The following is a 72,089-nucleotide window of genomic DNA, read 5'->3' as shown; positions in this document are numbered from 1 at the left end:
GGTCCCACAAACAATTCATAAGAAGATTTACCAATCGCTAGCTACTCACAAATGTTCTATGTCTGTACTTAAATGCACACTTTTATATTATATTATGGCACCAATTCTTCAGTCTTAGTGAAGTGTTTGGTCCTTATGTTCTTTCAGTTTGTCCCTTCTTGTCTTGTTGGGGATGGTCATCAGTTGGAGATTAAATGTAAAGCATTTTTATAAAATAAATAACTTGTCTCATCAGCAGACAATTACTGTGGTTTCAACAGAGATAGTAATAAAGACTGTGAGGCCAAACTCTGGTTGCGAGTAATACAAGTATAGACATTTGAACATCACAGACATAAGAACGGTTTATTGTGTCTGTCAAACAAATAATCACTATGGATACAAATGAAAGATGGGAGGGAGAAGCAGAGCGAGACGAAACAGATGTATGACTTGCACATGTTACACAATAGATCAGCTTAGGTAAGGGATGTTCACTCCGTATGTATTCTCATTGGCATTACAAGATGCGGACTCAAACAAACCAATGTTTCTTAATAATGACAATAATGATCTGAAAAAAATGCTACATTAATTCAAGAAACTCAAGAAATTCAAGTAGTATGGCTCTGACAAAATAAAGATCCTCCTCCTAGAATATACCTTCTTCCCAGCCTGCTACCAAATGGGTTGTCCATCCCAAAAGTATTCAGCTGTATAATAATAATCTGTAAGTCTTCCCTCCTTATAACAGTAGCACAGCTCAAGTCTTGGAAAATTAAAACATTTTCAAGCCATTTATAGTCCCATTCTTTTATTCCCAGTGGTCTTGAAAAACACCACACATTAATCGAGGCCATCAAGTTTAGCAATTTGAAAACTAATTTGTGCTAATGTGGCCTTTTGTGTGGCTGACAGAGACCCTTACCACATGCACAAGCTAATCTACAGCACCATTTCACACATCATTCAGTAAAACAGTTTTAGATTATCAATATCAGCAAAATTAGACATCTCTAAAGTCCAAATTTAGGAAACTTTATCCCTATGCTCTGGAATTTCTGCTTTGGACTTTAAATGGAAGCAACATGAAAATGTGTAGTCTTTGAACCATATGAGCTCTAATCTTACATTCTCCACAAATATCTTATGCTTCTCCTGCTTCACTACTTCACCCTTGGTCTTTGCAATACAGTCTTTGAGTTCTTTCTGAGGAGCCTTTCAAGTAGAGCCAAAAGGTTTGGGTGTATTAGTGAATTTTGATGTGGCTTTTGATTAGTAGTGTTCCAAAGGGCTACGTCAATTGTTTCAAGACGATGGGGACCGAGCAAAGCTTTGAGATACTTAACAGGTGATGGGGCGGTTTGTGGGATGTTGGGGTCACTATCCGGATAAGATGATGTTGGGTAAATAGGTAGTGGAACCAGAACAGGCCATTGACAGTGAATCCATTCAGGACATTAGGATGTGAATGAGAGTAGAATGATCAACAGTGTTGAAAGTTGCTGAGAAGTGTTAGGAGGCAAAGATCACTCTTTTCTATGGACAGGAGAGCATAATCAATTATTTGTGTGGTAGCCATTTCAGTAAAGCCAAAGTATGGGGTTAGGTCCATTACAATCTGCTGAAGGTGAGCCCTCACACAAAATGTTAAAAGTAAAACCTTCAGTCAGCCATAAATTATAGATATTTGTTCTAGAACTATAAGAGCAGCTGCCAAAGACAGAAAAGCACTTTTGTTGCAGTACCCAACTGTTCCATGAGACCTAGAGCTACTGGAAGGAAAAGGAGTGAGGAATTGAGAAAAGGAGACAATAGTTTGGTCCATGCAACCAGTGGCATAACAAAACTTCAGAGGGCTCCACTGCAAAGTACATAGAGGGTCTCCCCCCTCCCTGGCCCACTACCTACCACTTTTTTTGCTCAGCAGACCTCCTGGAGCTTAGGGACCCATCCGCACCGTGAGGCTGCGGGGGCTTCTGTTGCACCACTGCATACAACATTTCGGACTCCTAATCAAAAGACTAAGGGCCTCATTACGAGTTTGGCAGTCCGTGGACCACCATGGCAGCAGCGGCAGACCGACTACCATCGGGTTTGCAGTCAGACCACCAGATCACGAGTCATGCTGGCCTGTGGAACAAAGACCCCCACGGTCCTGCTAACATAGCCAGGCAGCACAGACCGCCATGGGCACGAGGCTGCACAAACAGGCCAGCAGAGCCTGTGTTTCTGCCGGGCACATTATCAGGTTGTGCACCGCCAATGTGACTGTGTGGTCCAACCACCACGTCCCAATAGGAGGAAACGGGAACTATAAAGGGAGACGTTCACCTGCAAGCAGCCTTACACACCCGGAGCTGCCATGGAGCCCATCACATATGTCCTGCCGCTGCTGATGATCATTGAAGGTGCACAAAATAAATGCCACTGTGGGTGCAGCTGACCGTAAGTACACACACCTACTGGTGTCATTAACTGCACCCAACAGATCGTTGCACCGTCATCCACATGATATGGGGGTCACGCTACGGGCACCAAGTAAACATCTCATTGTGTCCCCGGTCAGAATTATACACAAAGAAGGACACATTCACAGTCACAATACGCCCCCTTTGGGGAGGTCACTCACATGGCACCGCAACACTACACAAAAACACACATCATTTATCTCAGGCACAGGGACAGTGAAGTGTACACAACATTGTCTCACACAACACCAACAACACACCAACACATATCACATATACAAATACAACTCACACACTCACATTCCTCAAATGCCATGGACTGTCATCACATTTAACACACTAATGTATTGATGTGGCATGGAACACAAACAACACTCCCAGTAAACAGCCCTGCAATGGGCACACACATCAGACACATTGCAACACAATGGAAGGACAATGGGATGCACAATAGACAGAGAGACAAATATACAAACCTCACTTTGCAAACAATACCTGCACAATTGAGATGGGGCCAGCAGCAACAACAAGGGAAGGAGGCTGCACTGAGATACATATCACCTTGCAACTGCCCATAAAACAACTATTTCACAGGAGCTGGCCCTTCAGGTATCTCTGAGACAAACAATACTAGACCCAAATGGCATGCCTATCTGCACAATGTGGAAGTGCAAGTCAACAAAGCATATATAACTCCAACTGCCAAGGACACACCTCTACATAAAGTAACTGCAAGGTACACCCAGCTAAATGGACACATGCACAGTCCAATGCAAACAAAGCTAACACAATTGAACACACTCCATGTTTGCACAAACAATACTCAGGAGGCACACATCAAATTAATCCATAATCCATATCAGGGGGATAAGTCTAAGGGGTCTGACATTCTTGCTTTGTTTTGCTTCATTTGCTAGCTTATGCCTGTTAGCTGACACATGCATGCAGGCAGGCAGACATAGATATGATCAATGCAGCAAGAAGACAAAACATGGCACAGGAAGACTGAGGTTGAGAGGGATGGGTCCTGAAAGGCAAGGAGATGCAAACACAGAGCCTGATGTATTATTCCCATTTGCAAACTAGGGACGTGCAATTTGCACACCAACTGGCTTGCAAATGGCAATCCAATTTGCAATGGTATCTACCAATAGGTCACATTGCAAACTGCACATTAACAAGGGGTCACAAAACGACCGGTGACAGGTCACCATTATGAACCCCCGTGATTGGCTGTAAATGCCGGGATGGAGGCCTGTAAGGGGCACCAGACTCCATCCCTGCAATTTCATTGCTAAATGGGAAACATTTTTTGAAAAAAAGCCTATCTCCTTCAAAGGGACCAGTGCTGCTTTAAAGAAAGTGTCCCATTTGGCAAGACTGTGTGGAGCTTAAACAGCAGTCTGCTTTTGCAATTTCCAAAGGGGTAGATACCCCACGAGGATAGCTTCCCATTTGTAAATCAGATACCTTCCCTCAGAGATTTTCTGTTATGACCAATGATTTGCGACTGCAGTTGTAGTCATGCACCAATGATTAATTTCCCTTTGAATCCCAGGTATATTTGGACACCACTTTGAAGCCCCATCCTAATTGCAATTTAAGCAGAGCTCTTATGACTTGTCAAAAGGCTTTAATAAATAGTAAACATTTATTTTGTGGTAGCAAAACCTGTGATTTTTCTAATTTCAGGCTTTGTTCCTGCAAAATAGCTTTGTACATCAGGGCCATAGATGCTAAGCCAGGATGACACACAGCCGGACACTATTAAACGGAGTCTTGACATAGTCAATGAAGATGGAAGACACAAACATGGACACTCAGATTCAGAGCCATAGTTAAGCAACTCAGAGATGCAGACACAGATTTGGTAGCAAGACAAATGGTTACAGACACTGCGCCTGGAAACACAGATCCCACAAGCAAGTCAGTGAAGGGTTCGGAGGAGAAATAGAAGGGTACAGTGTAGTAGAGACCCCAGTAAATAATCAGGCGATTGCCACTTTGTCCTGCTAACTCATCACAGTTGTTACCTATGAAGATGTAGCAAGCAGAAGGGCATCGATCCAAAGGTCATAACAAGCAACCTTCAAAAAGTTTAAAATAGAGAGAAAAAGTAACCCCTTGTAAAAACCGCCTCAGACACTTCCATTTTCAAACATAAAAGAAAGTACTTCATATGATACAGAGAAATCCTTGCAGCATATTTCCAACTTTCTGCCTCAAAATTAGCTTCAAATTATATCTGAAATACAGGGAAATTCAGTCAGATAGACAGCAGCTTCTCAGAGTTGAAATTGAGGACTGTTCCTTTAAGAATCCAGCAACCTTCCCCATCCACATCCCCACAGGCACTCTGCAAGAAGTTGCTGGAGAGCATGAGTTCTTTTAATATTAATCATTGAGAAATAATCACTTACTAATGTTAGGCCTGGAGTTGGGAGTGTGTTTATGACTTCAATGAAGATATCTACAATGCAACCTAGGATCTTCATTGATAGTCATAACCTTTTAAATAGAAAGGCAAGCTCATCTCCTCTCAAGAATGTTAATGATCCTGAAGCAACGTATGGCCACATGTCTGTTTTGTGGCTACAAAGGCTCCAAATCACACAATTGACATGTCAGTGGTTGCAAAATAGGTTTTTACTATGTGTGAATCCTATTAACCATATCTGTAAAGCTTTACCTCCTTAAATGGGATTAAAAATGGATATTGGTTTGATCAATCGGCATGTTGTGATGTTGTGAGCATCCCTTCTGAGTACCAATTGTTTCAAGGGTTTTCAACCCCAATTTCGGTAGCAAAGCATTGAAAAGTTACTGACCTCCAAGAGAAAGGGGTCACCTTGGAAACCATTCCATTTAGTGAATTAAAAAATAATGTTTTATCGGGGATAGTGGACCACTACCTGCTCTCACTGAAAACTTAAAAAAAGAGTCTGCTTTAAAAACAAACCTTATTAACATGCAATCGCAGAAATGGTGACCTGCTGATCCTCGAAGGCTACCATCCCTCTGATTTTGGCCATCCAGAGACATGCCTCACAAAAATTAATGAGGTAGGCTGGATTGCAGTTCACTCCGATTTCGAATTATACGAACCAACCTATTAGTAGATAGGTTGGTTCACAAAATTCCACACTGGTTGCAAAATACAGTCTGCAAATAGGATCAAGTTTTGTGACCAGTGTAATTGTATATTTGGCTTTAGACTCTTCATGATAACTTGGCCAAACCCTGGCATCACAGTAATGTTTAATGTAAGTTTGAACAGCCTTCCAAATTGCAGCCTTACAAATACCCACCAAAAGAATGTTTCTTAACCAAGCAGGTGCAGTTGCTTTTCTCCTCGTTGAATGGGGCTTATGTTTTTCTGTAAATTGTTTATTAGCCAACTGATAAATACATGAAACAATCCATCTGAAGATTGTATAGAGTCTGAAATACCTCCCTAACTGAACCATAATTAACAAACAATGGAAGCAATTTTCTCACGTCATGGCTTCTTCCTCATTTCCTGCATGAAGGACAGGCAGATCACAGCCAAACCACAAGCAGACATAAGCAAACCACTTACCTGGGTCGCACCAACAATTGCCCTCCAAGTATATACTTGGCCCCCTCTCCTCAGCCACGAGGGTCAGGGGTATAACAAAGACCACATAACACAGGAGCTCCAGGCTCCAGGCAAACATCCACCAGGTGGCTAGGATACAAGGGGACAGAAGTCTGCATCAACACAGCAGATGCTTTATTCCAAGCCTGCCAGGTTCAAAGGCCAAATCTATTGGACATGTCTGCACAGCAGAATTCCCATGCCCAAGAGGAGTTTGAGGAAACATAACTCAACACATGAGAGTTGCCCAGAGAAAGGGCATAGAAGGAAAGTCCATTAAACCATGATTAATTTGCCTTTCAACAAAAGGAGGGGAACACAGGCGAAACTGGAAGCATAGCTATCTCAGGAAAGAGACAGAAAATATTATAGGCTTCATGTGGGAGGCCGACCCTCTTATAATTCTCCTCCTCCTCAGGCATTCTTGCCAATATCTGGAAAGAGGAAAGAGGGAGCTTTAGAAGAAAAATATCAGGGAATTTTATTTTTTCCACTGACTTCTATTAAATTGAATGCAGTTTCAGGCATGAGGCAGCAAGCCTTTTTTGGCTTTTAAAATCAAGAGTCTACGCCTGAATTGGGTGTGTTGGCATATAGGCGCTGGTGATGAAGGAGCTAGATACAAAAAAAAAGTTAGAGCTACAAAGTTCCTGTCTCCAAGGACGGATCACTGTCATGGATAAAGACTGTAATGGGAGAGGGGCAAGGTAATAATAGTAGATGCTGTACTTAAAAAAAAAAAAAAAAACATAACATAGCAGACCATAAACCAGGAATGAAAAATATCCCAGCTATCGTAATGGAAAGTTTCAACTCTATTAAGGACAGAGAGGTGAGGAGTATGCTTATCTTTCTTCAATTTTATTCTCCAGGAGTCACAGTCTTTAACAATAAATAACTACATTCCCCAAAACCCCTTGGGAAAAACCAAGATATCTACCAACTTAACAAAAAGTATAGTTAATTAAAGTCCATCCTCAATGCTCATGTCTTTCTTCCTGTGGCATGCACATTATCCAAAGCTGGACTATTCCTGTTTAACTGAATCATTTCTATCAAAAGAACGTGGATAAAAATGATTTTAAAGGGAAAATCCTGAACCAGCCATTCAATAAATCAAAACATTTTACATTGCCCTAAATTAAAGAAAGATACAATTATTCAATTTATCAATATTTAAATGTATGTTACTTAGGGCCATATGTACGAACACTTTTTCCCATAGACATAGTATGGGTAAAAACCTTTGCTACATCTGGCCCTTAAAGTATTAAATAGCAAAAAGTGAATATCAAGAAATAACTACTTACTTACTCAAAAAACATCCTAAACAGTGGGAAAATTGGTGGAATGATCTAATTTGATCATGTGAGGGATAATCCTTGCTTCTGTGTCCTTTAGAACTGAAACTTTCCGTCACATTAGCTAGAAATGTTTTCATTCTATAGCAGGACCAGAGGCAAGGGGTATGCTAGTTTAGAGCTTAATGACTTCTACTGCAGCTACTTCTACTACTAGATTGAAATAAAACCTCTTAAAAGTAGAATCAGAGGACCAGTCTGCCACATTTAAAATATATTCTAGTCTCATACCTAAAGAAAATGCTTAAAAGGCCATAGCCCCTCTAGCAGAATGTGCTCCAAAAGTCTGTGCAAATTCCAGCCTCCTGCATAACTCAATATACCCTTCTGGCTATGGTTGGGAACAAAAGTGCTTAATGTGGCTTACGAATAGAAATGACCAATTGTTTTGCACCTGGTGGGTGGTTTCCTCAGTCATGTTTTCATAAACCTTCAAGCATCAAACCACACACAAATTTTGGAATATCCCTAAAATCAGGGTATGATATCACTGTTACATTACATTTTGTTCTCCTGTAAATATTGAAGGTAACTCCAACAGGAGTGTATATTCTGCCTGTATTGTAAGTGATTTTACATCCGAGACTCTCCTCCATGAAAACAAACAAAGAATCATCACTAACTTAGCTAATAACTCTTTTCTTGACAAGCATCTTGCTTTGCCTGCTCTGAAATGTCAATCACAAAATTCAAAATACTCACAACATATGACCCCACGGGACCCACACCTCTCTGCCTACACCAATATACCCATTTGGACCATGCCAATTTATATCTCTTGATTGTTCCATCTGATAATGCTCTTGAAAGGAATGACTGAGGCTGTCTCAAAAGGTTAGGGGCTTTCCACTTTTCCCTAGAATCCTGCACACCAGCAACAGTAATGTGCTCTCTGTTACAAGTTGATGAAGTATTTACAAGGGATCTTGAAGAAGATCTGGAAGAAGGGGTAGTGGGATTGGAGAATCCCAGGAAAGTTCCATCAGAACTGGATATCAGACCTGAGATCTCCAAATCGGAGTCACTCTTACTAGATCTGCCTTTTGCCTTCTTCCCTGTGCTGTTAAGACATTAGCATTGAAAATGGGGGAAAAGGATAGCCCTCTTTCTTGAACCAATACTGAAGGAATGCATTTGCTGAAATCACGTCTTATTACGGCCTCCAGCTGCGATATCTTGGAAGTGGATGGTCTAACCTGGAGGCAAAAAGATCTATTGTGAACATGACCCCAGTTCCTCGAGATCTGGTAGAAGATCTTTGGATGGAGCTTCCAAGCGCTTGAATCTTGCATCCCAGCCAACACTGAACAGCAAAACAGTCTGCCAAGAGCTCCAAGCAATTGGTATGCAAACTTCTCTCTGAGGATGACTATCTGATTGCATCTGATTTGATAATAATGTCTGGGCTGGAACCGAAACTAGTCCTCCCATTCCATGCCTCCATATTAATCAATCACCAGACTATCTCATCTCTTGCCTCTTGAGAAAGACTTACCTTCTGAGTACAAGAGAGGCCTTTCCTGAGATGTTCTGTTTTGAGGCAAAGAAGAGCCCTGTAATTAAGATGGCTTGAAACTAAAGCCTGACTTCTAGAGGACAGGAAGTCTTCCAGCCTAGTTATCTGTTTCAATGTCATATCTTGCTTTGCAAGTATCTTGCATAGTTGCTGTTTGATTTTCTTCATCTTCCTGGATGGGAGACTGAGAGTGGCTTTTACTGAGTCTACCACAAACCCTAGGCACATGATTTCTCTTGATGTAAACAAAGATTTGTTTTCGTTTATAATAAGACCTACATTTTCCAGAAGAGAAACCGTTCTTTGTAGATGTTCCAGTAAACTGCGAGAACAATGATCCAAACTGAGGATGTCATCTAGACAGACAATAAGACGCATTTCCTGAGCGTGAAAATATTCTACTGTATTGCCAGATGAAGCACCTCACTGAAGCACCAAGGTACTGAAGAGAGACCGAAAGGTAGAGTTTTGAAATCGTGAACTTGAGAACCCCAGATGAACTGCAGAAATCTGCAATGAGGAGGAAATATTGGAATGGAAAGGTGTGGGTCCTTGAGATCCGGCTGAACCATCCCATCTCCCCTGGAAGAGATCTCAAAGGAGATGAAGACCCTCCATTTTCAAGTGTTGATAAACAAACCATTTGTTGAACATCGCAAGTTGGTGACCGGTCGGTAACCTCTATCTCCTTTTTCTACCAAAAATATGCTGCTTAAAAACTTCTGGGATGCAGAGTAGTAGGAATGATTGCATCTTTTGCAAGAAGAACACTGATCTCCTCTTGAATCAGAGTCCTGTCTTTTTGAGAAGAAACAATCGCCCATATTTTCAAATTTTAAACATCACTATTTGGAAACCTTGTACAGTCTGAAAGACCCAAGCATGCATCTGATGTTAGAAGCCTCCAATTGTGAACATATTGCACCAATATACCCCTTACTCGGGAAGAAGGGGTTACTCCACCTGAGTTAGTTGATCCTGAAGAAGCTCCTCGGAAATGACCTCTGCCACCTCTGTCTTTGGACACCTCTTTTTTTAGATAAAAACCTTCAAATCTTGCTGCATCCTACCATTGCCCATGTTTAGCCCCCTGACCTCTGGAAGGGGCTTGAAGGGAGAAATGGCCTTGTCAGGTTTCCTCCTGAATTCGAGGGTTTAAAGATGACCCTGGTTGTATTTCCCTTTGGAACAATGGCTCCCTACATTCACACTCCAATATGGGGAATTGTTTTCTCTAACAGAGCCATCACAGTCCCCACTGCCTTATAAATAGAGGAGTCAACGGTCTCAAAGAAATCATCTTCGAGTAACATTTTGTAGGCAATCTTTTCTCTCAGCCTCTTGGGAGACATGCCTGGGGCAAGCCAAGGACCCTTATTATGTGCTCAATTTATTTTTATGCAAAAACAACAGATGATGGACGGAATGCAGAGTAAATCAAACATTCACCCCAGTCACAGATCTGGGTTTGATCCGTCAGTTTTTGCCTACCATACCATTCCAGTTTGGACTCAGCCATATGCAAATCAGTCTTGACCCTGTTCCTCATGGGAACAGTCCAGCCCCAACTGCCAGGCCATATGGCTGGGTCCAAACTGGGGTGGCACGGGGAGCAAAAGAATTTAAGTATTTAACCCAGATCTGTGACTGGGGTGAATGTTTGATTAATTCCGCATTCGCTTCATCATTTGTGTTTGTTTAATTTCTTTTTCATGGCATCCACCCCCAGGGCAAGGTCCTTAAAGCCCAATTGTACATACCCTGGTGTAGGACATTGTACAAAAAATGAAAAAAAACAAGGTTGCTGCTAACACAGACCAAGGTCGGGAGTCTGATACAGATCCAAGAAGGTTGTTGTTGTGACGTAGGTAATGTATGTAATTCTTTACACTTATGTATATTGATAGATTAGAACAGTCTTGTGCTATGATGTAACATTAGAACCTTTGGTGTGGGGAATTCTATGGGTGGCGGTTGGAGTGGAGGAAGCTGGTGGTGAAGGATCCTCTGCCTCTACGATGTTTTCTGGGGCTGCTAAATAAAGAACCTACATCAAAATAAGACTGCAGTGATTACTACAGAAATTGGCGACGAAGGTGGCGCAGCCCTGGACGTGGTGAAGCAGATTCTGTTGATGGAGAGGCAGTGACACTACTCTGCCTGTTGCAATGATACTGTAGGCCCTACCGTAATCAAGCTTGGCAGGAGAATCGGACGCAGTACAGGATTGAAGAGGACCAAGGAAACTGTTAATTAGTGAGCCACAAAATACTTGTTCGTTCCCACATGCGTCCTCTAAGCATAAAAGGAATTAATGCACTTCGACAGTCTCAGAGGACGGATTCAGCTGTGGCAAATATACGCTTAATTCAGCACGAACGTGAGTACATTTAAAATCCATTACCTACTTTATGCGTCTCCCAGCCAGTCTTCAACTGCCGGATCTCTAGGATTCTGTATCCTCATTACGATATGATATAACTGTACTGTGAATTTACCCACAGTGTCTCCTCGTGGCAGACATATTTCTGGTACATTTGCTGTTCCACACAGCTTGTTGGTTAAATTTCAGCATTACAAAGATTCGCTGATCAGCACAGCTTATATTGTTGACAGATTAGTCAATCATTCTCTGCTGATCATCACAGCTGATTACGAACATGAACGTTCGAACTTTTGAATGAGGAATCAATTTGGAGAGTTTAATATCATTAAAATGTTGTACAACTGCGCCACCTACTGGGTTTTTATGTAATAACAGCATTTTACACAATTGTATTATTACAATCAACTGTTCACATGTTAGTTGATCTTTATTACTAACACATTGCTGTTTATTATCAAATTTAACCGATGTATTGTGCACTTGTGCTATTTTCTTTGTTTCTGCCTTCTCATTACAAGCAGTGAAACATGTGTGCATTACACTCATTGAACTTATCCAATCCTCAACCATTTATTCCTGCGAAAGGAGAGACCACAATGCCTTGGAAGGAAAGGAAAGAGTACTTTTGTAATTATATAGGCACTTTTGAGGAAGAGGATTTTTCACCGGAGAAAAAAAAAAAGGTACTGCTGTATTGCTTAGGTCCAGGAGGGCTTAAAACATACAATCAGATTGAAAAGAAACCCAGAGAAGGAGGAAATGTATTTACGCATGCTTTGGAGGATCTTGATGCACATTTCTCACCTATTGTGTGTGTTGCTGTAGATAGGTATGAGTTTTTCCAGAGGAAACAAGGAAAAACTGAGAATGTTGATGACTACGTTGCTGCACTTCGTGCTCTGGCGTTAACATGTCGTTTTGGTCCATTCCAAGAAGAACTTATTGATGATCAAACTATTATGCATGCGAGCAACCCAAATATTCAGGATAAACTGTGGGTCAACGGTGAAGCACCTTTAAAGGAAGTGATTGCTCTAGTAAAGAAAGCGGAACTTACAGGTAGATGTGCCAAAGCGGTAATGGATGAAGTACAAGAAATAAAAGAAGTTAACAAAATATCTAATGCAAAATACTGGAAAGGTGGTGAAACTAAAAAAAAGCTTCAAGAAGCAACGGATTATAATTGTAAACCCATAAGTGTGGAACAAAAGAAGTGTTACAGGTGTGGGAGCGCTGACCACTTAGCATTTTTCAAAAAATGCCCTGCAAGGAATCAAAAGTGTTCTCATTGTGGTGTTGTGGGTCACTATGCAAAGGTTTGCAGGAGGAAATCTGTTAACTCAAAAGTGAATGTTAAATACATTAGAGAGGAGAGTGACTCTAATTCCGATGATTTGGAGAATACGAATGTTCATCAGGTGTTTTGTATAGATTACAACATTTTAGGTGTAGATCAAGTTAAAAGGATGAAACCATGGTGTGAATTGGCGGTAGGAGGGGTGATGATTAAGGTGATTGCAGTTTCAGGTTCACCCTTTACCATAGTGAATGAAGATGTATGGAAGGATAAATTGGGGGAAAAATTAGGCACACATCTTGACAAATCTGAGGATGTTGCCAAGAGCTATACTGGAGACAAAATTGAATTTGTGGGTTTCTGGGAGTTAGAATTTCAGTTTAAAGAAAGGGAAGCACAGTGCAAATTGTACGTTTCTAAAAAGGGACCCTCAGTCTTAGGTTGGACGGAGCAGGGTGATTTAGGAATAATTTTGAACCCCAACAGTCCAGATCCAGTGTTGACAATTAAAGAAAATCGTGAGGGAAAGGAAGAAATATTAGATTCTTACCCAGAATTATTTTCTGGTAACGTGGGGGTGTTGAATGATTTTCAGCACAAAATAGAATTAAAATCATCAGCAATTCCATGTCTTCATAAGGTTAGACACATACCTATCTCTATTAAGAAGGAGATTCATGATGAATTAAAAAAACTGGTGAAGGGTGGCATTATTGAGCAAGTTGAGTCAGCAGAATGGGTTTCTCCATTAGTAGTTGTAAGGCGATCCAATGGTAAAGTAAGATTATGTGTGAACCTTAGGGAGTTGAATAAAAACATCTTATTTGACCAGTATCCGTTACCACGCATAAATGAAATGTTTTCCGCAACAGAGAATATGTGTTGGTTTTCAACTATCGACCTAAAATCTGCTTACCATCAGGTGCCATTTCACCAGGATTGTAAGAAATACACAACGTTCATAATGCCTTTTGGATGTTATCAATATACCTGAGTGCCTTTTGGACTAGCATCAGCTGCAGCGATGTTTCAAAGGATTATGAGTAATATATTTAGTGGAATCTCTGGGGTGATGTTTTTCCAAGATGACATCCTAGTCATGGGTAAAAATAGAGAGGAACATGACAATAAATTGACACAGGTTCTAGAAATCCTTAAGAGGAAAGGTTTGACAATAGAGTATAGTAAACGTAAATTGGCTCAAGAAGAAGTGGTTTACTTGGGTCATAGCATCAGCAAGAATGGCATTAAACCGAAGCAAGCTTTAGTGGAAGCTATCAAAGAAGCTCCTTGTCCTGCTGGGAAAGAGGATGTGAGAGCTTTTCTAGGTTTAATTGAATTTTATTCCAAGTTCATTAGGAACTTTTCTGAAAAAATGTATCATATGCGACAATTACTCAAGAACAAATCCAAATTTATTTGGTCAGATGAGTGTCAAAGGGTGTTTTAGGATTTAAAAATTGAAATTTGTAAAGCAACATTTCTGAAGGGATTTTATCCTAAATGCAAATCCATTGTGACAACAGATGCAAGTAATAAAGGGTTGGGGGCGGTACTAACACAGTGTGATGATGAGAACAATGAATGGGTTGTTGCCTTTGCATCACGGTCTTTGACCCCAGCTGAAGAGAGATACTCAGTCATAGAGCGAGAAACATTAGCCTGTGTGTGGGCATTGAACCATTTTCGTCAATTTGTGTGGGGACTGCATGTCTTGTTGAGGTCTGATCATAAACCTTTGACAAAGGTTTTGACGACTGCTGGATTACAAAATGCATCTCCGGGATTGAGCAGGATGTCGGTAAAATTGTTGGATTTTACTTATGATGTACAGTATTGGCCTGGAGTCAAGAACAAAGTAGCTGATTTTCTAAGTAGAATGTCATTACCAATTAAAATGTAGATGAACTAATGGGTGAGGAGAGTTGTGTGGCTGGATTATTTGATGAGGGAATGGAAGGTATTGATACTATGGAATGGAAGGAAGGATGGATTAAGGATGACAGTTTAAAAAGAATAGCTGGTTACATAAATGGAGGTTGGCCTGAAAAAAGAAATCTTGGGGCAGATGGAAAACTTTTCTGGGAGGTGAGAAATGAACTTTATTTAGAAAACAATGTGATGTACAGAGGTGGAAGAGCTGTACCTCCAGTTTCTTTTAGGAGAAAGATCCTAGATTTATGTCATGAAGGACATCTTGGAATATGCAAAACTAAACAAAGAGTCAAAAGCAGGTATTGGTGGCCTGGTCTTGATAAGCAAATTGAAAAAAAAATAAGAGACTGCATAGAATGCAATAGTTCTGATAAGTGTCAGAAAACATTTAAACCACCTTTATTACCCATTGCATGCCCCAATACGCCCTGGGAAAAGATAGGTTTGGATGTGGTGGGACCGGCGGAATGCAATAATGGTGAATACAAATTTATTCTGGTCAAAATGGCCAGAGATTGAAATAGTTCATAAGGCAGAATGTGAAAGAATTATTAAATTTTTAGACCAAGTATTTACAAGAGAAGGTCTACCTAAAACTATGATTACTGACAATGGTCCTCAATTTGTGGCTGAGAAATTAAAAACATTTTAAAAAAGAAATGGTGTAATCCATATCACTACCTCATTATACCATCCAGAAGGAAACGGTTTAGTGGAACGATTCAACAGGGTCATCAAAGTGAGTATCCAGTTGGCCAAGAGTAATGGTTTGAATTGGGAAAGTGAGCTATGTAAGTTAATTTGGGCTTACAGAATTACTCCCAGTAGCGTCACTGAGGAAAGTCCATTTTCCTTGATGTGAGGTCGTGAACCTATCAGCAAGGATCTTGGTTGGCTATCGTCTGGTAAGCGAGTTGATCAAGTAAGATTGAAAATCAAAAAGGCTCAACAAGCATATAAGGAGTGGTATGACAAGAAAATCGGAACAAGAGAATCCAAAGTAAAATGTGGAGATTGGGTTAAAGTGAGAAAAGAAAGAAAAGTCTGAAAAGGAGAAAGCAGATATTCAGAGCCTCTGAAAGTATGTGAAGTATTCTGTAACTCAGTTAAATTAAGTGATGGGAAAGTGTGGCATTTGGGCAGGGTTTCCAAGTGTAGGAATGTTAAACAAGCTGAAACAGAGAATGTCAAGAGTTATGATTGGTTAGAAACAGATGAAAAGGCGAGTAGTGAAGAGGTAAATTTATACAGTAGATTAGTGAGGAGTGACAGTATAACGCATGCGCTTAAAACACCAATGCATGATAGTATTCAGCATTCACTGCGTGATAGTGAAGCGACAGGTACACAAAACTTACAAAACAGTACAAACAATGACAGTCAAATCAAAACTGGAAGGTTTGGTAGGATTATTTCCAAACCAAAGAGGTTTGATGACTTTGTATGTGTTAATACAGTTTAATGGAAAAATACAATGTTTGTTTCTGTTAGATTTTTTTTTATTTCTGTTTTTCTCAACCTGTATGAATTTAAAAAGAAATTGTGTAACTTGCTTGTAGTGTATTTATGTGATGAGATATACGTGTATGGAAGTTCTACTATTATTTTTTTTTATTTTATTTTTAAATATAAAAAGGGACGATGTGTTGTAACGTAGGTAATGTATGTAATTCTTTACACTTATGTATATTGATAGATTAGCACAGTCTTGTGCTATGATGTAACATTAGAAACTTTGGTGTGGGGAATTCTATGGGTGGCGGTTGGAGTGATGGAAGCTGGTGGTGAAGGATCCTCTGCCTGTACGATGTTGTCTGCGGCTGCTAAGTAAAGAACCTACATCAAAATAAGACTGCAGTGATTACTACGGGTGTCTGATTTCAAAGGTGCGTGTATTGCGGTAAAATCTCCCTGCGCTTGGTGTGGTGCTTTTGTTTTGTTGGGGAAGCAACCGTGCAGTGTATTGCACAGATAAAATAAGCTTTGTGACGCTCACAAGCTCAAAATTCTGTATTAATGGAGCTTGTCCGCCCTCATGTGATAGCAAGACCACAGTTAATCGCTGCACCGCAGAAATAACATTTACTCTGTTTGACCTTGAAAGAAGCAGCTTCCGTGGTCCTATCACTTAAAAAAACAATTTAATCCCGACAATAAATACTAACATGCTGAAATTAAAGTTAAAGCAAATCCTGTCCTCCAAAGAGAGATAGGAGTACTTGTCTTAAAGACTGCTGGAGCAGCGAAGAGAAAGTATGAAAATTGAAGATGGACATACTGTTCTTGGTTCTTTCCAAGGGATTTTAGGAAAAGGAGTTACTATTAGTTGTTAAAGACTGTGGCTGCTGACGAACAAAATTGAAGAAAGATAAGCATAATCCCCACCTCTGGTCCTGGCAAAGAATCTACCTCTCAAGAACAATGCAAATCAGTCCAGAGTGCAGATTTGAGATGCCCAACGTAGGCTGAGTCAAGCACTCTCTAGTGAGCAGGCGATACACGCAAATGCTAAGCCAAAAGAGTTTGTAAATTAAGGGCTACTTGTAATTAAATCTAGACTCTCTCTGCTAGACTGCAACTTGTGCTAATTAGGTCTAGCATGCAAAATCAGATAAAAATCCATGTATCAGCTTTCTTCCTGTTTGAGGACTCTTACTAATGCTACAGAATGAAAGAAACATAAGGACAATTTGTCAGAGCACTCATTTACTCCCTTGCACTGTGGCCAACTAAAGATGTCAGGAAAATGGTGCTATGTATTCTTGTCATGCAAACTTCCCCATCTTTTAGCCCACTGCATACCCTCAGATGACATATGCTATGTCACACAATAATTCTCAAAACTTTTTTCTGTGCTCCTGTCTTAGACCTTGTTATTTAAATATGTGCCTAATTTGTATGCCATCAGTATGGCTCTCTTCCTTAAAACTTCTCTATCTTTCAGTGTCTAACTTTTACTACCCTGATTATTTCTTTCCACTCCACAATTCTTTCTTTCGCCATCTATTGCTTCTACTCTTTCTCTCTTTCTTGTCTCTGACATCACCTCACTCTCTCTCACGCTCTGTCTCTTTCGCTCTTAAATGGTGTGTATTTCTCTTTTTTAATGTCAATTTTGTTTTTCTGTGGTAGACCCGGCACTATGGTAGTTCACCTCGGTGAAGATGTCCTATCGCAGTATGAAGGCTCAGAACAAGCTATTTATGCTGCTAAGCAAATCCGGCATCCGAATTACAACCCCCAAGCTTTTGACAATGACATCATGCTGATCAAGCTTGCGCAGCCAGCACAGTACAACCACTATGTCTCTCCGATTTCACTGCCAACCAGCTGTGTGCCCGCCGGCACATGGTGCACTGTGTCTGGATGGGGAAACATGGTCACCAATGGAGGTAAAAAGTGCAACTTCAGTCTGTTCATGCTCATACAAAGAAAAGTCTGATATATGTTTTGTATTTGTGCGTCTGTAATGGTTATACCAGATTAGGTGTTTCTGGGTGCAGTGCTGTCTGTCTATATGACTATAATCTTCTGAATCAAATGTGTTTAAGTACAATAATTGCTTGTTCCTCAAACAGCTCGTCATACCCTACATTTGCGTATTGTTAGTGCTACAAATAACAGGTTTTACTATTACCCTGTGTAATGGTACTCAGCTCAAAAACATGAGAACGATCGAAGGGCGAGTTGGCCTTCCTGTTTAAACCGGAGGTTAATTTCCTGTATTTCATGAAATAAAACCAGGGATCTTTTTTCATACTCCGCTTCATAGGTTTGCTAGGCGTATTGATAGCCAAAGTCTGCAACCATGTCCATGTCACAAGGCTGCACCCCTGTAACTCTGGCGCAGCTGTGCACCCTGCAAGCTGTAATTCCTACATTAGACATACATTATATTGGTTTCAGTCTACAGCCCATTTGTTAAAAACACTAAGGGGGTTATTACAACTTTGGAGGAGGTGTTAATCCGTCCCAAAAGTGACGGTAAAGTGACGGATATACCACCAGCCGTATTACAAGTCAATTATATCCTATGGAACTCGTAATACGGCTGGTGGTATATCCGTCACTTTACCGTCACTATTGGGACGGATTAACACCTCCTCCAAAGTTGTAATAACCCCCTAAATGCCCATTTGCATGCAAGATGTACTGTATGGATGCATAATCTACCAATTTGCATATGTACTGTACTGTTTTGTATGCCTAATGTTCTGGTAGACGTCCATAATTGTATAGTCCCCAGTCACAACAAATTGGTTTGGAAGCATAACATATATTGTTTAAAAAATATAGGCCCTCATTCTGACCTTGGCGGGCGGCGGAGGCCGCCCGCCAAAGTCCCGCCGTCAGGTTACCGTTCCGCGGTCGAAAGACCGCGGCGGTAATTCTGACTTTCCCGCTGGGCTGGCGGGCGGTCGCCTTCAGACCGCCAGCCAGCCCAGCGGGAAAGAGGCTTCCACGATGAAGCCGGCTCGGAATCGAGCCGGCGGAGTGGAAGCTGTGCGACGGGTGCAGTTGCACCCGTCGCGTATTTCACTGTCTGCGCAGCAGACAGTGAAATACATGTAGGGGCCCTCTTACGGGGGCCCCTGCAATGCCCATGCCAGTGGCATGGGCACTGCAGGGGCCCCCAGGGGCCCCGCGACCCCCCCTACCGCCATCCGGATCTCGGCGGTCCGACCGCCGGGATCTGGATGGCGGTAGGGGGGGTCGGAATCCCCGCGGCGGTGCAGCAAGCTGCGCCGCCGCGGAGGATTCAATGGGGCCGCGGTACACTGGCGGGACCCCGCCAGTGGTGCCGGTCCGACCGCGGCTTTACCGCCGCGGTCGGAATCCCCATTGGAGCACCGCCGGCCTGTCGGCGGTGCTCCCGCGGTCCTCCGCCCTGGCGGTCAAAGACCGCCAGGGTCAGAATGACCACCATAGTATTTTCTGCGCATCACCTACTGATATGCGTGCCCAACGTAAAGGTGCATTTGTTTTGTGTTCCCCTTTCATTTGATATATTTTGTTTGCCAATCACTGTGGTTAACCGCGAACACCTTTGTGAATGGTGTTTACAATACAGGGTGCCAATGAAGCACTGATTTGGCTGCACTACCCTATGGTCTGGCTCAGCAGATTTGAGGGGGTGGGGAGAATAACAGGGACCACAAGATAGCTGGGAGATGGTGATTTCACTTTTCTCATGTCCTGGAGATTTCAATTTCTTGTGAAGCTGTTAAGCACTTGTTCTTAGGTAAATGCCTCGTATATTTCATTTATATTATTTATTGGCAACTAAACAATCATGTTTGTAAAAGTAACCTGCCTTGTAAACTGTTTTGGTTTACCCTTTTAAAGAATTATTTAGCAGATTGCAACATAAGCAACATATAAACTTTATTTTAAAGCCTGTACTTCATATTCCCAACGTTGTCAGTTGTATTGCATTTGCAGGGAAGGGGTGTGTGGAGATACAATGCTTTATAAAAAGCAGCTTCAGCTAGCTGGCGCAGTGAATACTCGTGACTTGTTAGGGCTTCAGGATATTTGTGCACCATATCATGATCCTCTGCACTGCACTGCATTGATGCAGAATGGGTCTGTGCATTTCTTTTTTATCATCTTCCATGCATACATTGCTTCAAAAAATCTCTAAGTTAGTGCCTGGGCTGCAGACGGCGCTTGCAAATACAGACACGTGACTGCCTCTGTTTCCGATTTCTGGTGGTACAAGCATTAGATCGGATTTTTTTAAAGTAATATATGCTCTCTCGGTAGAAAAAAAGAAACCTATGCTGCGTCGGATCTGTGCAAAGAATGGGATCACGATATGAGATAAGAGTGGCAGCTGCTACTGAACAGGGGAGGTGGGGCGGGGTATAAAATAAAATAAAAATAAAAAAGAACACTTATCTGTTACGTTGGGAGACGGGTTCCGCCTCTCCTCCGTCCTTTTCCTAACTCCCGGCAGCACACAGGCCCCCAGACTCCCCTAAGCTAATCACGACATTGCTGTCACCAACATGACAGCAGTGTCATGATTGGTCTGAGTGGCCTGGTTCGGCGCTCAGACAGGGAGTGGGACCCTGTGCACATTCTCCACCCGGCCGTCCAATACAGCTGGGTGGAGAAATGCTAACTTTGCATGTTAGTTTGGCTGGCCCAACTCAGCCGGCCAAACCATCATGCACACTTATGGTGCACATACCCTTAATCTCTGTGACACAGCCCAGGCCCGTCCCACCCTAACCTGGCCCCAGATGCAACATAAAATGATAATACCATTGCGTTATTATCATTTTATTTTTCCTTTTTTTAACTGCTCAGAGCAGTGGGGCGTCGCTCCTGCGTCTTAGTGGAGGAGCCGCTGATGTGAGCTGGTACATATTGGGATGCTCCTAAAGCTTGGGTCTACTGATTTTAGGGAAAGAAAAACACATAACTTTTACTGGACCAGTGAACTGTCTGAAAATGGACAGTGCAACACACCTATCAATTTTTTAAATAAATGATTGCTAAAAGTGTTTTGGTAAAGCAACTAATACAGTTCAATCTGCTGTTTTCCTCACCTGTGCTGTCAAATGCCATTGTGGAAAGGTAAACAATTGAAAACCTAGCAGCAGAAATATTGTTCTTCCTTTTTTGTCTCTTCTTGACATTTCTTGTGAATGCAGCTCCCTTGGGGGGATTAAATGTGTCCCTTTCTCAGCCTAACATCTATTATATAAAGATTTGAATGCTCTAATATTTGTCTAGCAAAAACAAGCAGCTGTGTCTGTATTAAATAATGTGTCCATATTGTGATCACTTTATAAACAGAAATGCGACCGGTATGAGACAATATACCCTATACATCAAAAGACTCGTGATTTGAGAGTACAAAAATATGTGTCTCTCCATAACATTGAGAACATTTTTGAATGAATAAACTATCTGAAATATTTTTCAAATCACTTTCCATCCACCAGGTTTCAATACTAATTAAAAAAACATTAGGCCCATGCAACACACTCTTTACAAATTGTATTAATGCTATGTGTTTTTCAATCTGCAAAAGCACACCAAAATAGGCAAACCAAAATAACTTAAAATGTTCAATATTACTTTGAAAAACAGTTTTTTCATTGTCAACAAAAAGATCCAAGGAGCTAACAGCTATTGCTTCATAGCTTTACAGGAAATGACTTCTTCCAGTACATGAGAAAAGTAGCCCTGTAACTCTCAGAGACCTTTTGACTCCTGTTATGGCTCTCCCTGCTCCCTCAAAACTACTGAGTCAAACCAAAAAGTAGCACAAGCAAATCAATGCACCATTCCCATGTTTTTGTAAACCTCATTCACACCAAGATGGTTGTTGTTGTAACCAGTGTGCATGGCAATCAAATGCTCACGCCGAATATAGTTACCTTTATATTGTGTAGACAAATCAGTAGGTGATACTTAGAAGATACTAGATCATTTCTACAAATGCATTGTGTTTGCAAGCCAAGTTGTCATATGTTGGAACAATATAATTATGCTTGGCTTCCATCACATTATTATGCATACAAATCAGCGTGGTATACAGATACACAGTATACATGGAAACCTATATAATTTGCATGCAAATCAGTTTAAAATGTGCTCAACACAATGGCTACACATTTAAACCAATATATTATGTGTACTTCTTAGTATGTTACAAGAGTAAACCAGTATATTATACATATGGACCTGAGCATTACAGGTGTGCATCTATGTGTTACTCAAGAAAATCTGCGTGATCTTTATGCAAACCAATGAGTGTTGCATGGAACCAGAGCATTCTGAGAGCAAACCAATATATTAAGCATTTAAATAAACAGAGTAGATGTGAACTTAACAAACACATTGTGATTATGCATGTCCAATACTCTTTAGATTTACATACACCAAAGAACTAAATGGGCATGTTAGTGTGATGTTGATAAAAACCAATACAATGAGAACATATAGCAACATGATGTACTATAAATCCAACACACAGTAAGGAGTATGCTTTCTCACTCAAATCAATGTGCTTGATATCTGTACTAAGAGGTTATTGATGTATTAACCAACATATTGACACCTTAAATCAATGCTATAGCATATCAACCATTGTAGTGCATGCAAGCCAATAGAATATATGAACCAGTGAAATAGGCAAAAAGGCACAGCCAATATATTTTAAACGTAATCAATTAGTTGCTATATGAATTACTCTGGTTGACATAAATCAATATGTGTCGCATATGAGGCAATTGAGTTTTGCTGTTTCTGGTTCCTCATCGTTATTCAGAGTGTTTTGTAATGTGCTAAATGCATAGTCTGATTCAGGGTGATGAGTAATCTTTAGGGTGTTCACATGTTCCATTCATTCCCATTAATTAAATATTTCGTCCAGGTATTGGTACTTATATGGCAGTTCTCTGAAAAGTCATAAGAATATTATGTTTATTTCTGTTCTTCATCAATTGTTTTACTTTCTGATCTTCTAAGATAATTCATGGGTTGGTGTACCTTGTGATGAAATATGTGTATGACTGTGTGACATGGCAGCTTTAATATTAACACGATTAGTAATTTCCACCTAATACCTCCATTCAAAGTTTCAAGGGCCACCTCATTCGTTCAGTAATGATGGTAACAGATATATCATGAATTAAAGCTCCAGTATTTCCCTCTGATCGTTTAAACAGCTATAAATTTCTTGTGCACTTAGGTGTCAATCTGCCTGAAGGTAAAGCTTCCAACTTGAATGTCCAAGTAGGTGAAAATTAAGTGTTTGTTGGAAGTGGCCTCTTGAGGTCAATGGAAGTGAACAGTTTTTTTAGGGTTAGGACTAAGGAAAGCTTGCAGGGTGGGTGACCCTCATCAAAGCTTTTTGGAAACAGTTTGCACAATGGGTGGGTTAAAAGAAATCCATGTAGGTGACACCTTCTAAATGAGAATAAGCTGTGGGTTTTGAGTTTATTCACTGTGTGTGGGTATCTATATCTTATTATCTTTGTAAATTGATATCTGTGTTTGTTGGTCGTAGTGCGCAAATGTCCGTAAGTCTATGTCTGAGGCGTATATATCAGTTGGTCTGTGTAAGTGTGTATTTTTTTTAAGGTTGTCTATGCATGTCTATGTAGTGTGTGTTGGCATGTACATACACTGTATGTGAGAAGGTGGATTATTACTAGGGTTGAATGGTAGTCCACGACATGTAACAATGTGTCACTATTCTTGTGTGGTCCAGTAAAGGTTTAAGTAATTAAACCTGAGCTTAATGGCCTATCTTAAAGAAATCCTTTAGGAAATTAAATTGACTTTTAGAAGTGATGGACTGGAATATAATGCACACTTTTACTTATCTAATTCATTGAATTTTATCAATTTGGTTTTAGTATGGGAAGGTAGATCATATTGTGGTATTGTAATGGTTTTTATTATCCGTTCAATAAAATATTATCACATTGCATTACCAGTAATAATGTCACTATTCTTATTAGGTCCAGTAAAGGCTTCAGTGATTTAAACTTGAACTTAACCCCTGGTAGCCACGGCACAGAGAAGACAGGCGTAACTTAAGAGAACATGTAAAGAGTTTGAATTATCAAAACACTTAAAAATTATTTACAAATACAACATAACACAAGTCCCACTCCAATTTATGCAAATAGAGAATATTTTAATGAACAAAATGGCACTGAAATGACAAAAATCCCAATAAGGGGTACTACAGATATGAATGTTGAAAGTTTTAAATTTAAAAAAGTGCTAAAACAGAGGAAATTGCCAACTGCGGGCAAACGGTGAAGCAAGACTGGGACAAGGGTATCGTTTAAGGCTGCCAGTGATGAAGCACAGATCAGATATCCAGTCAGGTTATTGATGGATGGTAAAATACCGTAAGACCTTAATACTTTTCAGAGAAGGTACAGTTGTCAACGTGGCAAGGTAGCAGGCTGGATCGGTAGCCAAAGATGGTTCATAGACAATAGGTTGATGAAGGATCATGTCTCAGTGCAGCTGTTGATGAAGGCACACAAAGCTCTGAGCTAGAAAAGGCCAGAGTTCCCACCAAGAAAGTCGTTGACATCGATCAGATGCTCCTGAGCATCGGGCCTTGTGAAGATTGCTACCTTCAGACTTAGCCTCATTCTGGTAGCCTGATTTCCTCAGTGGGCAAAGCTGCAGGCTGTAACAGAGGAGGGTTTGATGTTGTTGGATGCAGGTCAATGTCAATTCCTTTGAAGCCAATTTGCTGCTGCAGAGAGGAATGTAGCAGGAGCTGTTGCAAAGTCAGGCCCACCAGTGATGCACCTTCAGTGAATCAGCTGGCAGGTTAGACACAATCTCTCGATGGATATCCAGGAAAAAAGTTAGCAAAACATTTCTAAGCTCCAGGTTTTGGGATTAGGAAGGAGGTGTGCATCCTGACCAGCCAACGGTTCCAGGACCTAAGGAACAGCACTTGGGGTTCATGACCCACTCCAGCAGAAGTCACCATCAGAGTCCAGGGCAGGTCCAGTTGAACTGTTCCCTGGGCTCATCCAGGGAAGAGGGTGTCTTGCAGATTTTATGTCCCTGTAGCTTAACAGGAGGTCAGCCAACTGAGTCCACTTGGTTGCCCTGGAGACAAGTAGGGGCATGTCAAGTCCTTAGTATTCACCTCACAGGTCTCAACAGAAGGTGCAGACCTTCAGTCTTCCACAGGTATAGTAATGTTCTGAATGTGGATTTATGCCTGCTATTAGCCTATTGGTGTTGGTGACTCCTGGCCCCTCCCAAACAACAGGGGATAAGCTCCCAGTGGAAACCTTACCCACTTTGGAAGTAGTTTGTGTGCCAGATTGCAAACAACTCTTCAGTGCCTCTCTACAAACATGACAGAATTTGTCTTCTCCTGTACAGAGCTCTTTTGCCTACCCTATAGTTGCGGTGAGTGAAATGAGCAGTCCCTCCTCTGTGGTCACTCAAAACTGGTTCTGGGCTCAACTCTTCTCCCACTGGGATTGTTGCCTGGTTGACTAAGAGGAAAATCATGGGGGAGGCCCAGGTGTTAGCTATATCAGTCTGTGACAGGGTAGGCATGCCTGAAGTTAATTAAGTTCTTGGGCACTGCCCAAATGGTCATCCTGTCAGAGGAAGAGGGAATCTTCCCTCCCACCCCCAAAGCTTATGTCTCAGCTCTGGATGCAAATTCACACCTTATCAAGGAGCTATTCAGCTCCTGGGTGACAGTTCGAAGGTTATGCAAAAGGGCTTCTGGAGGCTCTAGGCAGATACAAGGTTACATTTTAAAAGTACCTTTTGTAAAATATTTAGTACAAATTCATCTTTACCAACAATTTGGGTTTGTAATGCTTATATTTCCTAGCTAAAGATAACTTTATTTAGTTTTATTATTATATCACACTGCTTTCCTATGGAATGGCTAACGCTGCTACTTTGAAAGTACCCTTTGAGACCGTGTCACTGTAAAGACATGTTTTACATTAAACCTTTACACGTTCTAATTTCAGATATCATGAAACTTGCCTTATTTGGCATTAAGGCCTACTTAGGGGTAACTTATTAATATTTGAAACAAGGTTTTTAGGCTTGGCAAAAGGAGTGATTTTGACAGGTTGAAATTGCAGTTTTAAAACTGCACAGACAGTTAATAGTAGTAGGCTTACTTACAGTCCTTGTGTATACTTTGTACCATTTACTAGTGACATATAGGTATGGCAAACATACCATTGGGAGTATTGCCAGTTTGACATGTTTCAGTGCACAGGTCACAACACATGCACTGGAACCTGGTTAGCAAAGTCTCAGTCAACAGAGTCTGACAAAAATACCAGCATTAGTCCACAAAATGGGGGTGATCATGCAAAAGGATGCATTTTGCTACACTGCAAATACTAGTCCTATTGGATTTAGCCATGCTGACTTTTATACAGCACTCATGCTGCCTGGCCATGGCTTCAAACCTCTAAAATGTTTGAAATTAGTAGTGGAACTAAGAAGTAAACAGTTGAGACATGCTACAGTCAGAAGGAGTGTTACCATAGTACTCAAATAAAACGAGATGAGGTTTCAAATCTTTGTTTAACTTTCAAGAGCCTGCCTCTAAGCAGAGCAGAAATGGGATAAGGCATTGAGCCCACCAAGGCATGTTAAGCAAAAGAACACTGCCATTTTACTCTCAACATTCATGGCACAGCATTTAAGCCCACTCAGCGGTACATTGGCATAATGTTCTGGGATACAGAATAGACCCCTTGCTCAAGTCACCGACAAAATATTATGTCATTTTCCTAGTGGTACCCGAGCACATAAAACAAACCCCTAGCACTGCAGCCTTGTGCCCTGAGCAGGACTTTGGGACAACACCCCTGTGCACCACGTCTTTATGTTCAGCATTACCCTAATGTATTTGACATGTTTTCAGCAAAGTTGCCCCATACCCTTTCAGAATTCAGGACAGAGCAGCGCGACAAAAGGTCTGTCCCAAGGCCTATTCTGACTTCTGACAGGCATGTCCTAATGAGAGGGCTCCTCACACTGTGGTAAACAGATTTGACACAGAGTAGAAAAACTGGGGAAATGTCTAGGGATCCAGTGCTCCAGCAGGAGCGTTTTAATTGCAAAAAGGGAGGTGGCGTTTCGATGTGCAATATTGGAATACCCACATGCATCTTCTTTGTGAAGAAGAGATATTTGCATTACAACTTCTGATAAGAGCTTGCTGGGGTACAAGGTGAATAATTACAGTGCAATTGTAGCTACTGTCTTTTTAGTAAGTGTTCCTGTGTGCAAGTTCCTCACAAATTGGAAAGAGATTTTATTTTTCTAAAATGATATGTTTGGGCAAACTGTTCTGCTTGGCTCACATTTTTACATTGTTTGCTGTCAATGGGGATATTATGTGCATACAAGTGTATATTAAAAAAATCACCTAAGAGACACAAGACATAAAGTGAATGCATGGGTAGTACAAAGGTCCTGTGCACTCCTGCCAAATGATTTGGATGTGAAGACCAAAACAAACAGCTCAACCCTTTCTAACATACGTACCACCGACCCTCTGAGTCAACTCATCATAAGGAAGCATTTAAATCAAAGTCAGTGTACATTGTCCTTTCCTCCATTGGCCTTTTGTGCTTCATCAGTCTAGAATCTCCAAAACCACCCCAAGCTTCATTTCACACCTAGAACTGGGTATGGACTTTTTGGAGGACCAATGTAGATTGGCCCCTTTAAAGCAGTGGTTAATATTATGAGGTACTCCCAAGACTGTTTTTTCTGGAAGGGCGTGGGAGATTGTCAGAATTTAAACAATATGCTTGCTATTCCATGGTCAGCTTATGTTAAGACTACTTTTAACAACTTGTGTCTGAGCCTTATTTTAGACTATGTAGGATCTATGAGCACTAAATCCAAGGAAATGGCCAACAACAGTAAGGAGGCTAGAATAGTTAAGTTATGAGACGTGGCCTCTGTTCTTAGATACATGCCAATCTCCACTACATCAGGGATGGAACCATATTTGACATGGGTTCTGAATCCTGAACATAGATTTTATCTAAGAAGGTTAAGATTAAACACGGCCCACTTTTTGATCTTATTCCCCTTGACAGGCACTTGGGGCCAGTTGTACAAAGCCATTTTGCATTTCATAATGGTCAGAATCACTATTTCAGGCCGTTAAGAAATCCAAAATGGGCTTTTTAGATGTACAGAGCCTTTTAGGGAGTTGCAAATTGCGATTTCTACTGAGAAGAAATCACAATTTGCAATCCTCTGATTATGAAATCACAAATAAGGATTATCTATTTACGATTCCTATTCAGATATACAAAGCATTTCCAAACTGCTTTTTTCTAAACTGGCTCTACACCACTATTTTTGGGGTGCATTTCGGGGGGCCTCTTGCCTATAGCCATCCTTGGTTTTGCATTTCCCACATAGCGATTTCCTAATGGAAACTCGTTATTTGGGAAATGCAAAACCGACCCATTGTCACAAATGGCATGGGATTTCTTATTTGCGATTTTCTAATAGCGTTTTCTACTGTGTAGGAATCGCTTTTAGGAAATAGGTATCTTGGCACATAGAATTTTGCATTTCCTAAATAGCGATTTCTATGAAGTTGCTATTTAGGAAATGCAAAATTGTATCTACGTACATCTGGCCTTTGGTTGTCTTCCCTCCCATGCTGTCCGTGGAATGCTGCCTCCTCCCAATCTACAACGCGCTTTATGCATTTTTGCACCCTGTATCGCACTTTAAGGCTCCGATTTCTATGCTCAAATTGATCTCATATGCACTTTACCTCACACCAGGAGAGGCTGTCTGTTTTACAATGTTTAGCTTCCCCAACGACCTGTTTTGTTGTGATTAATTATATTTCCTCTGCAATAAAATTAAAAAGGAGAGACGCTTTATAAATTATCAGTTTTAAATCTGTTCAATAAGATTGCCTGCTGTTACTCAAGACTTATTATTTATTATTTGTAATTGTATGAAATGAATTATTGATTATGCCTATGAATGTTTGTAAATGTGTTTTTATCTTGTGCTTTTATGATCACGTTTTAGACCGAATAAAGATCATTGACTGACTGACTAGTGAGTGTGTGCTTGTGTGCTCGTAGAAGCTTAGTGGTGGCAACACATTCTAGCTGTGCAATCTGGTTATGACAGGGAACTGTAGGAGCAAAGAAAGTGTTCATGTCTCTTTCCCTGTCTGTATGCAGTCTTTGTGAATTTTCCTTACAGCTGTGAATCTTGTATTTACTGTGTTTTAGAAAATATGATCATGGGGAGTTTGTCACTAATTGTTGAATGTGTATTTGTTGAAGTCCCTAACATTTTTAATTATCCGCCTTGAATTCTGGCTGTCCTATGTTTGGTATTGTGAGTCCAAATGGTATGTTTGTATGGGTGATTTGCTACTCTGGGTATTTCAAGCGTAGGCACACAGAATTGCCTTTACAACTTGGAAGGTTTCAGTAATTTGTAGGACAAGGTGATCTAAAGTACACAATGATGCCTTCAATTTTAATGTTTTTCCTTGAGAGAGAACATACTGAGCCTTCTCACAAGCCTGCATTCTCTGTGCACTATGGGGCAAGTGTTTACACTCCACTAGTTTAAAATGTCAAAACCTGCCACTGCTCTAACCATAACAGTGCTGTTGCTTGATCAGGGAGTCGTAATAAGGGGCCCTCTATTGAGACAGACCATGGCTGTAGACCATACAAGTTCTGGTAATTCTGCTTCCCTTATTGTAGACTCAATCTTTTGTGTTATAGTTATAATATTCTGCTCACAAGGCGATGCAAGTACCTCCAAATAATGCTGAGAAATATTAAAATGTATTGCGCTTCCCATTGTCTGCTACAGAATTTGTCAAAGATAAAATGAGAGAAAAAATTATGCTTCAAGAAATACATAATGATAGTTTGCAGCATAAATGCATCACTATGTAACATTCCAAAACGCTCAATAAAATGTACCTTCCAAAGGTTACAAGTGTGGCCACAAAATTGTACCCCAATCCAATGTTCACAGAGTAAACGAGGATACATAACATTCTGAATGTGTTTGGGGTTCAGGTCAGGTAAAGAGACAGCAACAGCTCTTGTGAGTGTTTTAGTGGTCTTTAAATTTGGGTGGATTGTGAGTGTACTATTGTTGGGAAGATGTAGTTACTGCTCTTGTTTGGATTAATTGATTCCTATGGCAATTATATAATGCTTATCAATATTTTTGTTGCCATTCAACCGGGCTTTGAACTTTCCCTTTTCTTTTCTAATGTGTATTTGTGATCCACAGACTCCCAAAGGTTAGCCTTTACAGATTACGTGGATTACGTGTATGATGCAGAAGTTATTTTTAACTTAAATCTTTGCCTACCCATTTCTCTTGTCAGCTGTTTTGCACTTATCCGACTTCCCTAGAAAAATGGGATATTATTTTTAGAAGTTAATTTCAATAAAGTCACAGATGCTTCTGGTCGGCAATGGAGCCACTGATATCTAGCATTTTCAGCCTTCTGCAATGGGTATCCTCCAAAACACCAGAAAGTATTGTGAAGAACTTGAGGATTCTCATTATTCCTCATTAAGTGACATCCCTCTAAGACTGGATTGGAAGAGATTCATCTTACGAGTGGTAAAACATGAACACCCACGGAGGGGTCAAAAAAAGGAGACTAATGCAAAGTCACAACGGTTGACCATCGGAACTTTCTTTTAATTGAAAGAAGGTTCCTTGAGGTAATTTGTGTGCAAGATTTCTGATTTCTAGGGAATTGCAAAGAGTTGTGCTGATGGCCTGGGTTGGGCAAGCCTATGGAGACTGAGCTAAATGTACAAGAGTGTTTTTGCAACACCAGTCTCATAATTATGTTGAATAATTATAAAAATGAATTGACATATTCTAAATACAGAAACCTTACACATTCATAAATCCGTGTTTGCCTCCAAAAGAGGCTGTAATTTGAGGGATCTGCTTATACACACAAGTTCTAGGAAGGCACGGAGCCAAACCTTGTCTACATGTCATGTTTATCTCAGTTCAGTAGCCATTTTGTGTCAATTGTAATGTAAGTAAATTAACAAGAACTGCAAAAATAATTGGTCTGTGCATGAGGGCCTTGAGGGAGCTGCTTCAGCACGAAAATTGCATGAGGGAATATGTCATCCTCCTCAATAAATGCTCATGTAATTTTTTTATGAAGGGATGACAACAAGAATGGCAAAAATATGAATAGGCAGACATGGCTCTAACTTTAACTTGAGCAGCCACAAAAATGATATCCCATTTCTTGAAGAAAGGCCACAGTGAGGATGAGTTGATATGGTTAGTCTTAGACTGATACAGACAATAATATACTATTACAAAAAGGATGGAAACTGATTTATACAATACAGACCAATATATGGGGGTATTAATTAGGTGTTCACCTGCAACAGTTTATGCTGAGCTGCATAAATGTATTGCTTCAAGTCACTAGTGCCCCTGTTACTAATAATAACCCCATTAATTCGGTGCTCCTAAATATAAAATCCATAACCATCTAACCAAAGACAATACTTTTTCTCACACGAATCCCACTAGTATTGTTTGCTATGTTCAAGCACTTATAAATGAGATAGTCCATTGATTAGATAACATATATCACACCTTAATATATCAATTTGACACTAATAATCTAATGTCCGATATATGCACATTATAAACTATCCTAAAAAATTCAGCTACCTGATTCACTTTAGTCTCCAGCAATCACATGCACAGTTGACAAACAGCAACACGATAATTCACACTGTGAAAGACATTGTTAATACAAACCATTTTCTATTTATATCATGGAAGCAAGGTAGTATTACAGACATATCTAAACATCACAATTATTCAGAATCAGTAACTAGACAACCATTACAGTTTTGATATGTCTTTATTTAAGCACATCCCCTTCTTGGATACCACTTCACAAACATACCCACAAGGATAGGTCATTGTTAAACACATAATAATCTTGGTTCCTGGTCCTTAAGAAGGCAATAGACTGTGGATTGGCTCTGAGATTGGTTGAAACATGTCAACCAAAATGTGAATTCAGGCAAAAATAAATATCCCTGGTGTTTTTAATCTTACTATAAGGAAACTTCAATAACAACGATTAGTAAACTAAAAGGTAATTTTAAATTAGTACAGATATCTCTGCAACCTATTGAGGTATAACTTGCAATTGTTCCAATATCAGTAGAACCTCTCTGCTTGAAGACTGTGGATCCACCAAGTCTACTGCAGAAAGCTCCTGCTTATGAGCTTACCTTGGATAAATGAACCTATCCTGGGTGAGGAGCGCATCCTAGGAAGAGGCATGCCACCTAGGTGGATGAGGGTCCGCACCCCTTAAAAAGAAGAACCTCAAATTAATTGCTTGTAAACCTGCAGTAAATATAATTAATCTCTGCATGCCATACTCTGGGTTTAATCAGTAATAGAGGGAGGCTGTATTATAGATTGCTTTACAGACTTACCATGATAGTTTGCCGGTGTGCCCTCACTTTGCCTTGGTGCTTTTGTATGAGTAGGTGACATCCTTTTGCATAGACAGTAGAGAGAGTTGGGGATCAAGAACTTCTGTGTACTGTGGTCCAAGGATGGAATATGTACTGGAGTCTGCAATTGCGCAGGAGTAGAGTAAGCGCAAACATATGTGTAGAATAGTTTTCATTCCATCCCCTTCCATTCTATGGCCATCCAGATTGAAAAAGGATCCAATAAATGAAAATTGGCAGGAGAGTGATGGCCTTTATCTTATGTGAAAGAAGTGCTTTTTTTGAAGGATATCACTCTTTCGATTCAAAGAACATCAAAACATAAACATCATGAACTGGTAAACAAATATGAGAATAAAGGACAGCAAAAAAGAAATATTGGATAATCTGTGTGTAATATGGTGTCCTCATGTTGATTAATGTGTGAAGGCTTCTTACTTTAAGGCTTCAAATGAACACATAGTGCTATTGCTCTCTACCTCTCCAGAACTCCCTAACCAACTTCATTGACTCATCTTTCACCAACTCACACTGTGCCTAATCACTGTTCTGTTTTTTTTAACTTCTCACACCCCTCCACTACAGTGCCCTTCCAAGCAAAATTAGGGCTACCCCTTGGCTTTTCACTTTCATGATTTTATTAAAACACCTCTCCTTGAATTCAACCTCACTCCACCATCTCTCTGACCAACTGTCATTAATGTCATACAGTGATGTACAACAGCGTACCCAGTGTGAATGTATGGTGTGTGCGGCATGTTTACTACCTTTTTTCCATCCCATAAGTGACTTAAAGACAACAGAAGGATGACTAAGAAAGTTTAGCACTCTCTGCTGTCATCTGGTTTCACCCATAGGTCATGAACTTAAATCTAGGATGTACCAACTCAGCCTTTCATACTTCAGAGGATGATTGAGGAGCAACAAACTGTGTAAAGTACCACCTGTTATTTTCAGTGCATAGAAACAGTAAAGGCTGAGGTATGGAGTGGTATGTGAACAACAAGTTATTATTCAGCATGAATCATTCTTAGCACTTTCCAACATTACTACTTCATTGCATGGATTGTTTAGTGTTTCTGTGTTTCTGGTGTCAAGGAAAAATGCTGCTGCTTTGAAAACATAAATACATTTTGTTGTCTTCTCCTTTCAGTGGTTAATGCAAATGCTCTTCAGTGCCTGAATCAGCCGATTATCTCCACTGCAGACTGTCAGCATGCCTATCCGTACGACTACACAAACAATATGATGTGCTCTGGGTTCATGCAGGGAGGTCAGAGCACTTGTCAGGTAAGATTAACAGCTGTCCCTGCTCATATATGCATGCCAGTCCCTCATGTTACACTTTACAGCAGGACTGACTTGGCCATGAAGGGAGTTTGTATGACGCTCACTCTGACGGTATAAAGCAAGTGTCTCCAACCAGCGTATCCTTTTGAAGTTAAGGGAAGGTTGTGTTTAGTTTACCTTATAGAACACTGGAATGGTGAGAACTCCATTGAGGACATTGGCTGGTAGAAGCCCAGTGCATCAACATTCCAATGTTTCCCTTTCACATATTTTGCTGTGAACAATGGCCTCAAGGAGCCCTAGGGGATTTCAACCCCATCAGGCTCCATGAAGCCATTGTTTTGCTACTTAGAACATTCTGCCCTTTAGGGGCGGACTGTTACAATAGCCTTACAGCTCGCCATAACTGGGTTATACCAGCCATTAAAGGCCTGCTTGCCACTGTAGTGGGCTACAGGTCTATATTAGCATCAGGCTGCAGATAACAGGCCCTGCTAATGAGCAGTGCTCACTCAGTTTCACGACCCAGGCTGTGACACAGCAGTGAAGACCAGAAGGTCTGAGGAATTTAACACTTAACTAAAAGTCATTGTCAACTCAGTACTGAAGCTGAGGACAAAATGATGTTTCTGAAAGCTTTCAAAATTAGAGAAAATAAAAATGAAAAGTTACCTTAATGATAAAGTTAACTCTTCACTTTAACTTCCTCCCACTTCAAAGTGTCACATTTACAAACTGCAGACATCTTGTTCCCAGTGGCCAGTAGACACTGTGCCGTATTTAACCGAAAAGGACATTCATATGCTTCTAAATGGGAAAGATTTAAACTGAAGAAAAATCTTTCTTTGAAACAGTCTTAATGTCTTTCTCCACTTTCAATTAAGACAATTAACCCTTAATGTTTTATGAAGCATGTTTCTTAACTTTAAAATACTCCCATTTAAACAGATGGCTGTATTTGTCTGTTATAAATATGGCACAGTGTCTACTGGCCACTAGGAGCACGATGCCTGGTGTTTGTGCATGTGACACGTGGACATGGGAGAAAATTTAAATGATGACTTTTATGGAATCTATATAAACATAGTTAACTCTTCAGTTTAATTTTCTCCCATATCAAAATGTTTTCTTTACACACAGCAGGCATCTTGCTCATAGTGGCTAACAAACATGGTGCCATATTTATAACTGAAAAATACAGGCTTTATGTTAAGTGAGAGAAATTTAATGTGCAGAAAAATGTTGCATATTATGAACGTTGATACAGAACATTTTTCTGCAGTTTAAATTACTCCCATTTAAAAAATGACTTTATGTTGTAATATATGTAACTGTGCCACATATGGTGGAAGGTATGTCCTGTACCACAAGTACATGTGGCGAAGGCTGTCCTTCACCCATAGAATTATATCCCATTCATAGGCACACATGTTCATTCATTCCCAGAAAACATGTTCTCACTGACAATGATGGCAGCCCCTAGTCAAGGTATTTTGTTCAAACCATAATATCTGGTCTATCGACATTAGGCTTAAAATCAATGAAGTTGGGTGTGGGAGTGTCTGGTACCAGTACACAAGTTGCTTAGCCATCAGTATCTCAAGTTAGGTTTTATTGATCAGAATGAAGCTCTCTCTACAGGAAGGGTTGGAGACAGCTGGTATAAAGTCATGCAGCAATGCCTGTGCTGCATATCTGCGGACATTCATGAGAAGATGAAAAATTAATTGTACATATGAGATAGGCTGGAGGCCCACGCAGGGACCATCACACATGTGCTGTATGAGTTGTTAATAGCATTGGTATACTACCTCTGTGTAAGAGAGTTCAAGCCTGGAATTGACATTTAGTCTGAATCAGAGCACTGCTGGTCAAGCTTCAATGCCAGTCATAGACCATATGTCATCCACCACACAGTAGTGTAACGAAACATGACGGGGGCCTCTGCAATGTACCTGGAGGGGGCCTTCTCCCCCCTGGACCAGTCAGGGGCCTGCCGCCCATGCACAGTGTTCTGTGCTGAAGGGGGCCCCCTTCACCTCAGGAGCTGCGGGGGGCCTTTGTTACACCACTGCCAACAGAATGTGATTGACAGTGCAGGGCCTATAAAGTCAATAATCATGTGGTTGAAACTGGGCTGTATCACAGTCTCTGTGCTGTCAATCACACAGTTAGTGTAAGTCCTGAGACTGCAATGCAACAGGGGCCTGCACTGGAAACAGAGCAGAACAGAGTCAGGAGGCCATAAAGAACACAGCCAAAGCAGGAAAACTGGAAAAACATAGAAATGAGACAACCTATGCTGGTTTTTGGGGGACCAATATTCTGCCATTTTATGGTAACAATTACTACCATGAAACGTATATTCTATTCAATTTATTTAAGGAAAATACGGTAAATAATTGCCTTTCTTCGTAACTTAAAGCCTTGCTTTGATCACGTTTCCAGTTCAGTAAATAACCTGTACAACACAACCCTTATGACAGGAAACAAAAACAATGCATAGATTTTTTCATTATGGTTCAGGAGTTGCACACATTCCACAATGAACAATACCTAGTGCTCTTAATTAATTAGAAATTTCTACCGGTTAAATCAAAATGAATTATGCATAGTCATACCCATAGTCATTGTGGACTAATTTGCCAGAGGGTAGAAGAAACAGAGTCATATGAATGTCTTTGGCACTACTTTTCCCAAAGAGAACATCTGTGAAGACGTAAACAACTGCACCTGTAACCACACCAAGCATCACCTGAGTAATAGTTGAAAGGTAAGGGGAACATCTTAAGCAGGGGAATCATCCATTCCTAACACTCCAACTGCACTTTTCTAAGAGTGCTGTATTTCATTTTTAGGTCTGGCTTGACAAAGTAGCTGTCTGCAATACCTACTGTTACCAATTGTTTAGAATTTTGCAGAAAGTGAGCTTTGACTCCACCCAGAGGAATATTTCTTTCTCACCTCATGCTATAGGTTGTTCAATGTGTTTTCCTTATCCTATGGAATGCTTGCATTGAAATGTATGAGAGACTATTTACATTTAAAATGTATCCTGGAACATCACACATTAAATTATTTATCATGGAGATTCATTGATACAGTAAGCTGGCCAAGTGGCAAATTATCAGGAAATTTGAATTAACTCCCCCTAGCCATGAATACATAGGTGAATAAAGTAGTAGGAAGTGTTGGCATTTACCACCTAAAACTACAAAAATAATTGTGTGGTACATAAATTTCACCCATAATTAAACATGAATCATACTACCCGTTTTGAGTTTCCTAAGAACCTCTAGCTAGGTATCATAAAAAACTGCTACAAAAACGTCAGGGCCTCAACATACAGCTGTGAGACTGCTTAGTGGTCCAAGCACAAGAAACCCCATGCCACCAGATAGAAGAGCCACACATTGTCCACCAACTAAAAGCCCAATCTAATTTAGGACCCTATGAATGACTGGTCATCGGATGGGACCTAATTTTTTGACTTCCCATTTTGGCATGAAATAAACTCATAAAGAACTTGCAATCTGACAGTAAGTTACTTCTTGGAGTGTCAAAAGTCAAGAAATCAAAATGTGAGGTCCGTCCATTCTCGGCCGTGAATTAGCAGCAATGGAACTGGTTCTGCCTGCAGAGATATCAAAAGCCATATTCTCTTGATTGAAAGCCCTGAAAACACATCTTTTTTGCTATCAAACTGGAACATTACTTTGTAGCTAAAATCTGGTTTTGCCTTTCCTTCATTGTTTTAGCCCCAAAGACAGGAATATTTAAAAATCTGGAGTCGTTTGTTGGGATAGTAAATTTATTCTTGTGAAATTGTCAATGTTTGTAGATGGATTCAAGGTTGATTGTTAAGATGAGTCAGTGTATTTTTTTTTTATCTGCACCAAAAAATTATTTCAGCTCACAAAGATCGCCTGGTAGTCGATGTTTGCCTTTAATAAAATAACTCATAGGGTGATGCATATTGTAATACTTTAGTTTTGGTGTGGTTGCATATGTCTGTGACGTGTGTGCACGTATTTTTGCTTGTGTCTGTGGTGTGTGCATTTGTGTTGTATGTGTGTGATAGAGGTATTTCATAAGGTGCATTATGGCGCGTCTATTGCTCCTCTGGGTGTTCGTGGTTGAACGCTTGTATTGCCTTTGCTTCCACGGAAGCTCTTTGGTAATGGACCTTGCGCCGGGTTTACTGTGCTCTTCTCGGTGCTGTGCTGCTCAAAAGTGTGAAGCTAAGTGTTGGTTAAGTGCAAAGAACAACCTGGTGCGCTAAACTGACAAAACTGAAACAGACAGCAGCTGCAGTAAATCTTGTTTACAAATCTAACCTGGGAGCGAGGCCTGTTACTCCAAAAAAGCTCTTTACACCTGGTCTGTTAACGCTGCAAGAAGTGGTTTAATATCGGCCTCCCACACACTTTCACTTGTGTTATTGAGCACTGCGGAGGTTTGCTTAGCCCCCTGACACTTATATGAGGCAAGCAGATAGGACGTGAAAAAAAGCTCTTTGCATGAGTTTCTGCTGTTTCAAAGTGCTGTGAGTAAAAGGGGTTAATTTACTGGAGACATAGTTTACTGTCACGAGTTTTCTAGATCTTGCTTTTTAGGTCGAGCATTCGAGACCTCTTGTATATACTTTAGTATATGCTTCTGTACTTCTATGTGGGGTCTCTGCTTTTTCATTGGTTTGTTTCAGTGTCCTTAAAATCCTTGCTTGCTAGTGGTCAATCCTTGCTCTTTGTCCCACCTATTCTACAGTTGTACACTCCCCTGGAGCATGGCCCTAGTACTTGTACCCTTCCATTTGTGCCTATGTAGCATGTGCTTAGGGATTACTTTTTTCTTAGGCTAATAGCATTTGGGTGGGTGTTTCAGTGGCTCCAGTCTATGTCTGTTGACAGGGCTCTAAAATATGTTGTTCAAATGCTTCTTTTGATTCTTGTTCTTTTGATTTCCAGCGCAATTTAAAGCAGGCCTGTAAATCTTGTCAGGGTGCTGCTTTCATATTTCACCATCACGCAGTTAGGCTCCTGTCCACAGCTGGTCATTGGAACTGCAATGACTCTGGTATGTGAAGTCTCACTCCATGAGCCTGCGAGCACAAGCCTCCTGTTAAGATTCACAGGACAAAGAACATTTCAGGCTGTGTTTACACTGTGTGGGATGGTTCACTATTGAGTTAAAGGCCAGGCTTGCTTATGTTGTTTTTCCCTAACCCTGTTCTCTGAGACTCAGTACTTTAATTAGTCCCAGCTGTAAACTCTCCTCCTTACTGTCACTGCCCCTTTTCTCTGTTCACAACACTTCCCAATGCAGGATATGTTCACTCCTGCCCCTTCCTCCCCCAACCAGCCCCCAGCCAATCCTTCGCGGTAGCTGGCATTAGCTTGGTTTTATTTTGCCTTTGCCAATGCTTGATTACTTGCTTCAGAAGCATTGCCAAAGGCTGCATGGCTCCCACGTGCCGGACTCGCACTTCAGAGCTGAGGGGACCCGTCCCCCATGGCTGTCGACGTCTCTGAATTGTTGCTGCTGTTGCTCCACCCCAGGGCATGCAGCCACTTCCTCACTCTGCTTCAAAACCTCTTATCAGCTCGCAGCCTCACGTCTACCAGGGCATATGAGCTGAGGAACCAGGAGCCTTTGTATTGTTTTTGGCGCAGATCTGTGGTAATGCTGTTTTGGAAGGAGAGAGGGCTCCTTCCTATCAACTTCCCACCGGTGCCAGGGAGAGCAGCGAAAGGGGGCAGGGATTGGCAACTCTTGTTGCATGCGTTCTATACATTCTCTATTATGGTGAGTTTAAGTAAAAACATGCGTGCTGTGACCCTATGGCTAAAGGCACTGCTAGAGGGCGTCAGAGACCCATAAACATCACTGTTCTGCTCCCGGGCATCATCTCAGCTTTATCCAAGCAGTTTAGAAGTGCTGCTCCTGTGGAACTGAGAAAACGTTTCTTTCACTTCTTCGTCACACAGCACTTTACAGAGACCAGGTCTGTGTACAATCCATTATTGAAAAAAATGGTACCTCTGCCGGCAACATGGCAATAACCTGATTTCAAATAGCGCCAAGTAACACGCTTCTGCTGTTTGTGAACACTATAAAACACGTAAATTATACCTATTTTAGCACAAATGACCAAATGAAATATGTTACAATAGTGCTTAATGTAAGGTCCTTGCTCTTCATATGTTGTGTGCATAAAATGATAAGCATGTCAGGCTTGATTAGCACTGGAGTCTTAGAAGAATATGAAAGGATTTGCTGTCTTTTCATCTTTCTTTTTGCATTGTTGTCTCTTTCAATCTTACTTTCATTACTCTTACACTTAATTCTACCAGCACCAACTTCTCCTACTTATGCCTATGGTTACTCCTAAAGACACTCCTACTGATTTTTGCTTCTACTCATAGGTTTCATTCTTACTCTGCTACTTAACCTCTTAATTTTACTTTCTTCTTTCTCTTAAACCTCATTTTTGTCCCTACTCTTATGTTTTATTATTCCAACATGCTCTTACAGACCCTTGCTTCCACTTACAACATGTTACGCCTATTTTCTCCTGCTCCTACTCGTTTCTCTGCTTTCTCCTATTACTTCTACTTACTGCTGTTCTTTCTTTTTTACTTTTACTACTGTATTTTCCTATTCCCATATTGCTGTTACACTTAGTCTTAGCTACTCCTACTTACACTCTTACGCCTACATGCTCCTACTTGAACTTACCTTCTACTATTTTTACATACTTCAGCTCTTCTGCTTAGCCCTTCTTATGCCTATTCTTACTCATATTTACTCCTACCTGCTACTATTTACTCCCATTCTTCAACCTTTACACTCTTAAAGGCTTATATTTTTTGTGCTACTTCTTCCTACTTTTCCTCCCACTCTTCTACTTTCTGCTACATACTACTTATTCATGCTTGTACCCCTACTCTTGCTTGCATTTTATTCTTTTACTCCTACGTAGTCCTACTTACTCCTACGTACTTTTACCTACCTCTAATAACTCATCTTACTTTTGCTTACTACTGCTCTTCATTACTTCTAATCTTTGCTCTTTTTCATACCCTACACATAATCTTAGTCCTACTAGCATGTCTATTTAGTCCTGCTTACTTATACTCCTACAGCTACTCTTAGCCCATCTTATCACTAATTTTACTTTTTCTTACTCCTACGTACTCTTACCATTTTATTCTCAGTCTTAGTTTTTATTTTCAACTACTCTCTCTATTCCTGCCTACTTTCATACTTAGAACTTTTTTTGCTCATGCTCACACTGCATATTAATTCTATTTATGCCTATTTTACTTATTTCCACTCTTACTTGAACGAGCTCCTACCTTTTCAAATTTATGCTTACATTTATTCCTGCTCCCACTCCTTCCTACTATTATCTATACATACTCCTGATCTTACTCCCACTCAATCCAATTTACTTCTGTTCAAATTCCTACCCCATTCTTACCCTACACAGATTCCTACTTACTCCTAGTCCTCGAATTAGCCCTACTCTTTCTCCTTTGCTTACTTCCCCTTATGCCTTCTCTTACTTTCACATACTCCTACTTATACCTGCTATTTCAACTGCTACACTTGCTCCTACCATTGCTTACCTGCTACCTACTCCTACTTGTTGAAATCTGTGTTTGCTCAGCTCACAGCAGAGCATTTTTACAGCATCTATCCAAACCTTCACAGGGGAGAGGTTTGTCTGCCCTAAAAGATTGCTGCTGTTTAAAGTTTGCATGTGTTTTTACTGTCTGGATTTAAACCTGCCGTTGCAAGTTGGCATAGTTACTAGTGGGTAAAAAATATACGACCAACACTACACAATGAAAATGTCTAAGCCAAGGTACACGGGAAGAACCTGTGAACCATTGCTTATTCTGGTTCTCTTCAAAAGAGATCACTGATCTTAGCTCAAAGGAGGAACACGTTACTGATTCCCGATGCCTAAATTAAATTAAGTAGGATTTCTGGGTCAAATTAGGATTTCTGGGTCAAAGCAACGCAGTACAAAATATTTATTCCCTCTTTAAAGATGCAACTCTAATATGTAGTAAATATTCCAATTACACGTAAGGTATTCATAAAGTTATGCTTCCTGAGCTAGAGGGATATTGATGTACGGAGTACAGATTTCTAACTCACAGGAGGAGTTACTGACTCCCCAAAAAGCAGCTTCAAACCCTAATGAGTCATTATTCAAGATCTACTTCTCTGTTTATGAAACCCTTGCAAAAGAGGTGGGTGGGGACAGAACACAGACCTCTGAGGTGTACAGAGAAGGCAGAGAGAGGAAACCTTCGCTTACGCTACTGATCCTAAACATACCTATACACTCACCTTAACCAGTCCCTATTTCCCCTACATTCTGGACTGCACAACTCACCTGAAACACTTGAGGATACCTTAGTACCTACACTCCCCCAGGCTTTCATCAGGCATAATGTTGCAATCACAATAGTCATAAGTGTGTATGGCTTCTGTAATTCACTATGCCACATAATTCCAATACATAAATATACTCCACACCCCAAACAATTCCACAATTAAAAATTCCAATACAATGCGCATAATTCCACTCCACACCACATACATCCACTACACTCCAAATCAAAACACATAAGTAAAAAACATTGACATTTACAGCGCCAATAGCTCTAACTCTTACAAATGCGAAACCTATTGCATTGCAAATGCTTGTTTCCTGTGGCGTTTGGCTGTCAGAACAGATGCTCCTTTGCTCATGGCTTGTTCAGGTGGCTTTTTTGAAACTGCACACCTGCGCCCCGTGCAAACTACTGATTAATGGTAGCTTCTGTCACGTATAGGTGCGAAGCCAGCTATGTGTCCGAGTTCTTACACAGACGTCTTTATTGCTTTGCACAAACAGTTGAAAGGGCTGGAGATTGAATATGCACTTCTGTGCTGTACACCGATTTATTCACTGAGGGGGATTTCATAAACATGCCTAGAATGGGATTCGCTAGTAACACTTCAGTATAGTTTACAAACCCTCTTTAGGTTCGCGGTTGATAGTAAGCACGCTCAAGTATCAATGGCCACCGTCATTGTGCATATTTATTGACCAAAGTGCTCTGAAGCGTTCAAGTGGCTACACACTGAGCACCATGGACCACAACACAAATATCAGCACTCTGTCTAGAACTGGCTTGAGTGACGCAACATCCTGTCATTCTCAGGAGAGCCCTGTCCTTTCAATCACTTTTTTGAGTGCCTGTCAGAAGTAGAGGTTTAAAATCAAAAAGCATGCTTAGTGTCCTCAACTAGTAAACACGGTTCACCTTTAAATCCTGAGCAGATTACTTATTAAATCATATGCGTCAATTTGTTAAGCGGTCACACTTTTGGAGTTTTGCGGCTCTAGTTAACATCATTGGTTGGGCACTGCCCAGCAATGAGAAACTACAAAAAACAAAACTATTTAAAGGCATTGTTTTTTTCATTAAAAAAATTTAAATTCCTTCTTGGCATCCCCTTCCAATCCTGCCCCCGCCACCCTACACATTTGCCTTCATGCTCTCTTTTCTTCAGACTTATTATTATTTTAACTTTGTCACACTCTCACATGTTCTCCTTGCTCAGAACTCACATGGCAGGTACTTTTTTAATGAAATTGTTTACAAGAAATAGTACCCCGTGAAAAATAATTTCAGACCAGTACAAAACTGCAACAAGAAAAAAGCATTGTCATGGTGCTTAGAAGTGGATTCAATGTGCTAATGCTTGCACCCACAAGAAAGTAGATTGTCACCTTTTGACCGTTGCAGAAACCAAAAGTTTGTTGTAGAGAAAAGAGACTGTAATACTGAATACTGAACACAGGAATAACGTGGTATCAGAATATCGCAGACAGAATATCGAGTGATCAAAAATATCAAAAGTAAAGTACATATAAAAAAAGTATGGATTGACTTTTTTTTTAAGTCCATTTAAGCACATTGAAGATATACGTAGGATCTCAGGGTTGAACGTAGGCTTCCTTTTTAGTGATCTTGTCGAAGTATGGTACATGAGTGGTGGGCCGGTAAATGGCAAAGCTAACAGGGTCTAGTGTAGGTTTCTTAAGGAGTGGGAGGACCTAGCCTGTCTTGAAAGCTTCTGGGAAGATGCCTTGAATGAGAGAGGCATTGACAGTAGTAAGAGGAGATAAGAGAGCATCCTCAGAGATAGCTTTAATTAAGAACAATTTTAAGACATCAACTTCTTCAGAAGTGGCTTTGAGGGAGTTCTGTAAGTCAGGGAGATCTGGGAGAGATAGGGCTCGGAAAGCAGACCATTGAGGAATTCTGCAGTGAGGGGTAGGGGTTAAAGATGAAGTTCAGTAACGTGCTGTCAAATTTTCTGTACATTTTCACTGAAGAAGAGCTTGATGGCACTGCACTTTTCTGTGGAGTGAAGAATAGCCGGTTCCGGATAGGGTTTGATTGTTTTGAACAGCAGTCTGCTTCAATTGGTGGCTTAATTGATGGTGTTTGTATCGCACTTTGCTTTGGCTGATGTTCTGCGCTATCCTCTCAAAGGGACTTCATTATCAGGAGGTCCTCTGGAGTTCTTTTTTTTCTTCTGCAAGTAACATTTCAACAGTCTGTCTATGCTGTGATCACAGTCTCAATACTTTTCAGATAGCGCAGCATCCCTCACTGTCTTGCCTTGACAGTGTGGTTCCAGTACAGCAGCCCCTACTCAGAGTGGGCTCCTTCCGTCAGTCCCGCGGTAATGTGAGCTCATTCTTTGCTCCTTGCAGTTGCATCAAAACGGACAGTTCTTGTTTTCATCTAAATAAAAGAACAAATCTGGGGCATTTACTTCCCTAAATTTAGTAGTAAGAAAGCTATTTGTGGAGAAGTTTCTATTGCTATTTAGAAGTCAGTACACCAGTGGTGGCTCCTCCTTTTGTTTATGATCGTTTTCTGGTAAAAGCGGCGGGGCCATGTGGGTGAAAAGCAGCAAGGGGGAGTGCTCAGCACTGCCTCTCACTGTACATGTATGTTTGACCAGCCATCTCGAGCTACAGAGTTGACGGCCTTGAGAGAGCCTGCACAGGCTCCCAGTCTGCCTGGGAGCGCCCTGGCTGGGCGCTCCCAGCCAATCCTGACGCTGCTCTGAGCAGCATCAGGATTGGCCGCAGGGCAGGCTGGGAGCCTGTGCTCGCAGAAGGGAAGAGTGGTAGAGGAGCGGCGAGGAGAGGTAAGTGTTTTTTTTTTTTATTAAATAAATAAATGTTTATGTTTATTCCCTTCCCTCCCTCCCCGTGCGCCGCCCCACCCCTTCAGTGCCCCTCGAGGTGCTACTGCAGTGCACATTAAAAATCACATATATGAGATTCTACAGAGGTAGAACCTTAGAAGTACTATAACTATCCCTGTATCCACAGAGTTCACCATGGTGGGGGCCTCAATTAGAGTCTGGTGGTCAGGCCTCAAACTGGCACTACCTCCACAATCCTGCTGTGGCCCACGTGCCTTATTCTGTGTTCCCTCTTTGTGTGGTGAAAATATTTAATGCCAGTCAAAATGCCATGCCATAGGAACATGTTGAACCAGCTAGCATTTTTCCAAGACAAACCCTCAAAGCTTAGAGTCATTTTTGAAAAATGAAAAATGCCCCTGACAGTAGAGCTAGTGAGTTGAGGGGGACAGTGACTTGGTTTTAAAATTATTTGTTTCTCCCCCAACACCACTATGGTGTAGGAAATCATGATGGACATGCCATTAGACATCCTGACCTAAAAAGAGGCAGGCTTAAAAACACCTGCTTTCGAACACCAGCAGCTGCCCAGCAAGGAAAGTTTCCTGCAGTCAAATACACAGACTTCCAAATGCTTCTAACTGAGGTGGGGAACCAAGTGGTTGTTCGCCCATTTTTAACCAGTGTCCTATTACCACAAACCTCTAAAGGATCCCATATCTAGATGTAAATGAATGTACACTTGTGCCCATGAGTGGTCGGATTGGCCATCCGAATGTGACTGTAGGATGAAAAAAAGAAAGTCTTATTATACTTTGTATATGAGATAAGTGGCACTATGTTCACTGTGATCGTTAAAGCAGTAAATTACATAAATGAGAAGTAATGATGATTTTTGCAGCAGTCTGCAACATGAAGCACTCTTCTGCACAAGCCAGGAATTGTGTTGTGGTTTTTTATTTCCAGTCATAGAATACATTCCCTTGTAATACCAATGCCATTTTTTTCTCCTCACACATAAACTGACAAATAAGTCATGGACATTTTTTACCAACGAATCATCTATATTGTAAGATTAACTTGTAGGGCTGCAACTAACTAAATAAACTTAGACCTTTCTTGCATGATCTGAGTTGCAGAGTGTGTCTGCAACATCTGCAAAGTACAAAAATCTCAGAAATAATAATACATATGTATCTAATTGATGGCCTACACCATGTTTCATCAATTGAATCAATCTGTATTTGTAGAGCATGCTATTCACCTTTGAGAGTATCCAGGTGCTGAAGTGCTGCTGAAGGACTCAGTCGAACAACCAGGTCTTAAGTCCTTTTCTGAATTCCAGCAGATTGGATGAGGTCCGTAGGTGAAGTGGCAGGTTGTTCCAAGATGCAGCGAGGTAGGATAAAAAGCATCCTCCACTGTGGGGGGAATGGATGAGGCAAAGGGAGGCAGAGCACAGGTGTCTGGAAGGAAGGTGGAAGTTGAGTTGGTGGTTGATTTACGCTGGTCCTTGGTAGTGGAGGGCTTTGAAGGCAAGGATCAGTATCTTGAACTGGCATCTGTTCTGGATGTGGAGCCAATGGGTGTTGATATGGGTCTCTTTTGGGAGGTATTTTAATGAGTCTAGCCGCTGTGCATCTTCTGCAGTCTCTTGAGGAGGTACACAGCGATTCTTGCATGCAGTGCGTTGCCATAGTCCATTTGTTTTGTGATGGTACATCTAGCATTGATGGGGACCCACTTGAAAATCTTGTGGAGAATGCGGAAGGTGAGGAAGCAGATGGCTGAAACGCATTGATCTGTTTCCTCATTGTGAGCTTGCTGTTCAGAATGATGATGAGGTTGGAGGCGTGGTCGGTCGGAGTCATTGAGGTTCCTAGTTTGGGATGCCACCAGGCATCATTCCATGGGAGGTGTTTCTGCACCTCACTCTCCTCTGTGTTGAGTTGTAGGCAGTTGTTTCTCATCCAGTCGCCGATGTTTATCATGCTCCTGCGGAAGTTTGTGATTGTGGCTTAGTGTTCTTCTGGCAGCAAGAGGATGAGCTGGGTATCATGGGCGTAGGATATGATGGTTAGTCCATGTGATCTTAGGACATTGGCCAAGGCAGTCATTTAGGTGTTGAACAGGGTATGACTGAGGAACAAACCTTGAAGGACCCTGCATATATTGTTCTTAGGTTCAGAAGTAAAAGGCAGGAGGCAGACTCTCTGGGTTCTTCCTGTGAGGAAGGAGGTGATCCATTTTAGGGATTTCCTCAGATTCCAGAGCCATTTGATCAGGGTGTAGTGTGATACTATGTCAAACTCTGCTGAAAGGTAGAGGAGGAATACAGGAGCGTTTTTTCCTTGGTGAAGGAGGGATCTGATGTAGTCTGTGGCTGCTCTCAGGGCAGTTTTGGTGCTGTGGTTGGCACAGAATCTGGATTGGGAAGTGTTCATAAGATTGTGATTCTCCAGGTGTTCTGTGAGTTGGCGGTTGATAGCTTTCTCAAGGATATTGGCAGGGAAATGGAGCAAGGTGATGGGGCAGTAGTTCTTGAGTTCTTTGGGGTTAACGGATGGTTTCTTGAGTAAGGGCTTGACCTCTGTGTGCTTCCATTCTTCGGGGAATGTGGCTGTGGTGTTTGATGTGTTGATGGTGGTGAGTTCACTGCTGATCATCTTGCTCCCTAGGCTGAAAATTTTGTGAGGTTGGGTGCTCCTGAGTGGACAGAGATCATGATGGCTGAGGTGTCTTACAAGGTAATCCGGTCCCAGGTGGCGAGCGGGTGTTCGTGTTTCTGGTCTGTAGGGTATAGATGGCTGAGGTCAGTGGTTTGGGGATTGAATTTTTGTGAATGGTGGCTATCTTATTGTGCAAGAAATCTGCCAAGAAGTTGCAGAGCTCTTGTGTGAGGGTGATGACATTTTCAGTGGCAGAAGGGCTGGAGATCTCTTTGACGATGTTGAATTTAAAAGTTCTTTGCTGTGGTTAGAGCTTGCTTTGATTTGGTTGGCCAGGGTGCTTCTTTTTGTCTTTTTCAGGAGTTGGTGATGATGGTTGAGGGTGGTTTTGAAAGTAGTTTGGTCCAATGGATCCATTTTCTTTTGAGTCATTTGCAGGCGCGTTTCAAGGTTCTTAGTTCTGTCAGGTACCAGTTGACTTGCTTGAATGATCTTTTGTACTTGGTGGGTTTGCAGGGGACAACTATTTCAATAATTTCTGTGATCCAGGCAGAGAAGTTCTTGACCACTTGTTTGAGGTTGGGTGCGGTGTGCGGACAGGAGGTGTTGAGGGCGTCAGCCCATTGGCTCTCTGAGACTTTGTTCAAGCTGTGGTGTGACATGCTGGGTAGCTGAGGGACAATGTAGGGGAATCCCTAGATGCTGAAGTGGACGATGGCGTGGTCGGTCCAGGTGAGATTGATGATGTGGCTGAACTTGATTTTGTCACTGGCCATGAATATTGGGTTGAGTATGTGTCCTGCGATGTGGGTCGGGTTGGTGACCAGTTGCGTGAGGCTGATGTTGCTCATGCTTTTGAGAACGTTGGTGGTGTGGATGTCATTGGAGTTGTCAAGGTGAAAATTGAGGTCACTGAGGAAGATGTAGCTTTTGGAATCGAAGGTGAGCAGAGAAATGAAATCAGGAATGACATGGCAGAAGCTGGGGCAAGGCCTTGGGGGTCTTTAGGCGAGGCTGTCTGATGATGGTTTTGCTGTCAGTTTGTAGCTAGAAGTTGAAGTGTTCCATAATCGGTGTGGCGACCTTAAACAATGGTGGTGCAGTAGATGGTCTCCTTGTGGATTATAGCGCTTTTACCTTTATACTTTTTAATGCAGACTTGGTGTGTAATCTTTTAGCCATCAGGTGTGGCTGCGGCGATGTCAGGCGCGGAAGCAGGGTTAATCCACGTCTTGTTGAGTAAAATGATGTTGAGAGTGACAGAGGTGATGGTGTCCCAGATTTCAGAGGTGTGCTTGAAGAGGGATCGTGTGTTGAGCAGGAGGGATCTTCAGGGGCAGTCGAGGTGGCGGTACTGGTGGTTGCTGTGCATTGTGGAGCTTCAGTGTAGCAGGAGAAGATTCAGTGCCGGCAAGTGAAAGATTCAGCTGTGGAGTGAGGGAGGGATGGCAGCAATTGTTGTTAAGGTGTCCTGGGTCCAAGGCCTGGAGCTCGGCTGTTGTGTATCTTCCGGTGGTGGTTAGTCCAGGGGTTCTGGCACTGGGTTTGACCTAGGCGCGGGCAGACTTGCTTTTGGTGTGCCTGCAGCACATCTGCTACGCATCCGCGTTGTGGCCTCTGTAAGTAGTCCTGTAAGGTGGGAGTGGCTAGTGAGAGGCACAGAGTGGGAAAAAAACAGTGGGAGCGGTGGATAACATGGGAGAAATGCAAGAAATACAGCAAACAAAACAGTGCAACAGTACTGTACAACAGTGTGGGAGAAATGCAAACAATACAATAGTAAAAAGCAGGCAAAAACCAGTACAGTGCAACTGAGAGGGTTACAAGGCACTTAGGACACTTTGGCAGTCCCAGAGAGGCAATTGAGCAATCTGTGGCAGCAGGAGAGCGGAGCACTGACCAACCAGCTGCAGCATCTACAGACCCTTCACCTAGATGACTTACACGTTCGCCACCTATCAGACTGTAAAGAAAGAAGTGCAAGATAGTTGAAATACACAGTGCAACAGGCCTTCTGCATTTATGCACCCAAGCTCCAGAATGACATCCCTGTAAGCACCAGGTCTGCCCCTACCCTGCTGCAGTTGCTGAAAGAGCTGAAGACACATCTCTTTAAGGAACTCTGTGGTATGATGAACTAACTCCGCTTTCACTCTCAGAATATAGTTTCTCCTTCAATTATTCATTGAGTGTATCTTTGCCTTTGGTCTTGTACAACACTCTGCTCCATTTTGGCTAGGTTTGTGCTATTCAAACACTGCATACATGACTACATACATACTTACATTCATATAAGTCGGAATGTTGTACTTGAGCTGTAGGTGTAAACTTGAGGGAATTTGAGATGATCAGTTTGGGAATTTTTGGGCGACCTCAAAAATATGATCTGTGTCGAATAGATAGTCCTAACCCCCAACCTGAAGGCCCAATGGATGGCACTTCATCTGGTCTCTACCCTTTGACATGTCCAGTTTGGGTGATTCTGCCAGATGACTAAGCTCCCACAAGCATAGCTCTCCGGGTCACTGAAATAGAGAAGCTCTTCAACCACTTCAAGGTGGTGATCCTCTGAGGACTCCAGACTGAGCAGATGAGAAAGCTATCTCTCGTTTTCTACAAAAATCATTCAATTTGTCCAATATTTAAAAACATTTGGAGAAGTATAAATCTAATAGTCTACCAATCAGCTGCGTTTATGTTCTCAAGACATTCTTGTGACAAATGATATCTGTATGTAGATGCTTAAATCACCTGCATCAGTAATATAACAATTAACAACTAATTTCCCCATGAATAGTTGCTGCATGCAACTAATATGTAAACAAAATATATGGCTAATGGACAGTAAAAAAGAAAAAATGAACAATATATATTCTAATGCACAATCTTTCTGTTTCCTTTGCAGGGAGACTCTGGAGGACCGCTAGTGTGTAACAGGCAGCTTCAAGGAATTGTTTCTTGGGCTTATAAGTGTGCTTTGAAAGGCTACCCAACGGTTTATACCAAAGTCTGCAACTATAATGCCTGGATCAATCAAATCATGTCCAATAACTAAAGCGTTAAAAGTCTAAAGGCAATACTGATGATGGATTCCAGAAGCAATAAAATAATAATAGTAATAAGTATACACTTAAATAAGCATACATTAGATCGTCCATATTATGAATTTATAGTTCAACAAGCTATTATTCAGGTAGTGCTCTCAGGTTTAAGATGTTCATAAGAGGCTTCATGCCAGCTATGATGTCATACTCTGTCTTAAGAATTTGAAGGCAATTTACAGCACACTCAGATTGCGATATGTGTGGTCAAGCATATTGTACAGAAGATGTAAAGACATCTTTACAGTTTAGTATAAGGTTACATATTGAATGCATGTTAAATTAATCTTTTTACATATTGAATGCATGTTAAATTAATCTTTGTTGTGCCCCAATAAATATATTTCAGCATTTACAAACATATTTTCACTCGTGATCAGTGGTGGCTGGTGAAATCTGAAAAGTGGTGGGGCATGAGAGGAAATCCTCAATTTTGCTGTAGCAGCTTAGTAGCCATGCACAACAGCCCCAGTGGAAATTTATGGTAGTGGGGGTTTCTCCACAGAGAACATTTTTAAATGTGGTAAAATGGTGCATTTTCAAGCACAGTTTTCTTAATACATTGACCAAAAAGTGCTGGCGCTAATATATTGTAGCTTAGCTATTGTTATGAGGCTCATCACATAGATGTGTATGATGTCATATGTTCATAGAGAGTTGTCTTTTATGGTCCACTTCTGGTCTGCCAGTTAAACATTGCTCTTCCTCCTATATTCTGTGCTAGGGTATGGCTCTGTTGGGCGTTATAATACGGATTAAACATTGAAAACAAAACCTGTCTGAAGTACCATATTGACTTAAGAAGAGTGGTGACAAGTTTCTGACATCTATGCTAGTTCATTAGACTTCAGCTGAAAGTTGATTTAATTTATTATGAGAATACATAGCCCAACCTTGAAAGTAGTATAAAACATGTCCCTGCTACTGAGGAGTCAGGCTATGCTCAGAATACACTACTGTCCAAGCAGATGCATAGTAAAATTGTGCCCAGGATGCTCTAGGGGCCTCACAGATGTCGGGAGAGATTATGATGGGAACTGATTTAGATTTAGAAAGACAAGTCAAGGAGGCAGAAGAGGCATAGACAACCAGAAAGGGAGACACACATTGGCAGAGGTGCATAAAGGGGCACAGATTGGGACAGAGAGCTACCGTGAAAGACTTATAGAAAGATAAGCGATAGAGATGACTGACAGAGAGACAGATATGGGCAGATAGGTACATGCATATTTATACACAGACAGACATATATATATATATATATATATATATATATATATATATATATATACATATATATATATATATATATATATATATATATATATATATATGTATATATATATATATAGAGAGAGAGAGAGAGAGAGAGAGAGATAAATAGATGTAAACAGAGACCAATATAGATAGAGTTAGGTAAATAGAGAGCTAAGACATGTACATGGATATAGATAGGTAGATGGAAAGGCAATAGAATTAAAGATAGATTCAGTTCAGAGGGATCCTGGAGTCTCTCCCTCCCTGTCTGTCTTTTTTGGGTGTCTCTATCATCCCTTATCTGTCTCCTTGTATTTTCTCTTTTGCCAGATTTATGTCTCGCCCTGTCTGTCTTTGTCACTCTCTGTCTTTTTATATCTCTCAACATGCCTTTGTCTCACCCTTTATCCCTGAATCTGTCTCTCCCTGTGTTTCCCTTTCTGTCTCTCTATCTTTCAGTCTCTTTCTCTTGTTGTTGCTTGTGCAATGTATATCTTACGCTGCCACTTCCTGTATTTGAGTCTGTCTTTTTTTCACCCCCTGTTGGAGGCGTCTCGATCCGGTTGTCTAAAGTGTATGCTCAGCCAGTCGGAATGTGCCACTAGTGTCCGTGGTGGTCAAGTTCACCTGCTAGATAACCTGCGCTCACCCTAGGGTAGCTTGGCACAAAGCAGTCAGGCTTATCTCAGAGGCAATGTGTAAAGCAACAGCGCAGAGTGTTCCCACAACTTCGGCTGAATGATCTCAAAAAGAGACTTCACATGGGTTGTATGTATAGAAGAACTGTATTTAAGACACACACATGATTAACGGAGTTTCATTTCAATGTGATCTCAACGTAAATGTCAATAAGCACACAACGCACAATAATATGCAGTGTAAACTAGGGCGTGAATCTCAATGAACAGCACACAATAATAGGCCCAACTATGTTAAACATTAATCACTGTACACACATTTGAGGAAAACACACATTACCTCCCCACACCCACATAAGGTACCCACCCGCTGTCAGTACTAGTCCCACCCTTACATACCCATCAGTGTAACACTTCAATTCAGTGTGCACCCCGGGCTGACAGTAGCAGCAAAATGTATAGCCACGCTCCCACCTAGACCCAGGGCCTCAGCTGCCCTAGTAACATGTGATGCCAACCTGATGAACTGCCTGGCAGAATCCAAGTAGCCAGCAGCACCATAGTGCTGCCTCAGCACTCACTTGTTCTCACTCCCTCACTCCTTCAAATCCACACTGCACCTAGGAACGGGACCCCGGTATTAGTTGGCACAGGTGTGCATGCACACACTCTCGTACGCACTCGCATTCAGCATCCTCATGCGATGCCCTGATAAGTGGCAAGTGGATGCCCATACGCTTGCAAACCCTCAGTGTCCCAACCCGCCCCGCACCTGCCAACGAGCCTCCAGTTAGCCTCGCCCCACTGCAACCCCAAAGATAAAAGTACTTCCCTTTCTAGCCGCTCACAGCTGAGTCAGAACTCCCCAGATTTCGGGTTCAAGGTGGGGGACTGGAAAGACAACAGCCAGTAAACAGTTAAGGAAGAGTTCAGGATCCAAATAGGAGGTTCAGTCAGACGTCTGCAAAACACAGGGGGAATGGTCACCGGGGCCAACTGTTCGACCCGTAGGTGCATTGTACACAACAAGTTAACAGGTTTGTGTCTCCCGACTAGAGATACCTTGTCTAGTGCTTGTGAACTTCCCGTGGCCCCAGACAGGTTCGATCCCATGTAGAAAGTGCGCAGTGCCCTACCCCTCTGAGTTGAGGTACTCTGCCCAGTACGCTATGACCTTATCCGTACTGGATTCTCCAGACAAACACACTAGACACAGTTTCCATTGTGCAATACTAGGTTAAGTAAAGCACTTCTTGCCTTTTACCCACACCACCAGAGGTTCCAACCTATGAACGAGCACAGCATACAATGAGGATGCAGCCGAGAGTCACACAAGAGAAATGCTTCCTACTTTACCTCTACGAGCACATAGCAGGGTCCCGCAACAGTGATCTGTTCACAAGCCATCTTGGTGTTCAGTGGTCCTCACAAGGAAGTGCCCCACACCAGTAGCGCAAGCTGTACATTGCTACACCACATCAGGCACTCCAGACTTAATGCCTGGTCCACACCTGGCTCTTCAGACTTAGTGCCTTGTCCACATGCACACTGCTCCTGCCAGGTGGAGTCTGGCATGATGTATGCGCAGAGGGCACCGCTCTCAAGTATTACCGATCACGATGTAGCTCCCTCTCTGGAGGTCTATGATGACACTAAGACTTCTGCAGAGAACATGGGCAAGCCAACCTACCCTTGGAGAGCCACTTTAGGATGCCACACAGCAGCAGGCAATCAACCTCCCACCACTCTCTAATTGGAAAGAGTGTGCGGATCCCCCTTCTTGGACAGTTATCCTCCTGGACATCCTGATTCCTCTGACAGTGCACAACGTGGTCCAGCCGCACTGGTCCCGTATATCCGTTGGTGGTACGTCTATTTATACAAGGTAAACTTTTGAAGTAGGGATGGTTCAAAGGGTATTTTGGGGAATGTGCAGATGTGCTCTTCCCCCGGGACCTATGGAATGAAGCTTAATTTACAGGCCACCGGAACCAGTCCAACACCTAGATATGCCCACTTCCTAGAAGTAGTAATGTAAAACACACCTTAACTGACAATAGGAAACACAATTATTTAATTTCACACAGTTGAGTTATATTGGCCAACTTTATTATTTTTGCATTCAATTTATCATTATTTCAATCAAAACGCTTAATAAAGTTTCACAAAACATGTCATACACTTCAGAGCAACAACCCAATTCCCTATCTACAATAAAAACTAAACAAATGACATCACCACTTTATTATTCATGCCTGTACCAACAATTAGATTTTTTTGTAGCATTCGAAACTGACAACATTTAACAGTGAACAACATATAGGTCAATAGACGAAAAACAAAATGAATACAAGCAAATTTAGACCACTTCCTTATTTCAAATTTAAAGAGTAAAGGCTTTATTTGAATCATTTAACCAAACTCCTCATCATTAAATTCGGGGGATGATGAAAAGCTTGTTTCAGTTTGCATTTTTAGTGCCTACAGTAAGGGCGGGACTTCTTGGGCAGTGATGACAAAACTACTGTTACCAATGGCTTGGGTTTGTCATCCTGAGTCTAACAATACCAAACAGTATGAGGCTGCTCCCCTGCAACCGATTATTGTTACCAGACTTAATAAACCTCGGTGCCTCAAATCACCAGCCAAGATGGGTGACACTTTGGCTGCAGCCACCACCACAGTGCTCATGCGCCTCGGTTGGCCTGAGACCGCGGGCTCCGTTCCTATCACAAAATACTCAAGCGTAAATGTGCACACAGTGCACCACCACACTTGGTTGTATACATGGAAGCCAAGGTCAGAGAGGCCAACCCCCATCCATACATGGCCCAGCCGGAGTACTCAAATCAGTACATGGGTATGGGTGCCAGTTTCTACACTGGATGGGTTGCATGAGCACTTTCACTCTGCTTTGGCAGAGGGAAGGTGCTCTGTGTTCCTAGGCTCTTGAAGATGAAAAAAGAGGAAATCTACTGGAAAGAAGTGAAAAATCTGGGGAAACCGCTACCTATGTGCATCAGGTCTGACACTCGCTTTCTCTATCTCTGTTCTCTCTGCCTTTGAATGTATCTCTCTGACTTTGCCTTCAGTCTATCCCATTTTCCTTACCCACTCCCTCATTCCATCTTTCTCTATTCTTCCATGTCTCTCACATCTCTCTGTACTACTGTTTCTTGTTCTTAACCTTTCTCTCTAAACCTCTTCCTCTCCATTTCATATCTTTCTCTGACTTTGTCTCTCCCTGTTATTTTCTGGCTGGTTCTATCTCTTTCCCTGTCTCTTTGCCACAGGCCTTTCTTAGCACCTAGGCCAAACTGCAAACGTTTTTTGTAAATCCTGCAACAAGAGGCACATGTGCACATCCTTATGTGCCTTTTAAAAATGTCTTCATTGCCTGATCCTTGTTCACAGCAAGCATCATTAAGGGTATGGCGAAGCACGACGATGGTCTTGCAGAAGAAAATACAAAATGAGCCAAAAATTGGGGGAGAGGGGTGTGGCGCCTCCACTCTTATCAAGGAATCACCACTGCTTGTGTTGCAGCCTACACAAGCACAAGTTTGCATGGGATGATGACTGTGTGTTTCAGGGGCATTCTATAAGAGTTGGGGGATCGTGTGCTGTAGATATGCAGTTAGTGCAAGGTTGTGGAACTATGGGTGTAAGTATATGTGGGTGGGCTCTGTCTGTGGGGAGCAGGAGGCATTTTGTGTCGGGGGCTGCATACTGTGGAGAAGTACTGGATTAAGGGGACAGTTAACTCTGTTTGAAGATGTTGGCATTGTGTCCGAGGCTGAAGTACACAAAAGCAGATTATTGTGAACACTGTGAGAGATCCATTCCCAACTTTTCTATTTCCTTCATTTGGTACTATCAATTACTACTATTTCTATTCTGTGCCAATTTTCAGACTCTTGTTTCTCCTTCATAAGACTTGTGACTTTTTAAAGACATAGATAGAAATGTTTGTGTTAAGCCTGCCTGCTATCTCAGGTGACCTGTTTGTGTTGTTTATAAAGCTGGTTATCTATATTCAATGTGATTGTCGAGATGATGGATTAGTCTCCTTGATTGTTTAATGTTGTTGATGCTATAGTTTATTTAAGTTCTACATTTAATTTTGTAAGATAAGATAAAATTGACCAGCAGATACTATAATATCTCAGGTTTCAAGCCATAGTCAGAGAAAGACTTTGTACTGGGGCTGTGGCGCCAAAATTCCTGTTGGTTTGCAACATTAACCAGCTTTGTCAGAGGCATTATCGGGGACAGCAAGAAAATGTGTCCTTCAGCCTCGATTTGAGTATTTTACAGCTCTGAACGAGCTTCAATAGAGGATATATGACTTGCTATTTCATAACGACTAAACAGGTATGCTGTGGCATCCGCCTCAGAAACCCAAGCACAAGCTTACTATTTACTGCCTTAGCTAAAATTAGCACAGTTCTTAGAAAGCCCGATGATGTTTGGATCCTCAGAATTCAATAATCTTGTCAGAAATGTTCCTGCTGTTCTCGCTGACCATAATGTTGCGCTGCATTCATTTTTGCATCCTATGTAGTTACCGTTCATATTTATGCAGTAGATTATGATTTTAAAATAAATCTTTCAAAACACAAGTCCTGTTTCTTAGTGCTATTTTGAGTGTGTTATTCATTTGCAAAAGAGGATTTGGAGTCCTTGAACCAGGAAGTTAGAAATCCAACTCATGAGACTTTGGGGGTTAGGGGCAGGCTGAGATTGTATCAAGGTGAAACACGTGACAAATCCAAACAGGATCTTCTGCTAAAGTTTAGACCGGCTTGACTTCATTACATTGAGGTGTTGGGGCCTAAATCTCTTTGAATTACCTTCCATGCCAGGGCCAAATTCTCTAAAATGACTGTAAAATACTCGCTATACAAGATACATATCTCATAATTAGTAATATACATGGAATACACAGCACAAATAACTTGCACAAATAACTTACTATGTACAGAGGGTTGCTTTTACTTGAATATGGAGGTGCTTTGGATGTATGTGGCTTATTGGAATAGCAGCTGAATGACTAGAGCTCATCAATCAATTAAACCCCTAAATTGACCTCAACCACTAAAGGCATTGTCTGTAATCTAACACAGTTGTTGGACTTGGCCCTGTCTGTAGGGTCATTCCCAAAATTTTTCACCTTCACCCTCCTGTTTTCTGAACCCATTTTTGCTGGCTCTTAGGACTCTGAACACTTTACCACTGCTAACCAGTACTAAATTGCTTGTGCTTTCTCAGTTAAACATGGTGAAATTGGCTTACATCAAATGTGCACATTTAATTTATTTCTAAGTGCCTAGTAAAGTGGTACTACATACACACACAGCCTGTAAATTAAATGCTACTAGTGGGCCTGCAGCACTGATTGTGCCACCCACTTAAAAAGCCCTTTAAAAATGTCTCAGGCCTGTCATTGCAGCATGTGTGTGCAGTTTTGAACCTACCCTTTTGATACATATAAGTCATCACTAGGGTAGGCGCTACGTAATTTATAGGGCAGGTAGGAACATATTTAAAAAGTTGGACGCTCACTATTAAGTTTTACATGACCTGATAGTGAAAAATAAAATACTGTGTTTTTCACTACTGTGAGGCCTACCTCTCCCATAGGATAAGACTGGGTTCCCCTATTCAATGTAATGTGTAATTTTCAATACGGACCTGATAGGAATGTTTTCAGTGTAAGTGTAGTGTTTTCGGTGCAGCAAGGCACTTGCTGTGCCACCCTGCAAATGGGCCTTGTAAATGAGGCCCCAAATATGGTTCTGCATATCCTCCAGAGCCTTAATATACGCTAACATATTTGTCAAAGTCTTTTAGTGTAAAAGGGCTGATTGAGGGATCAGGGCTATGTGTGAGTCTTGAAAGATGAGACCCCTAAACAAATAGTGCATTATTATATTGAAACTAGAGAAATCCACATAAGAAAGTCCACACATGAAGATCGACTCAATAAAAGATTCAAAGTGCAAACTACAAAAGTTTGTTTAAAATTTAAAAATCATTACAGAAGATAAAACTATATATGGTTAATCAATCAATTCAAAATATGCAAATACAAATAAAATAATTGACAGTGGAAGCTGGACCATAATCTAGTCATTAGCCAGAACCGTTTATGCCCCAGCACAAGGAAATAAGAATAACAAGCATTGGCAAAGTCAATAGGTTTCGCCAATGTGAGATCTATTGACTTTGTCAATGTTTTTACACATATTACACAACAACCAGGGATGCTGTGCAACATGGCTTAAAGTAAAACGCTCTTCTGTGCAACATGAGTAAAAATTAAACAAACAGAAAAAATAGTAATGAAAGAAAGTAACACAAATGTAAAGAAAAATGCTGCAACTTTGAATCCTACATCATCCAAAAAAAAGAGACATAGCTTAAGGTGCCCGGGCCTTTCCAATATTCACATTAGACATCAGTTAGTCCCCTTGTATATAGTGAGACCGTACAGTCTACTGAGCAAACTAAACATCCATCCAGTGCTTAATTTGTAAATAAAAACGTGCCTGTGCCCAAAGCCCTCCTCTTAAAAATGCTGCTGCTACATTTAAATGTGCAAGCATGGAATACTGAGGCAGCGTAATCCTGAAGCCATCTCGGGCCTCTTCAATCCATTTACAGTTACTCCCTGCCCCTTCACCTCACTCTTGGAGCTTTCTGCTTTCTCCCATTGTGACGCTTTTTCCTTTTCTCTTCCTCCATCTTTCCCATATGTGTCTTTTACTCACAGCAAATGCTTGATGCAGAAGAATAAGCACCAACCCTCAAAAATAAGTGCTGGTGTTCAGCACCAGAAAAAATAAGCACAAATTAGGCACTGCATCCATCATTGCCACATAATAAACAAGTTATACTTTGATTAGAACCTAACTAGGTTGGATTGAGTTATGTAATGCACAGCAGACACTGCTACTGAGTAAGTCTTTTACAGATAAGTTGTAGAAATTACGTGCAAAAGAAAAAGGTATTCAATTCTGAATTAAGTAGTACTAGGAGAGTAAATGATTAAGTTCGGCTGAAAAAAAGTATTATTAATCCTTAGTTTGAGCTTTGCTGGTATGTTTTGTACAGTGAAAGATTTTGCTGTAAATGCAGTAGTGTTTTGAGGCTCCATACTACACGTGCAGTGAAGTGAAAGAGCTACCGTTTTCTGTTGTAGTATACACACACACACATATGTATATACACATACATCTATATATGCACATATATACACACACCCACACACACATGGATATTACACACACATTTTGTGTGTGTGTGTTTGTAAGGGAGTGTGTCTTTTCTCCCAGCCCAGGGAGCAGGGCTCTTTTCTGGTTTCTCTTACAGTGGAAAACTAAGGAGTTGTCAGAAAGACCCCTTCTTTTCCATCTAACAATAATGAATGAAAAGGCTGCGTTTTTTTAGAACATTAGGTTAAAGTTAATTTTATCTTCAAGACTGCATCTCTCCTCCCTTCAAGCCGACCTCTCCCGCCCCATCTTGACGGCTCTCTTGACGCAAGGTTTCACATGGGATACGAGATTCTATGAAACAGTCTTGTGAGGCACAGGCAAGGGAGAAATTGCTGCATTCGGAAACTGGGGTATTGGGGAAAAAAGCAGACCACCTCGGTCTCGGAAACGTGTGCTCCCCTTTCCTGTTTTGCAAGTTTTTTTTGTTTTGGTGGGGTTGAGGGGCGTTGGGGCACCCGGCATAAACTATTCCTTTTCTCATGCATTATGTAGTGGCCTCTGGGTAAGCATTACAAACGTTAAGCGTCACTCTAGTTTGGCTGCAGAAACATTTTTTTCTCTTGAATAAAAGAGCATCTCGACATTAAACTTTTCATAAATGATTGGAAATGGGCTTTTTACAAACAAATGTGCATGATGACGAAAAGAAGGGTTAATCAAATGGTAGGACAAGCGGTATTTTCTTGGTCACATTTTTATATAGCGCCACAAGCATCGGAGCACTTTTCAGATCACACGTTACATTCACGTCGCTGGATTATACTAGCTCAAGGAGGTGAGAGGCACACCAATTCCCAACCTCGCAATTCAAGCAGGCAGCAGTTGCCTGCAATCTTCATGCCTCAGCACCTTCTATTTTGAAATGGGTTTCAAGCTCATTGAATAAAGGAGGACCAAACCATTTACAGTTGGACTCTGCGTTAATAATTGAACAGGCTTGTAACTTTTCAACACCCTGCTTGCTTTGCGGTAATTGATTTTTCTTTTTATGAGTTCTCATCATAGTTATTGCTAATTCGTCCGACTGAGAGGTTTCTTATTCGGTGGCGGGTGGGAGGAAGGGTGGTTTAAGAAGCATGGTTTTATCTGCATCTGATGAAGACCAATATTTGCCACAGTTTCTTTTTTCCACTTCTCCAGATAGCAGATAGTTACCTCGCATCATGCATAGAAGTAGCGCAAGATTCAAAGAGTTGGTCAGCCTGACAGTGGCTTGTGACTACTAACATAAACGGTCAGCGCCATTGTAAAGTTCCTCAAACCGCTCTTGAGGATTTGTAAACAAGCATAGCAATTCAAAAGGAATGTGGCAGCATACTAAAACAATGGAAAGTGTCAGCGATGACGTCTGCAGAGGGAAGCTCAGGATAGACCTTTGATGGCAGTTTGTACCTGCATACATTCACGGGTGCTTTAAAAGAGCGTGCAAGAGTGCAGGTTTCTATTAGCACAAGACAGCGTTTCCTCTCGATCCTAATACTAATTAACTGTGAAGTGAGATTGCGCCATTGAAGGCAGAAACCAAACAATCAACTTCATGAGAAAGAAAAAACAAGCAGAGACAGTGGGCGGCGGTTATGAGGGAGGCAAGCAAACAATGAGAAAAGCAGAATCGGGGGAGGAGTGGAGTGGACAGTAATGGGAGGTCAGGGGGGCAAGCAGCAATGGGCGAGAGATGCTGGGGAGGACTTGGGCAACAAACAACAGGCAGATGGAACACATACGGTTGTATGGAGTGCAAGGGTGAAATTAAAAAAGAAGTACCTCAGAAGCATGCGTGGTGGGTGGAAGGATACTGGCTGCCAGCTTCTGATCACCAGCCGAAAAGAGTACTCAATTGAGGCTTCAGTGAACAGCTGAAGCTGAAGGATAAGAAAGGAAATGCGGCCTGATGATGTGAGGATTCCTTCTGACCAATTAGAAGCAGGAAAAGAAGTGTGACCAGCAAAGTCCATCAATGGTAAGTAAAGGAAAGGCTGCGAGCTGGCTGTAAGCCTGTGGGTAGCCAGTAAGCCCCTTTACAGATTTTTTTTTTTCAGATACAAAAGATTTTGCCACAGCCGAAGTGCTTTGCAGACTAAACCTAAAAAGGACGTAAGAATCAAAGGGCAAAATGTCATAATGACTGCTCAGTTTAAGGTAGGAATGAAGAAAAGCAAAAATGTTCTAACCTCAGAATTTAGACTGGCAGTCTGCTCTCTAAAAGCACTCGGAAGGAACCTTGCTAACATCCCAAACCAGGGTTTTTTACATAGTTTTAGGCAAATAAATCATACAGGCTCTGTGGTGTGAGAAAAAAAGTTACTTTGTATACTATTAAAATAGAGAACAAATGTGGTGACTTTCATTTAACGTCTAGTGAATAAGCCAGCATTCTGTTCTATACAGAAAATAAATACACATCCAAAATCATAGCAGCATTGCCCTTTGGCCAGAGGAAGAGACCTTCAATTCTGTGCATTCAAGCTTCATCCTGAAGGAAGGAACAACATGAACGTGAGAGAAAAATAAAACTGTTACAGCGCAAACTAGACCGTCCAGCTACCTGTATTTCATACAATTACTATAGTAGGGAAGGTGCACAGGCGGGGGAAGAGAAAAACAGTTCACTTTTAAGTTATGTGCGATGGTGTTACACAATGAAATAGAAAACAAAGTAAGCCCACTTTGCCTACCTTAAGAATTTCACCATGTTAAATACTATGAAAAAAAAATCAGTAATGTCAGTTTGGAGCACATAAATATTAATTTTAAAATTCAATTTATACATTTGCATTTCACTGTTGATTTGTCACAGTACTCTCTACTACTCATTTCTCTGCGGTTCTGCGGGTGTCAGACCACCTATAAAAGGTTACGTTTCACGTAATAAGGTAGTGACATATACTACCTTCAGAGGTCGACCCAAATCTTTCGACTCGGACAGGAGTATGAGATCATCCAGTTAGACAATGAGAATTAATAGCCACCAAATTTAACATCAAATAATCAAATTATATAATGTGACCTATGTGGCCAGGAATCTCCACAGCAGTTTAGTAAATTTTAAACATTTATTGCTCTCAAAATTAACAACGTTAACGTAATGTAAATGATGTGCAAGGCCAAATGATAAAAGTACAGAAACAACACAGATTGTCCAACCCTCTAAAGGAGCTCAATATAGCTAAAGTATTTACCATTAAACATTCCATGAGAATAATACAGAATGAGAACAATATTAAGTGAATAATAGAAACAGTATACATTTAGTATATGCAGGTGAATTCATCATAATCAATTAATAGACAATCAAATGAAGCCTTGGGCCAGGCATCCGTAGCTATTATTCCAATTTGAAAAGCATGTGTAGGCTTCATGCAAAAAGAAAAATAAGACAAAAATTAATTTGGAAAACATCTAACTATGGTGCTAACCAAAAACAAGCAGTTGGATTTCTAAGGAAGAAAAACCTGCAAAAAAAGCAAAATGCCCATTAGTTATACCTCTCCTAAATGAGACCGCAGTCAGCAGAATTTTCGTCAGCGGAGAACAGGAGCTTCAGGACATTATTAGTCAGCACCAGGACTGTGAAGTGGACAAGAATTCAGTAATATTGGGCCTAAGGTATCTGAATGGTTAGAATCATAGACAAGAGCTGAATAACATGTAAACAGAACTGAACAACAGCTAAAAAGAATGTGAACTGAACTTCAAAGAACTAAAAGGAAAAAAACTGACTTCCATCACCTAAAACTTCCTACATTAAAGTCCCAAAAAATTAATAACTAAACTTCTACTGCACAAGAATATTGACCGCCAATCAGGCTTCAACTGAGCCTCAGATGTAACTCTTCTCTGTTCCTCATTCAGGATTGGTTCATGTTGTAACTCCGGTCAGCAGTTTCCGTACAAATATTACAATTTAGAAAGCAACATGACATTGAGCTCGTATTACTTCCTATTAGAACTAAAGCCCATTGTCAAAAAGTACAATTATTATTGCGAGGAAACTGCACAAGTGAAGCAAGAACAGAAGAGAAAATTTTCACTGTGCAAGTCACACAGGATGTTTAATAAAACAATGTTTGCGAAGCGTTTCAGTGAAGCAAGCATCATTTAAACATCGTGCTCCTGGAAAAATACTAAAACATAGACCTTTTCACTAATGCTAATACATGAAGAAAATAAAACAATTTTAATAATAATTTCAAACCATTAGTTTTGTAATACATTATTAATTCATATTTTTCAATACATATAATTATGATTAATCAAAATAAATTTTCATTCGCATTTATTTCACATAGAACTTAATTGTGGCGGACACCATGTCAATCACTTTTAAAGCTGCACGTTTATTTTTCTAACACACATTTTTCCGTTAGGCTTTTCAATACATGTTATTATACATTATAGCCTTAGAACCCGCCGTAGCTGGCTCTACCGGCTATTAAAGGCCCGCTCCCCGCGTTAAATGCCCGAGCCGAAGGCGAGGGCATTTAACAAGGGAGAGGGACTTTAATAGCCGGTAGAGCCCGCTACGGCGGGTTCTAAGGCTATTAGAACATTCTGCCACACAGGGCGGAATGTTCTATTAAAAAAAAAAAATGTTCACGGAGCCCGAGGGGATTTAAATCCCCTCGGGCTCCGTGAGGCTTTGTTCACAGCTGTTGCTGTGAACAAAGCGAACATTGGAATGTTGGCGCTGCAGGCTTTTACCGGCCTGTAAAAGCCCGCAGCAGTCCATTGTCTTCAATGGACATGCCAACATTCCAATGTTCTAATATATTTTAGTGACTCATTTTTATTAGTAATGCTTGCTCTTTAACTGTTCCACCAGACCCTGTTTTCTAAAGCTATGCATCTAAATCTCCTTTCCAGCCAACAAAACTTTGAAATATTGGACTTTTGTTTTTTCTTCTATAAGTATTGTTCTTCAAATACCAGGACGTTAAAGGTTTTGGCTAAAAAAGCTAGAGCTGGTTGATTGTGTAATATGAAATTCTGCCAAATAGCAGCCAGGACTGATGCCTCACTCTCCGTGACATTTTGCCAGGATATATGTCTACAAGTTGGCTTCAACTCGTATTTGCATTCTCAAGCTTGAGTCACAATTTGTGTAAATGCTGAGACTTTCTCATGCATTTCTCATTTCCTTTGATCGCAGGCAGGTGTTACAGCACCCAATGTCCAGAATTGTTAGTCTCCATTGTCTCTTGAGTTTTTGGGAAAGGAGGAACCATTGTTTCATCTAGTACTGAGTAAGCTCTAATGTTCTAGTAATGTCTTGACATTGTGCAAGCTGCACTGTGAGCTACGTATGTTGTGGGAATTTAGACTTTGGCCCGATCTGTGCTGACGGTCGACAGAAGACCGCCAGCGTGAAGAACCCCCGCCGGCCACATAATAGTCTTCCTGCTGGGCCGGTGGGTGGAAACAGTATTCCACCCGCCGGCCCAGCTGGAAACAGGGCCTGAACATTGACGCCGGCTCCAAATGGAGCCAGCGTCAATGTGGCAGTGCGGGGGGTGCAGCAGCACCCGTCGCGGATTTCACTGCTCGTAATTCTGGCAGTGAAATGCACGACGGGGCGGTGCATGGGGGCCCCTGTACTGCCCATACAAGGAGCTAGGCAGGTCAGGAGCCACCAGGGGGGGCCCGAGTCACTCACCACCAGGGAAAGGCTGGCAGTATGTGACTCATGATCCGGAGCAGCGCTGCCCTGGCAGATCTGAAGCGCCGGCACTGCCAGGCTGTCTTGTGGCAGGAGCCTGGCAGTGGCGGTGGTTCCACCATGGTAGTTCAGCCATGTTTAGAATATGGCGTTCTGGACTGCCATGACGTTGGCGGCAGACAGCCATGTTCTTTATGAGGGCCTTTGTTTTTGTTGGTGATTAAGCGGGATCACTCTGTGTGGGATGACTGCTGGATGTGTGTGCACATAGCTGTAGAGATGTACATGATGGCCTGCAAGTTTATACATCATTTACTATAGTATATTAGACTTTCCTTTGTTTGTATGGACTCCTCAATTTATCCATATAAACAATTCCATTAGGACTGGTGACTGAAAATTCCTGTGATGATTGGTTCAGGCTGTTCGGGTCCATATATATCACGGTGTGCTGTGGTTTGCGGTTGAACAATGGATTAATATGAAAAGAATAATCTACAGACTTGTTTTAAAGTTTGGATGTGATTTGAGTACTTTGGGTGTTTGATGACTGCTGCAGAAAAATTTGTTGGCAGAGATGTACTGATAACTTGCATAACTCCTAGCCACTTTATATGCTCGTTGTGCTCTGGCTAGTGACATTTTGCCTGCCATTGCTTTCCCTATTCCACGGCGGAAATGTTCTTGAAAGCAAACTATTTGGCATACCTGAGCTATATTGCATGTAGCTAAGCAATTCTTTCTAGTATGCTCCATTGAGTGTTTTGGTGTGTAGGATAGTTTCTAACAGTACGTTTGACAGCCCCAAACTAATCAATATAGCATATCTGAGCAATGTTTGTTGTATGTGAGGTGCTCTACCCAATCATTTGTCATGGTGATAGAATATGGAACGCTGAGGGTGAGAGGGTTGCACTTAAGTGACAGTTGGGATTGGAGCTGTGGCGGATGGATGGGGCGTCTTAAAGAATAAACCTACGTGAAGACTTTATCCAGAGTGGTCTCATGCTCTTTTGAAGGAAAAGCACTATTCCCTACAGGTCAACTTCACCCAAATGTCTGACACAATGGCCTTGGGAATTGCTTTCATGACTGAATACTTCTAAAAACTTAATAAGCACATGTGTGGTCTCCTCTCTCATCAGAGTGATCTTAGGCCAGTGAGAATGAAGATCCATCTAAACCAAGAGTTAGTCTGATGTAGCACGTTGAGACACAGGCCTCACAATGAACCCAAATTTCCTCCCAGGGCCCCATGGAAATTACTCTGCATACTATGGGTGGTGCCTGTATCTTTCTTACTTTGTTGCTTGTGCTGCAATCAGCACAATCCAAAACAACCTTCTCTACCTGCAGATCCAAACCAGGCCACCAGTAGCTACTCTTTAGTTTACTTGTGTTTTACACCCACCAATGACTAACATGTGCCAGATCAATTAACATTGAGATCAAACTCAGAGGAGGAACTAGTTTTGTTCCTTCAAATAGCAGACTGTTCAGCATCGATAATGCACCCTTAACTGACCTGAACTCCTTCCCAGCTCCCTCATCATATGACCAACCTGACTTCCCACAAACCATTTTCCACATCCCAATAAGAATGTATTCTTTATTCAGCTTCCACCCTCTTTTCCTGAGTAGCCATCAGTGACACTGCAAACTGACAGACTCATTTGTAAGAATGGACGGTAAATTCCACTCCACCGGTGGAGTACGCAGAGTTTCAGCAAATTTCTGACAACATCCGTGTGGTTAAATGTCTTCTCATATGGCTCACGAATGGTAAGTTGGCAAGCGTGAGTGAGAATTGGCATTCCCTAGTATGATTTTTGGGTACCAGTAGGACACCTGGTGAGATTTTTTCATCACAAACTGTTGTGTGCAGTCACCACCATTCGTGGTAAGAAAGATGTGGCTTGAGTAGAAAATCTGCTTGAGTGGCTTGTAATTCAGTTCGAGCAGCAGTGCCATCTGACATGCTATGTGGTGCCATTCGCACTGATTTTTTTCAGGGTGGAACAAGCTCCTGGAGCTCAAAATCAGCACGAGCAGCACAATGTTCTGATTTTTTGCCTGTTCATGGAACTCCGCAGAGGCTCCAGGAATGTACTTGACATCAAATTGGTAATCCTGAAGAGGCTACAATCCACTTAGAAATATGAAAGGGACATAGAATCTAGCCCTTTCTTGCAAAAATTTGTTGAAGAGGTTTATGGTCAAAGAAAACACAAAAACATACTTCCCACATGAAGTTCCTAAATTTTCCCATGGCGAAAATACAGCTAATGCTTATTTGTCCATCATGGTTAATTACAATCTGCAATCTTCAGTGCCTGTGAAACTTACATAAGTACCATCCCATCCTGTATCTGCTAAACTGCACCCAGGCCCTTCTCACTGGCATCAGTGATCAAGTGACAATGTACAACAGGAATGAAGCTTTGCAACTCTTGAGCCCACATCAAACACTTCTGCCTACATCAAACAACCTCTGACACTCCTCACGCCAAACAAAATCTAGTCGAAGATCGAATGGCAAACATTTTACTCATAAAGCCAGGAACAAAGTGGGCGTAGAACTCTGAATGCACAAAAATATCTGAACTCATTCTTTTCAGTGGGACTTTGAAATCAGAAATGGTTTTGATCAAGGAATCCCGCTGACTGAAAAATGTGACACAAATAGTTAAATTCTAGACAATTAAAGCAACATGTTTAGTTTTCAAACATAGACCATCGTTTAGTAATGCGTACAGCACTCACCTTAAACTATTGGAATGCTGCTCCAGGTCAGTACCAAAGACCAAATTGTCATCTTAAAAAGATAATACCTGGCTGATTGCCTAACAAATCAGTCATTAACTCCTGGAAAACAGATGTTGTAAAGAACAAACCAAAAGGCATGTTATTGAAGCAATATGTACTAAATAGCATAACAAATGAGGTGAGAAGTCTTGAATCATCACTAAAATGAGCCTGATGGCAAACCGTGGTGAGATGAATCAGTGAGAATAGTTTGGACCTGACTAACATTTACACCATCTCTGACATGTTGGGCGAGGGATAGTTGTCCTCTTTTTATTTACCTCCCTAAGGTCAACAAAAAGTCTGATCTACCCTCCTTCCTTACATGCTACCACAACAGACACCAACCATTCTGTGGACTCAACAGGTTCAATAATCTTCTCAGCACAAACTGTATACAACTTTCTCCTAACAGCCGCTCTTGAAGTGAGTAGAAATCCTCTATCCTTTCCTATGATGGGCACAGCAGACCCCTAAAATTTTATACTGTGAACATATCCAAACAAGCATCAAATGTCATTTGAAAATGCCTTAATTCCTTCATCATTCTTTAATCATCTCACTTTACAAAGTTGACACACTGTTCACTAGAACCTGTGGCATGGAATATACACCAAAGGATATACCAAGTAGTATCTGATATGGCAAACGTGCCATTGTGTTTCCTACCTCAGGTATATATACCTTACCCGATCCACATTACCTCAAATCCTAGAGGAGCTATAGCTTTGCCACCATAGCTATTGAAAAACCTGACTGTTTTGTTTAGATGCTTTCTGCCAAGTTCTAGGTGAGTTAGCTTATGACTGGAGTTGTCAGGGGGATTGCTGTTGTGCTGTCTGGCTTCAAGACAAATAAACTTCTACATCTAATTTACCAATGTGTTTCCTGTTTCAATCTATACTGCTGAGAAGAACCCAACACAAATTGTTTAGGAGTGGGCATCCAGACAGCTCCTACAAATGGCACTGAATGGAATTTCATTATTGCAACACTGAAAGGTTTCTCATTGTTGTGGCACAAATCCGAGCAAATGTATGGGAGTAATAACAGTAAAATACAGCCTAAGCAACATATAATTAGCATTTAACATTGGCATTGACCTGAATGCTTGTGCACCAGCCCTCCAACAGCTTCCTCAAACCCGTTGTCACTTTGATTTTGCTCGTGATTACCTCATGTCCCACTGGCAGCCTCTGCATGGAAGTCATGCTTAGCGCATGATGCACATGCCATTTAGCTCATCTTCCTTCAAGCATAGGCGTCAAGAAGCCCAGACACATCAACCTCATTATTCTACACCGGCTTTATCATGTTCCACACTCCTTGTGCTGACTCCTTGTGCTGATGCCATTCTCACAACCAGCCTATTAACTCTCTTTGATCTGTGCTGTATGCCTCACAAGGGTTCTCTTTGAACAAGGATCTTTTCAGCTTGATTGTTTCTGACAATTCCATTGGCTACTGCATTTTCAGCCACAACTTCACCTTCAGAAGCATAGAATGCTAATAAACATTAGCACTGTACTTTTAAAGGTGTAGAAAGTGGGTCTAGATACTATCTTGCTTATAGCACACCAATCACATTATAGTTATATTGTCAATGTTTAAGTTCACCTCACCACAATCTTACTGGGTCTCTACATTTTTACAATATAAAATGAATAAATTGCCCTTTACACTTTTTAGCAGAACCTGGGATTCAAAAATGCACATGGAAGCAAATATTTCAAAACCTTTGAAAGGTACTTAATTGCAATTGATGGCTTCAAATCTGAGCCTATTAAAAAATTAGTGTTCCTTTATAACTTTCTAAGATCAGAAAGGAAATGTATATTTGATCACTTACCTGTAGCAATGCAACCTTCAGAAACAGACAGCGATGTCTATGTGGAGGTTTTGTGTGGGCTTCCAAACCTCTCTAAAGATGACACAAGAATAATTGTAGAAAGACATATGTTTTTCACCAGATGATAATTACAACATGAGACAACTGATTTCCAGGCTGAATTGCACATCGTAATATCTACATGTGAATTTGATGGAAATATTGACTTGTATTTAAGGGATCAAATTAGTGGTAAATTTTTATGACAAGAGAACCCAGGAGAGACTTTTATTTTGCATGAAATCCAGCTTGGAAGAAACACAAGAAATTGCTAAGGGCATTAGAAGATCAACATTAGCTTCAAAGGAATTGAACAAATCTAGAACTGGGTCTCACTCAGAATCTGTCAATGCACTAGTATCTAAACCTAAACTGTTTACTCCTAATGTTCCAGAGGGCAGGAAGCAAGGTGGCTGCTTCTGTTGTGGTTCTGGTACACATTTGGTTAATGCTAACAGCTACCCAGCTGTGGGGAAGCCATGCCTAAAATATAGGAAGATTGGACATTTTGCACAAATGTGCAAGAACGCTCAAAATGTGGGCATGGTGGAGCAGTAAGATGTAGGTTTAGATCCTAGAGTACGCTTTTCTAAAGAGAAAAATACAAGTTCTTAGTTGAGAGCTTAGATTACCTGGATCATCACGACATTACAGGAGCGGAGATTGAGCCTAAATCTGATTTGGTGGATGGTATTAAAAGCAGCCCGAGACCTGAGAACAATGATCAGCTAAGATCCTTCCTGGGACTCTGTGAGTACTACTCACGGTTCATTGGCAACTTTGCACTGCAGTCAGAACCCCTTAGGCAATTGCTGTGGAAGGGTGAGCAATTTGTTTGGGAGAATTCTGAAATGGCAGTGTTTGAGAAAGTGAAAGAACTCATTGTGAGAGCACTGACTTAGCATGCCTTGAGGGACGATGTGCAGTCCATTGTTACAGTACATGTAAGTGGGGTTGGCCTTCAGTTGTTCTCAATCAATTGGTTGAGGGTAAGGAACTTACTATTGCTTGTGCCTCGATGTGTCTTTATACAACTGAGCACAACTGAAAGGAAGGCATTAGCCTATGTTTGGGCAACTAAGTATTTTGCAACCTTTTTGTGTGGGAGAAGATTTATCCTTGTAACGGACCACAAACCTCTTGTATACTTAAGGGCTGGAAAAGTTCATAATAAGGTCAGCCCAAGGTTAGTCAGCCTGTTGTACAATTTTGATTTCATGGTCAAGCACACTCCAAGTGAGAAGAAGAATTTCCATCCAGATTTTCTATCTTTATTCTCTCTTGACAATCTTGGGAGCAATCTAGTCGAAGGCGAGGTGGAGTGTGTTGTTGGACTGGTTGATGGCTTGGTTGTGTAGGAGGGAGCAATCAGAAGGCAAGAATGGAAAGAATGTTCAGAACTAGATGAGTGTCTGGAAAAGATCAGGGAGTTCGTAGTTGTGTTGGCCTGAGGAGAGGAATGTGAGCAATGGTCTTTAATCATTTCACAAGGTCAAGGATGAATTGACCATTGAGGATGATGCCACCCTTAGGGGAAATTTACAGGTTCCTCCGTTGGAGCTAAGGCATAGATTGATTGTTCTTGCTCATCAGGGACATCTTGTGATGACTGGTGCCAAAAAGATATTGCACCTCTACTATTGGTGGCCAGGGATGAATATTGAAGTA

The 72,089-nt window shown here is 41.3% G+C and overlaps 1 protein-coding gene across 1 annotated transcript; it reads left to right on the top strand.

Annotated features, from left to right (window-relative positions):
• The first annotated feature begins 17,826 nt into the window (after positions 1–17,826).
• LOC138297112 (trypsin I-P1-like) lies at positions 17,827–50,851 on the top strand. Its single transcript, XM_069236611.1, has 3 exons — positions 17,827–17,956; positions 33,759–33,895; positions 50,702–50,851. The coding sequence occupies exons 1-3, from the start codon at positions 17,827–17,829 to the stop codon at positions 50,849–50,851; spliced, it is 417 nt and encodes a 138-aa protein (XP_069092712.1).
• The last annotated feature ends 21,238 nt before the right edge of the window (positions 50,852–72,089 follow it).

This window comes from Pleurodeles waltl, chromosome 5 (genome assembly GCF_031143425.1).
Source record: "Pleurodeles waltl isolate 20211129_DDA chromosome 5, aPleWal1.hap1.20221129, whole genome shotgun sequence".
NCBI lineage: Eukaryota > Metazoa > Chordata > Amphibia > Caudata > Salamandridae > Pleurodeles > Pleurodeles waltl.
Note: the sequence above shows the minus strand (reverse complement) of the source record. Positions and strands in the feature narration are given on the sequence as shown.

Excerpts from the sequence above, each read along its gene's own strand:
- LOC138297112 (XM_069236611.1), top strand. The coding sequence starts at position 17,827 with ATGCTGATCAAGCTTGCGCAGCCAGCACAGTACAACCACTATGTCTCT. Across the intron at positions 17,957-33,758 it reads AAACATGGTCACCAATGGAG|TGGTTAATGCAAATGCTCTT; the intron begins GTAAAAAGTGCA and ends TTCTCCTTTCAG. Across the intron at positions 33,896-50,701 it reads GAGGTCAGAGCACTTGTCAG|GGAGACTCTGGAGGACCGCT; the intron begins GTAAGATTAACA and ends TTTCCTTTGCAG.